General features: G+C 47.1%; 1 protein-coding gene and 1 non-coding gene across 2 annotated transcripts; both read right to left on the bottom strand.

The window, feature by feature from the left end:
* Positions 1-2289: 2289 nt before the first annotated feature.
* Stk38 (serine/threonine kinase 38) lies at positions 2290-33709 on the bottom strand. Its single transcript, XM_051153406.1, has 13 exons — positions 33577-33709; positions 24703-24754; positions 23687-23809; positions 20449-20532; positions 15192-15315; positions 13191-13345; positions 10576-10678; positions 9119-9180; positions 6057-6174; positions 5268-5391; positions 5023-5118; positions 3205-3299; positions 2290-2848 (listed from the first exon to the last, which is right to left on the bottom strand). Exons 1-13 carry the CDS (start codon positions 33705-33707, stop codon positions 2718-2720), a joined length of 1398 nt encoding a protein of 465 aa, XP_051009363.1. The 5' UTR covers positions 33708-33709; the 3' UTR covers positions 2290-2717.
* LOC127196027 (U2 spliceosomal RNA) lies at positions 21889-22079 on the bottom strand. Its single transcript, XR_007831430.1, has one exon. It is a non-coding gene; the product is annotated as a U2 spliceosomal RNA (small nuclear RNA).
* Positions 33710-63028: the final 29319 nt, after the last annotated feature.

Here is a 63028-nt window from a genome sequence, read left to right as displayed (position 1 = left end):
CTGATGCCCTCTTCTGGCCTGCAGGTGTACAAGCAGACAACACTGTATACATAATAATAAATAAATCTTTAAAAAAAAAAAAAAAACACATGGGTCACACACAGCCCCGTGGGAGAAGCATGGGACAAGGATCCAGAAATGTGCTTTCCAGGGAGAGGATTTAGAACCTTTAGTAGGCAATGGCAGAGGTCATCTATTGCACCGTAACCTTATGCTGTAGAATGCCTCAGCAGTGAAGAGCACTGGCTACTTGTTTTGTCTGAGACGGTTTCTCTGTAGCATTGGCTGTCCTGGACTCCCTTTGTAGACCTGGCTGGCCTCCAACTCACAAAGAATCTGCCTGCCTGGGATTAAAGGCGTGCACCATCACGACCGCCAAGCCCGGCCCCACTGGCTACTTTTGAAGAGGACCTGGGTTTGGTTCTCAGCACTGCACTCCGTAACTGCAACTCTCAGCTTCTGGCGCTGAGGTCCTAGCCTCCTTGAGCACTACATAAACATCGTGTGCAGACAAAACTTTAAAAGTTCTGACAAGATGCCAAACCAGGAGTAGCAGCACTTACTATGCAAACCTGATGACCTGAGTTTGGTCCCCCAGGCCCTCAGAGTGGAGGGGAACCCACTTCTATAAATTGTACCCACCATACAAGCTATGGCACACTTTTAAAAATACAAGACAGGGAGTCTCCCATTGTGTAAGCTTGAGGTTCTTTGATGACCCAGTGACCCCTCTTTCCAGCAAGTGTTTTGCCCCCACTGAAGTAGACTATAAGAAGGCAAGGCTTCTGTCATCTCTATGGAAACCAGTTCAGAAGACAAGCTCCCTGCAAGCAAGCTGGTACAGTACAGCTTCTCCAAGACCCAGAGGCATTTTGTATCATGAGGACGATGCAATGAGCTGATGTTTCTGGACAAAGGGATTGGGGAAGGGCAGCCAGAGCTCTGATTGTTTCTATTTCAAGCCACAGTCACTTTAAAATACATAAAACCACCACAGTGGTGTTCTACTGTTTTCACAGTTTATTCAAAAATTGGATAGTTAAAATGTGGGCATTTCCCCCAAAATGAACCATCCCCCACCACACAGGCTCGACTACTACTCTATTCTGCCACGCTCACCACACACTCCTGCACACACACAGGGATTAGGACCCCCCAACTGTTTGGTAATACAAAGAGCTCAAAGCTGCACACAGGACCTTCCGTCTCCTTTGCACTAGCAGGCTCTGACTAGAAAATTAAGGAGCTAACACATCTACCACCCTTAACCCATTTAACACACGGAAACCCAAAGCAGTTTTGCTTACAATTTTACGTCTCATGTTTGTTCTCTGTATGGTTGAGCTAGGACAGAGCTGACCTTCACAACCTCAAGTCTGACAGAGAATGGGTCCAGTTGTAGCTTGGCCATGCCACTGCAAGTCCACACAGGTGCAAATAATGCTTTAACAGTTATCAGCACATAAACCAAACTCTAATAATGCATTAATATGGGACCTCCACATTTTTCTGACGCAGCAAAAATTCTTTGAAAGGTGGCAGCAGCTGTGACAGAGAAGGCACTTTGTGCTAAATGCAGTGTTTCTCAGGAGAGAACACCACAGCGGAGAGGCCAGGTCAGCTGCAGGCAACCCTTTTGAGTGGAGAGGCAAATATGCCCCAGGAAGGCATCTGCAAAGGAAAATTCTGTAATCATGATTCCAAGGCAAAATGGCTACTTAAACTTGGGATATGGAAATAACAAGACAAACACGGTTGCACCATGGATTGAGGAAAGACTCAAGGACTCATCAGGGGGCCGGTTCCACCCTGACTTCCAAGGAGGCTGTGAGATCTTGCATGGCAGCATCTGGGCCTCCACTGGGTTCTGTGTTCTCAAGAACAAGCTTGCCCTGGTAGCACTTGCGGGTATTGCTGGTAGGCAGGCAGCATGTGTCTCAAGATCTTCCCATACAGCCCTGAAGAAAGTGAGGGTTGTCCACATGGTCCAGAACTCCTTGGCAGTGCCCAGTGGCTTTGTGGGCGCTCTACGAGCAACGAAGGATCCCATCGGTACCTCCCCCACCAACACTCAGAAGAGCAGCATGAGTGTTTGGATGGGGAGACAGGTCAGTGGGTTAGGGTCTTTGCCCTAGTACCATAAGTAAAGTGCACCATGAATGGAGGCTGTGGGAAGCCACTCGCCCAGGAGGTATGGGGAGAAATCACCGCACCTGCAGGATGGAGAGTGGTCCATCAGCTACACTGTGGCTGTTCACACAGACTTTCATTATTGCGTTATTTCTGTAACTATACAGCTTTCAGCTGTAAAGAGGAAAGAAATACTTGGCAGGCTTGGCAGGTGGCGTGTCACCACAGCACAGGCATTGGCTGGTACTCAGTGTGTTTAATCTTTGTAACGATGGATGGCTCTTTTTCCCCTTCATTCTGATGAACTTAGGAAATTCAAATTCTCTTTAAAACACCTAGGAAACTGGTTTACAAGGCTTCTAAAGAAGCAAGCAGCTGCTTATGGCCAATGGAGAAATGCTTGTCTTTGTCCTATCAGCTTCCCGTTGCACTATGAAGGAATATCCACTTACAATCACATTTGAGAGACTTGACTATGACGTAGTAATGGGTTCTACAAACTTCTTGGAAGTTCTTTCAAGAGCACAAGAGGAAAACTGCAATGTTGTACGGAGATCTCTGCCCCGCTCAGGGTTCCAGCAAAGGCCCTATTTTGTTGCCTTCATGTAGGAAGGTATGGCCCCCCTGGCTGTCAGGCCCTCGAAGCGCTTGTAGGTGTAATTGATGAAGACCCAGTCTTTGTTCTTGTAGTCAGTCTCAGGGTGGTTACTTGTGGTCACTGGCAGAGAACAGAAGGGAGGCTGAGTTAGCACCCTAGCCCAAGGACAGCTCAGTTCCCACTGGAAAGGGTTATTTTTCACTGTTACCTACATTCTCTGAACCTCCTGTTTCTGAACAAATGTTTTTAAAGTTTTATTTTCTCACTCTCATCATTTCAGTTTGCCTAATCTTTAATCTACTGAGTAACAAAATAGCAGTTTTGTGACTTGCTCAGCCAGCTCAAAGATTCACACTCACATCCTATTTATTAGTCTCACCGCTACTCGCTGTCAGTACTGGTAAATACTTATGCAGACTCAGAGGTTCCCTACCACGGGACAACTCTAAGGCTGCAGAGGCAGCCAGTGAGATTACCTGTGGGCTTAAGAATATCAGACTCTGGAAACTCATCGAAGTTGGAGGTATCGTCAATGCTCTTGATTTCAATAGATATTGCAGCTGGTCTCTCCCTGTCAACAAGAGAAACACCCCAAATCACAACAGTCTGTATTTACACAGGGATGCTGATGAAGCATCCGCTTTCCTTGGAAGACTCCTTCCTGTCTGACACAGGAGGACTGCTGACTGGTAGGCAGCATTTTTCCCCCCAAATGCTAAATAAGCCAATTGACTGCATCCAAGCAAAATTATCATTAAAAATTGGTAACTCAGTTGGGCGTGGTGGCACATGCCTGTAATCCTAGCACTAGAGAGCAGAGGCAGGCAGATCTCTCAATTTGAGGCCAGCGTGGTCTCCAAAGTGAGTCCAGGACAGCCAGGGCTACACAGAGAAACCCTATCTCAAACAACTAAAACAAACAAACAAAAAAATTGGTAATTAATCCCTGTACCCAAGAGGCAGAGGCAGACAAATCTCTTTTCAGGTAAGTTCAAGGCTAACCTGGTATACAGTGAGTTTCAGGACAGCAAGGCCTACCCTGTCTTAAAGAACAAAAACCGCTGGGTGTGGTGGCACTCGCCTTTAATCTCAGCACTCAGGAGGCAGAGGCAGGCTGATCACTGTGAGTTCAAGGTCAGCCTGGTCTACAAAGCAAGTCCAGGAGAGCCAAGGCTACACAGAGAAACCCTGTCTCAAAAAACAAAAACAAAAACAAAAGGACCCAACAAATAAACAAAAAACCCCAACCAAACAACAAAGCATTCCATCAGAAAGACAGGAACATCGGAGCTACAGCCCTGTTAGAGCACCCACCCTCTGATGAAGGCCTCCTCCTGGGAGGGAGACAGCCTCTAAACAGCCCACACTTGGCTCTACCCTGATTCACTGGAAAGGTAAAAGTCACCAAGATGCTGGCCGCACTGGGCCAAGGAAAGCAGAGCCCCAGGCTGGCTTGGATTACACAGCAACACTATCTCAAACAACAAAATTCAGGGTCTAACGCAGGACACAACTATAACACAAAATGGCAAGTCACTTTCTGCTTAGCAGCCCATGCAAATGACAGCGGAGCTTCAGCAGGTAGTCCCAGTGCCCAGGCCACACCTCTCCCCGCTACGCTCTGCCTTTCCACCTTCGACTCACTGGTTCTCAGTCTCCCCAAAACAGCCTCTGCTGGAGGCCCTCAGCCATAGAGAGGTTAGGAAGAGCAAAGACAGCATGCTCCCTAGATACCCCTCACGTGGCACACCTTCACTGCACTGTCAGGAACTGCTGGGCGCACTGTATCCTCTGGCACACAGTGGGCACGTCTGACTCCTCGTTTTCACCACCAATGACATACCCTGTCTAAAGGGCTCTCTTCTTTTACTTAGTCTGCTGATGACCTTTCCAAACTAGTATTAAGGAAACCACAGTCCATGGATGCTGCATCCAAGTACTTGGGAGGAAGGGGCAGGAGAACCAGGGGCTGGAGATCATCATCTTCTACATACTTCACAGGAGGCCAGCCTGGGCTACATACTTCACAGGAGGCCAGCCTGGGCTACATACCTCACAGGAGGCCAGCCTGGGCTACATACATGAAACCCAGTCTGTGGGCAGCAAGATGGATCGTGGGTACAGGTGCTTGCCACACGAGCCTGGCCACCTGATTCGATACCCGGAACCACATAACAGTTATAGGAAAGGACAAACTCCACAAAGTTGCCCTGCCCTTCACCCGTGCACCGTGGATACTTATCCCTCCCCCTCCAATCATTTTAAAACCTGGAAACTGTAATGTGGGTGTATACCTGATATGTTCCCAGTCAACACCTTCAAAAAAGGGATTATTTTTTATTTCTTCAACCCCAGGGGCTCCGATTCTATGTTCCCATTCACAGCAGAACCTGGAAAACACAGGCTTTTCAGTACACTCATTTCTTCAGAAAAAGGAACAGCAGGCTCCTGCATGCTCTTCCTGCAACCCCAAGGGAGGAAGTAGGAGCACCCAAAGGTCATTACTGTCACAAAGATGAGCATAGAGACGTTCTGCTACCTCAGAATCAGGCCTTTGGCTTTCTCAGACACAGGAACTTCTGGGGGAAAGGTCAAAGTTTCCTTCCAGTTCATCACTTTCTTATACGTCTCTTGTGGGGTCTCGGAGCAGAATGGTGGGTAGCCTGTAATGAGCAGGAAGTGTGTGTGGAGCTTTACAGACCAAAACATGGACTCAGCTTGATTCAGGCAGTTCTCAGCACGGTTCCATGTCTAACAGCAACCTGACACCTCTGCATGATCTAAACCCGTTTTATTTTTCGCCAACTCAAAGTGAAAAGTTGTACCCTGATACCACTAGAAGGCAACTGGAAAGCTGGGGACAGTTGAAGCCAGGAAAAGAAAGGACATAGTGGAGTACAATGTGTGAATCAGCATGCCAGAAGAAATAAAGGGACAAACACTGTCCAAGCCCACCCCGTCATCCACTGGCTCCTTTACTAGTGCTCAATGGTACAAGGCCATGCCACAGATGTGCCCTAAATACAGAGACACCATCCAGATACAGGGGAGAGTGGAAGCTCCACGCTGTAAAAGCTTTGAGAGACTGGCCTTGGCTCAGCTCTTTGTCCACAATAGGTGTTTGATAAGCGAGAGTGGTTCAAGGGGCCAGACCCACACAGGCGGCATAAGATGTCAGGGACCCGAGCATACAGTGGGACCATTTGAAACAGCTATCCACTTCACTCTGAAGGCAAGTGGGCAGAGCACCACGCCCACCTGTGGTGAAGAGTGGAACAGCAGTGGCTTTCCCAGTGTGCAGGAAACCCCTCAGAAGCATGCGACTTACCGATGAGCATCTCATACATGATCACCCCGAGTGACCACCAATCACAGAGCTTGTTGTACCCCGTCTGCATGAACACCTCGGGAGCAATGTAGTCAGGAGTGCCCACCGTAGAGAAGGCCTGAAATAACGTACACACATTAGGGAGGCATAGCCAGGAGTGAGTGCCAAGCTCAGAATGCTATTCCAGAGACCAAAGGCCCTGAGCTCCACTGTGGCACCAACAACATGAGCGCCCAAGCCTAGCACAGACTTCCCTGCTACAGCACTTCCCAAGCTGTACGACGACTCGTGGCTAACATGTCCCCATTAAGAACCAGGCTCTATATCTCAGTGAGCCTTCCTAATCCTGCCAACATGTCTGCAGGAAGAACTGGGTAGCCCGATGCTGCAGATAAAAGCTGACATCCAAGCTCACCCCTCAAGGCCTGAGAACCAGCAGAGAGACAGCCTAGTGTGAACATGTCTTACTCCAAATCATGCCTCTTTCCTACACAGTGTGTGTAGCCCGAGAGCCACAGAGGGAAACCCTGTTAGAAAGAACTAAAGCCCTAATGGCCAAATGCTTGCGTCGCAGGCCATTTCTGTGCTGACACCACTGCTTTGCTCTTATGTATCCACTAGGCTGCAAACCTAGGAGGACGTACAGCCAAAGCCTGCCATTTGGGGTCTGACACGTGTAAGGAGCCTCCGAAATAAAAAAAAAAAAAAAAGACAGATCTGTTCTCATCTGCTAGCCCGCACTAGAGGTTAGCTGCCTCAGTGACCTGTCCTGTCGGGGCTGGTGAGACAGTTCAGCAGTGGGTATAAGAATCTGCACGCGACAACAACAGGACAGGCTCCTCTTCATACCCTCTCCAACATTGTCAGACCTGCTGAGGCTCGCCATTCTGGCTGGAGTGAGGCGTTATCTCAAAGTAGTTTTAGTTTACATTTCCCTGATGGCTAGGTACACTGGCCATCTGTTTTTGGTTTTGTTGCATGAGATAAGGTAAGGCCTGGAATTCACAATGTAGACTAGGCTGGCCTCAAACTCACAGAGATTGTTTTTCTCTATCTCCAAGTGCTGGGTTACAGGTGGGCACTAGCAAGCCCAGCTGAACACTTTTGGACATAGCTACTGGCCACTGTGTTTCTTTCTTTGAAAACTATCTTTTCTGGTCACTTGCCCATTTGTTGATTGAAAGTTTTATTCCCTTGGTATTCAATTCCTGCAATTCTTTTTGCAAGTTCTGGACATTACCTGCTTGTCTGAAATATACCTGATAAAGCTTTTCTCCACTCTGGGCTGTCTGCACTGCTGTCTCCTTTGCTGTACAAAAGCTTATTTCCACGTGGCCCCATCTGCTGACCCTGGACTAGCTCCTCGGCTGTGGGTGCTCTACTCAGACAGGCCAGAAAGGTGCATCCTCGATTTTTTTTTCAAGAAGTTTCAGGGGTTTCTTTTTTGGTATTGTTGTTGAAGGGTCTCTCTATGTATCCCTGGCTATCATAGGACTTGCAAGGTAGACCAGGGTAGCCATCGCCTCATAGAGATCTGCCTGCCTCTGCCTTCTGAGTGCTGGGTTTAAAGGTGTTCCACAACATGTCCACCCTTGTTTCAGGTTTTAAATGAAGGTCTTTGATCCATTTTCATTTTTTGTACAAGATGAAATATGAGAATCTACTTTATGCCAGGTGTGGTGGCGCACGCCTTTAATCCCAGCACTCGGGAGGCAGAGGCAGGTGGATCACTGTGAGTTCAAGGCCAGCCTGATCTACAAAGTGAGTCCAAGACAGCCAAGCTTACACAGAGAGACCCTGTCTCAAAAAACAAAAGAACAACAACAAGAAGAAGAATGTTTCTGTGCTAGAGAGATGGCTCAGTGGTTAGGAGTACTGACTGCTCTTGCAGAGGACCTTGATTTAATTTCTAGAGCTCACAAAGATCTGTAACTTCTTCCAGGGATCCTAAGCTTTCTTCTGGCCTCTGAAGTCCATCCCTCCCCTCTTCCTCTTCCTCCTCCTCCTCCTTCCTCTCTCTCTCTCTCTCTCTCTCCTTCTCTCTCTTTGTGTGTGTGTGTCTCTCTCTCTCTCTCTCTCTCACACACACACACACACACAGCACTTGCCACCAGGACTGATGACCTGAGCCCTGGGACACACACAGAGTGGAAGATTCCTACAAGTTGCCCTCTCACCTACGTACACACAGACAGAAGAAATGAGATGGGACGTTTTCCTAGACAGTAATATTTCAATGGTGAATTTACACTATTTAAATCACTTTCAACATACAATCAAGGTAAATGCAATAAAGTTACCTATTTGCTTTTAAGCTTATGGGACATAATTTTGAATGTGTGCACAGTCAAACACTTATAAAATTTTAAAAAGTCCCCTCTCCAGTTCTGATTATGAAGAACTTTTTCTACCACAAAGTAAGAAAAGGTTAGGCAGATGAATAGGAGTCCTGGCTTGCCTAAAGGGAATCAGTATTTCCCTGCGTTTGAGAGATAGTGTCTTAAGATGGGCATGGTGCTATATCCATAGTCCTAGTACACTGGTGGAATCTAGAGGACCAGGATTTCAGGGCCAGCCTCAGCTATATAACGAGCCTCAGGCCAGCCTAGGAGACTTTATATCAAAAACTAAATGACAATGCTTTAAGTATACTACTTTGAGTATGTAGTTTTACCTTGAGATTCCCAGCTTAACTAAGCTCTTTATACCTTAGAAAGCAAGACAGAAGAAAGGTAATTTTACTCACTAGAAAAGCCAGAATGAAATCATCTTCTGAGAAGTCACTGGCCGCACCACCTAACACTATCTAGCCTCCCTCACAGACCCCCCTAAGGAGAGCACACACAGACAGGGCTGCTGCTGAAGTAGTGTTTAAACACAAGGCAGCTACTCAGGGTTCACACACGCGACTGTCTGTCTGTTCTGCTGGTGATGGTTGGTACTGGGGACGGGACTAGGGCCCTGTGCATGCCGGGCAAGCACTCTATCACTGAGCCATGTGCACCCTTTAGCACACACTGGGACTAGCTGGCAGGACTTCAGAGCCCTGCAATAATACTTACTAGCTGGCGTCGGTTCCTTTTCCAGGTTTCTGCTTTCCTCTTGGAATTCATGTTCTGAAAAGCTAGAAGTAGAGAAGTCAGGTCCTAACCAACATTCAGACAAGAATGCTTACTACTTTGGGGGCTCAGGTACTTCACAGACCACACACGCATCAAACACTCGGTGAGGTCAGGCATGGTAGTGGCGGCTGAGGAAGGCAGATCTCTGCGAGGTCTAGGCCAGCCTGGGGGGCTTAGAAAACCTATCTCAAAGCAACAAGACACAACACACACCCAGTCAGCTCCAGGTGACTCATTCTATCAGCTCAAATACAGAGCTCTGAGGCTAGCAGCTCTGAGAGTCAGTGGAGTTGTCAGCAGTCTCCTGTGGCTCATGTAGGCGGAGGAGATAGACAGGCCTCATCAGAACAATTGTGGAGAAGGGAGCGCAAATGTTTATCAACTCTGTGTATTTTTGTGCTGTTTCTGCTTTTTGTTTTGTTTTGGTATTGTAGAAGGAATGCAGGGTCTTCTGCACGCTAGGCAAGCAGCCTACTACTGAGCTACAACCACACGTTCTTTCTGTTGTTTTGTTTTCTGATCATCTCCCATGTGCATGTAAGATGCTCAGCCCCATGCCCCATTGTCTGTATGTTCAGGGTTTTCACTTATTCAGACCTGGCTCGTGGGACTCCAGAAAATCTGACTCAATCTCAACCTGTGTGGCTGGGCTTGACCCATGCATGCTGACCAGAAACAGTTTCTAAAATTTGTCACCAAAGATCCAAGAGCAGCAAGCAGACTCCCAGAGTTAAGATGCACTGTGAGTCCAGTGCTCTGCACATGTGTGTGCCTGCCCATGTGTGTGCCTGCACATGTGTGGGCCAAAGCTCACGTATTATTCCTTAAGTGCCATCCACCTTTCTTTTCTTCTCTCTCTCTCACTTCGTTTTCTGAGACAGGGTCTATCACTGGCTTGGAACTTGCCAAATAGCTAGGCTGTGTGGCCACTAGCCTCGGGGATCCTCCTGTCCCCACCTCCTCAGTGCTGAATTTCAGCCATGTGCCTTCACACCTGGCTTCTTAGATGCATTCTAGGGCTCGGGCTCAGGTGCCATGCTTGTGGAGCATGCACTCTCCCACAGAGCCGCTCTGGGCTGCTCAAGAAGCAGAGGAGCGCCTAAGTAAGTCCATTCTGGGGTTGTCCTGTGAGCTTTCATCTGTCTCTCTTTGATGCTCCATGGTCATTCCCAGCACCTTCCTTCTCAGCATCTGCCTCAGCACAGCTGGAAGCACTCCCTCCCAAGTCAGACATCACGGGCACTGTAGAAAAGCACTGCATTTCTTCTCTAACCCTTGAGCTGTGGTCACCACCACCCCCCCATCCCCCCATGTCTTCTGTATAGCTTGCTCACCAGGGAAATCACGTTCACCATCAGGTAAGGAACAGGGTGGCTAATGTCACTGCTAAAACTTACTGAAATCACTGGGCAGGCTGTGGTTCAGGTTCCTATAGAATTCTGTCCTGTGTGCTTTTTTCAGGCCGGTACAAAGGCCAAAGTCAGAAAGTTTCACGTGGCCCTGTGAGGGAAGGAGAGACAAGGTGGCGGGGGATGGGCCCTTCTGGACAGTGGGAGAACATTCTCTTGCAGCATCATTAACCCTCTAGTCACTGCACCGCTCCCCGCCGGCCTTGTACAAGGAAAACACATGGCAGCACGCTGTTAGAACAGCGCTCCAAACTGGGCGTGGTGGCGCATGCCTTTAATCCCAGCACTCAGGAGGCAGGGGCAGGTGGATTGCTTTGAGTTCGAGGCCAGCCTCGTCTACAAAGTGAATCTAGAACAGCCAAGGCTACACAGAGAAACCCTGTCTTGAAAAAAAAAAAAAAAAAAAAAAAACAACCAACCAGCATTCCAGCTAAATCCCAGCACATGGGAGGCAGAGGCAACTAGATACCTGAGTTTGAGGCCAACCTGGTCTACAGAGCAAGTTCCAGGACAGCCAGAGCTACACAGAAGAATCGATTAAAAACTGAAGTCAGGAGCTGCAGAGATGGCTCAGAGGTTAAGAGCACTGACTGCTCTCCCAGAGGTCCTGAGTTCAATTCCCAGCAACCACATGGTGACTCACAGCCATCTGTAATGAGATCTGGTGCCCTCTCCTGGTGTGCAGGTGATCATGCAGGTAGAACACTATATATGTAATAATAAATTTATTCAGCTGGGCGTGGTCATGCACTCCTTTAATCCTAGCACATGGGGACAGAGACAGAGAAACCCTGTCTTGGAAAAAAAAAGAAAGCCCCAAAAACCTGAAGCCAGACATGGTAGCCCACAACTTTAATTCCAGCACTGGAGACAGGCAGGTAGATCTATGCCAGCCTAGTCTATGCAGTGAGACCTGTCTCAAAAAACAAACAAAAAAAACAACAACCAGAAAACAGTGGTCATTTTTCAGTTATGAGACTGTAAATTGCTTTTCTTCTCTATAATTGTGTGTTGTTCTAATTTTCTACTATATGAAATTCTTCTTTTATTAGCACATATTATTATTGCAAAATAATGGGCTTCATCTCGACATTTCCGGTGCGTACAGGACAGAACCGTGTGCAGCCACTGCTCTAGGTTGTCTCCCTTTTACTCATACATGACGGACTATTCTTACAGAACAGAATTGCTAACAGAAGACAGTATATCTGCCCTCACGACATTATACATGAGGTTTTCAAAGAAAGACAAGACTTCAAGCATTTCAAAAATACCTAGGAAGTTAACGAAAGAAACAGCAGGATTGCCTGGCATGATGACCCTTTAACCCCAGCATTCAGGAGGAAGAAGCAGGTAGATCGAGGCAGGAGTTCAAGGTCAGCCTGGTCTACAAAATGAGTTCCAGGACTGTCAGGGGCACACACACAAAAAAAAAACCAGGCTGGGAGTGGTAGCCCAGCACTCAGGAGGCAGAGGCAGGTGGATCACTGTGAGTTCAAAGCCAGCCTGGTCTACCGGGTGAGTCCAGGACAGACAAGGCTCCACAGAGAAACTCTGTCTCCAAAAACAAAACCAAGAAAGCAGAAGTAGTGGGGACTGCACTTTCAGTACAGACCAAAAAATCTGTGTTCCGAGTGTAACCTTCTACAATTCTAGAGCTGAAGGAGGCGGATGCAGCCATCCTCACTGGCTAGGACGACCAGTGACTGCACATGCCAGGGAACACAAAGTGTAGCTGCAGCAGAGGCCACTCCCTGTGGTCTTGGGAACGGTGCTACTTGTATCACAGAGGTAAAGCAATTAGGGCTGCACAGAGGCGGGGCGGGAGTGGGAGTGAGGTCCTCTGTAAGTGGGGTGCATTTGATGGAGCCTGGACTTGTGGTAGGCTTTTTCGGCTGCTGGTACTTCAGTAGAGGGAGGCCTGACAGCAGATGCACCAGCCATGCAGTACCAGGTGCTCAGGGAAGATAGCATCTCTGCCTTTTACAAAAAGGATTCATTTTGTTTGTGGTGTTTGCAGAAAAGGTCTTGTAACTCAGGCTAGATGTGGAATTTCTAGTCTAGTCTCCCTCTGTTCCCCAAGTGCTAGAGCTATCATGTACCACCATCCCATTCCTGGCTTATCTTTCTTTGTTTTGAGACCGTCTCACTATGTAGCCCTGGCTGGCCCAGATCTCCCTATGTAGACCAGCCTGGCTCTGCCTCCTGACAGCAGGAATTAAAACCATTTACTACGATGCCCCGTTGTTCTCTATTTTTAGGAACATTCAATTAAACTACAAAATCACAGTTCAGAGACAGGATGTGATGGCAAACGTGCCTGTAAAAAGGAGACAAATGAATTGGGTGTGGTGGCACACGCTTTTAATCCCAGCACTCGGGAGGCAGAGACAGGCTGATCTCTGTGAGTTCGAGGCCAGCCTGATCTACATAGTGAGTTCAGGACAGCTAAGGCTACACAGGGAAACCCTGTCTCAAAAACCCAAAACAAACAAACGGAGACAAATGATCACCGTCCATGTCGTCACTGCATGTAAGCAAGAGTTAAGCCAGGCTGCCCAGCTCAGCAGACCTACTTGTCAGGGTGCTGTGTCCCCACATACCTTGCTGTCCAAGAGAAGGTTGTCTGGTTTGATGTCTCTGTGGATGAACCCCAGCTGGTGGATGGAGTCGATGGCTAGCACTGTCTCTGCTATGTAGAACTGAGTCTCCTCCTCTGTCAGAGTATCTTTCTTCATCAATAAGGTCATCATGTCCCCTGGAAGCAGAAAGATACAAAGCCACCACCATACACACAAAATGCATGTACACACATACACGTATACACACACACACACACACACACACACACACACACACACACACACACACGTAAAAGATGAGTTAAGAACCAGTTTTCAGGTAAGTCTTCATATCTGCCAATATAAGCCAAATAAACCCAACTGTGCTGTGTCCCAGAGACTGACCCACAGTGCTAACATGGAGGAAACAGCAAGACGTTTCTAATACTGAAAGGGTAAAAGTCACAGAAAAACTCAACTCGTACCTAAGGTAGGTGGTGACGACCACTTCACTGTAATTTTCATTTTCCCCATAATTCCAAAGTGTTCTTGCTCACCACAGTACTGTGGAGCAGGGAACCGACCCTATGTTTGCTCTAGTGTCTGTGAATGGTGATTCCACACAGGCTGGACTGCTCTCGTTAGAGTGAAATGCAAATAAAATGTAAATATTAGGGAGACTTAAACAAGGCTCCCCACTAGCACAGGGAGAAGGCAGCGTGGGCAGCCAAGCATCAGCCAGCGAAGGCCAAGCCTGCTCCTCCACACTGGAATTTAACTGCTGACAGGTGAGCACACTGATGGCTCAGACCAGCAGGGCCTTCTCCTAACGTCTTACTCGGGGTGTTTAGATGGACACCACTGTCCTTTTATAACTTTTAATCTGCCGATAAACCCCTTAAGTTTCCTACAAGGTGAAAATCCTAAAATTCAGCAATTAAAACAGAAGCAAAGAAGATATGTAAAGTAGCTAAAAAGCTAAGAAAAAGAGGTCGATTCAGTTCCATTTCATGTAAAGCTACTCATGTTAGGAAACAAGAAAGAGAGAGAGGCCTTCTGAGTGGCATGTCATTCCTAACCTTTTTGTATTCTTGGCAAGAACTTTTTCCCACGGGCAAAAACTAAATCATTAATTACATAAAAGCTCAAGACTTGAAAATTGTGACTGGACAGCACTCCTGGCAACACCCTGAGGTCAGAAGCCAACTCTCAGGCCACTGTGCAGCCTTCACTCACTGCCAAGGAGAACAGCTGGTGGCTTCACTTGTGTGGGTTTACCCAGATGACCGGAGAGCTCAGGCCAGCTGGTCTATGGCTCTGTGAGGCAGCATCACCAAATACAAAGGGCAGGGTCCAAGGGACGTGAAAAGCCAAGGAAGAGGTGCATGGCTAGGGTAACACATGGCAAGGAGTGGAGGCCAGGCTGTGTGTTACTATTTGAGAACTAGCATGCAAATGCTTAATTAAGGAAAAGAAGGGCATTCCATTAGCCAACCCTACTGTATTCCTGATCAGTTGTTACTAAAAATCACCAGTGGCCCTGTGTCTAAATTAAGGGGTGCCACAAGATCAATGTAGTATGCCCCAATGAATTACATTTGCTTTGTAAAAACCAGAAAGAAAAGTTGTCTTCTGTTTGCTCTGGCTGACTTTGTAGCTGTCTGCATGTAAAATCTCCGACGTGGACTCTATATACTAACACAGGTGAAGAGAAAGTCCCTCTTTACTAATAAATCGCAGGAAAGGCTGAAGTTCTACAGCGGCAGCTGCTGCAGGGCTCCCATCAGCAGAACCCCCTATGTGTTCTAAAATGTTTGAAAGGGAAACAGGAAGGCTTGTCCATCTGAAATGGTGGGTGAGTGAAAGGCTAAGACCGCAGAGGCACCCAGCATACGGCTGGCTACTGACCTCCTTTATAGACCTTAGGCAGATACAGCAAGCGACTGTGAGCACAGTTACAAGGATAAAGGAGGGTTACTTGTTGATGTGAGAGAGAAACCACAGAACAAAAGGGAAATTGACCTTTCATTGTGAAGTAATTACCTCCAGGCAGGAACTCCATGATTAGGTAGAGGTTTAGCTTATCCTGAAAACTATAGAACATTTTCACAACCCACAAACTGTCTGCCTCCACTAGAATGTCACGCTCCGCACGGATGTGGCCAACCTGGAGGTATATGCATTTGATTAATGACAAGCCTTGCTCTGCTGTTTAAACAATTCAAATACTGTTCTGCATATTTAGTTGTGATGAGCAAAAGTTCTGCTAACACAAAGTGACCAACTTGAAACGGACACTTGACTTGAAGGAATCCAGTGATAGAATCCTGGTAAGAACGGCCTTTTAAACTGCCAAAATGAATGAATGGCTTCAATGCAACAGCAACCGTAGTACTGCTTTGAAGTAAACCTCCAATTAGTTAAAACTGCCATTCATATATATATATATATGTATATATATATGTATATATATGTATGTATGTATGTATGTGTGTGTATACATATACACACACACATATACATACACATAGACACACACATTTTTTTAAATGCAGAGACTCATGTATTCCATGCTGGCTTTGAGCTCAATATATAGCCAAGGTTTATCGCCAATCTTCCTGCCTCGTCTCCAAAACTGAAGATTATAGGCAAATGTCACCACATCGGTTGATGTGGTGAGAGTCCTAAACCAGGCCTAAGCACGCACTCTGCCAGCATCCCCAGCCCTCTGTTCTAATAGTCCTCACAGTGAGACCCTCAGCAAGTCCCAGCTCAGTCTTCATTATCTAGGTGACCTTGGTGTTGTCTGAGCTATCTGTTTCGTCTGGTTCTGGTTTCATTCTGCAATGCCTGAGGTGGAGCCCAGGGCCGTGTTCATGCTGCACAAACACAAATGCTCATGCTATGTAACTACTTGGCTACATGCCCCCACGGTGACATTAAAGTGACAAGAGCCCTGAGTGACAATGCTAGATTACCACGATGCCACAGTGCTTAGCTGTTCACTACACTACAGTATGGGTTACAGATTCAAAGCCATGGCATTTCTAGTTTTCTACATTTGCTGCAACATCCAGCCTGTGCTACAGGCAGTTTGGGCGAACTGGTAGAATTACTTTACTAAAAGATAATGCTTTATGAGGAGGGGAGTAGCTCAGCTGGTAAAGGGTTCCTATAGCACGTATGAAGCCCTGGGTTTGATCCACAGCACCACACAGTAAAGGGTGTGTGTGCGTGTGTGTGTGTGTGTGTCCTGCCTGCAAGCTTAGCACTTGAGAGGTGAAAGTACGCGGATCAGGAGTGATCATCCTCCACTACAAAGCAAGTTTGAGGCCAGCCATGGCTACATGACACCTTGTCTCAACATTGATTAATATATATCAAATTTACATTATTTAAAATATGTAATAGTGGGGCTGGAGAGATGGCTCAGAGGTTAAGAGCACTGACTGCTCTTCCAGGGTCCCTGAGTTCAGTTCCAGCAAAACCACATGATGGCTTATATCCATCTATAATGAGATTTGGCTCCCTCTTCTGGTACATGTGCTGGCAGAATACTGTATAAATAAATAAATCTTTTTAAAAAATATATGTAATAGTGCCAAGTGTGGTGACATATACCTTTAATCCCAGCACATGGGAGGCAGAGGCAGGCAGATCTCTGAGTTCAAGACCAGCCTGGTCTACAAAGTAAGTTCCAGGACAGCCAAGGCTACACAGAGAAACCCTGTCTCGAAAAATCAAAATATAGATAAATAAAATATGTAATAGTAACTAAAACATTATTGGATATTCTCAAATTATATTCTTTTCAATTTTGTTTTGTATTGTTTTGTGAGACAGGGCTCTCCGTGTTAGCCTTGGCTGTCCTGGATTCGCTTTGTAGACCAGGCTGGCCTCGAACTCACAGTGATCCGTCTGCCTCTGCCTCCCGAGTGCTGGGATTAAAGGTGTGCGCCACCACCGCCCAGCTCCATTCCTTTCTTTTTTAAGTGTCACAAGATTTAAAGATGGACTGAATCAAATCTAAGTCACTAAGACTCAGTCCAAGCTATAGCAAAAGTTCTGCTCATAGGTTTTTATGTTTCAAATCACAGATGTGTGCCGCTTCAGCAGCTGGCCCTCCTATGGTTCTCACCAACTGCTTGCTTTGTTGGGATGTCCTCCTTAGGCCACATGCTCTCCCTTCACTGACTAGAGATACAGACTACTGTCTCCTGACTTCTACCTCATCTGCCTGTTCTCCCAAGCTCTATGGAGCTCAAAGGCATGATAATTTACATATCTGAGTTTTCAGTCTCCATTAACATGGCTCATATAAAAACTCTTTAATAGCTTCAACATGTGAAAAATCTTAGGTTTTTGTTAAGTGTTATTTATGACACATGGGTGATAACAGTGGATGAAACCACAAAACAAGTCAAACAAGAAAACTTGTGGAAATTTACTGCTGCTTGGTGACCTGCAACTGTATCAGTGACCTTATCACTATAAAGTCAGAAAACTGTGGCCTCTGCTCTCCTGGGTCCCTACCTACTACAAGAATCCAAAGAAGTGAGGCACTGTGGCACACGCCTGTAATCCTAGCACTCAGAGAGGCAGAGGCAGGTGGATCTCGGAGTTCTAGGCCAGCCTGGTCTACCAAAGCAACTCCAGGACAGCCAAGGCTACACAGAGAAACCCTTTCTTAAAACAAGAAAAAACAAAAGAATCCAAAGAAAAGGGACTAGTAATGTCACTTGTCACTCAACTTGGAGGACAGAATGGTAACTGCATTTCCTGTTTGCCCAGAGGGAAGCTACACACTAGGAGCCCACCTTATCTTCTCTGAGGCTGACGTGGCAGCTAGAAGCCCTGAGATCTAGGAGTGGGGTCAGCCGAGCACAGAGCCAGAGGTGCAGCTCACTCCAGAAGGTTCTCTTCCCTATCTGTAACATCTAAGGCACCAGAAGCTGGCATACCAGCCAGTTGTATCCTTCACGGGAGTGCAGCAGCATCAACCTCACCAGGGGAGAAATGTCCGGCCGCAGCCGATGCTCATGCCTTAGCTTTTCAAGTGTTCCCAGGTAACAGAAGCATCCCCTTTATGGGCAGATTAACAACCTGAGCTCTCAGCAGGTAGTTCTAAACCCTGCACAGTTCAGAAATGGGAACAGAACACCGCCTACAGCACAACTGGGATTCTCAGTCTAACAATGTCAGCACTATCAAACAATGAGGACGCATCTGTACTGGCTGCTGCTCGCACTCACCTAGTGTAAGCACTGAGTCCTTTCAGGACTTGGCTGACCACACACTGAGACCAATGGGTGCAACTGAGTCCACCGACTAAGGTGACCTAAATAATTAAATTAATATTCCATGTAATGCATAAGTTAATGAATTATTTTAACATCCTAATTGCTATTTTCATTTAGAAGATTGTAGCCATTGACCTTGTGGAAAGTGTAACTAAGATTTTACAGCCCCTGCTCAGATCACTGCCATCTACCATGCTGGACTCTTGGCATCGGCTAAGCCGGTCACCAGCTTCCATTATGAGGTCTGCTCACCTCTGCCTCCTCAGTCTGGAACCAAAGGTCTGTGCCAGCACACTCCTTCTTCTAACTTTGTCAATATTTTGTTTTATATACATGTGTGTACATGGTGTATGAACGGAGGTCAGAGAACAAGTCCCAGGCATCAGTAGTTCTCTCCCTCCGCTTTGTGGGTCCCACATGATAAACTCAGCTCAAATCCTTAACTCTGGGCTCTCGACAGGCCCACGTTCTAACTTTTGTGACAAGCAACGGACTGACAGGAGTCTTGAGTGTTGGCTAAAAGTATAAAAATACATACTGTAAAACTTACTCATGACCTACAAATACCCTAACTAACCAGCACAGAAATCACTTTCCTTCATGAGACAAACTGGTGCTCTCTCTTCGGTGCCTGAGCACCCAGCTACGCCATACACTGCCCTCCAGGTAACACATAACCAGGGCTATAAAGCACTCTGCCTTGGCTGCTGTTCATTTAACTACAATAGCAGCTGAAGATTTGCTAAACACCTCTTCAACTGCAATTAAGAACCAAGGCTTCCCAGTAAAACTTGAAAAATAAACAAGTTACTGACTGTTTTGTGTGTGGTTGTTTGCCTGCATGCACAGTCTGAGTACCATGCGCAAGTACTGCCCAAAGATGCGACTAGAATCACAGACCATTGTGAGCCACCATGTGGGTGCCAGGAATTCAACCCAGACCATCTGGAAGAGCAGCCAGTGCTTTTAACTGTTCAGCTGTTTCTCCAGCCCTCAAACCACAGCATTCTGAGGAGGCACTTGAATGTAGACAGAAAAAACCTCCATGATTATTCTCTCAGGAGGTACACAAGCCCATCTCTGTCCTCATTGCTGGCTCCAGAGAGCTCTGCCTGGCACAAGACCTTACACTGGAATTCGGCTGCAGCATCACCCACTGCTACCTGTTCTGGGTCAACCATCTAAACTAAACCAGGTCTACACATCTATACTCTTACTTTAAAAAAAAAAAAAAAAAAAAAAGCTGCCTCAGAGGTTAAGAGCACTGGCTGCTCTTCCAGAGGTCCTGAGTTCAATTCCAGCAACCACATGGTGGTTCATAACCATCTATAATGAGATCTGGTGCCCTCTTCTGGTGTGCAGGTGTACATGCAGGCAGGTCACTATACATAATAAATAAATCTTTAAAAAAATAAGCTATCAAATATTTAAATTTGATGGAACTTATGTTGGTGTGTATCTCAGATCTACTTGCAGAGTGAGCTCCAGTCTTCTTTATTGATAAAGTGGGGTGCTGCTAGGGAGGGACCCCAGGGCCTCCAACACCACAGGCAAGCACTCTACCACTGAGCTCTGCTGCAGGCCGAGGACAGTGCTCCTAACCGTTAAAGGAAACGCTTCCCTGCTCTGCCATTCCACTTTCCCAGCCAGTTCGGACCCTGGCAGGCTGGTCCCTGGGGCGCTGACAAGCTTCGCAGAGGCCCATCTGTGGTTTAGGTATGAAGAGTAAGTGCAGCTGTGCTTAGCTGGGAGCGGAGACGCTGCTTCCTTCCCTCCCAGCCGCAACTGTAAAGTACTATTTGTGGTTCACAGGCCTTATTTGTATTTTTAAACACAGAAGTGCATCTTTTGGGGAGAAAAGGTACAATCGTATGTATAATATACGTAAGAAAACTAACTAGAGAAAACTGTAATAAAATAAACAGAACTAAGCAAAAATAATAACTAAGGCGGCCAATCCGCAAGCTGAGTAGCGGCAGCTGCCCCTGGAGGTCAGTTACCTGCTCCTTCTCCAGCATGTCTGCTTTGCGCAGGATTTTCATCGCATACACATGCCCCGTGTCTTTCTTCTGAACAAGCCGCACCTGGAAGATTACAAAGGACATGCTAGGACGACGGGCATGGCCATGCACACCTTTAACCCCAGCACTTGAGAGGCAGACACAGGCGGATCTCTGAGTTCAAGGACAGCCAGAGAAACCCTGTCACAAAAAACAAAAAAAATAAAGAAACGCTAGGTTGAACCCACACTGCCAAGCTAAAGATTTGTATTTCCAGCACCAGCGATCCAACCCAGGGCTTCAGGGTGTCAGATCCCTTGGAGTTGGAGTTAAAGGCAGTTGTGAGCCCCCTGAGATGGGTGGGGGCTGGAAACTGAACTCAATCAGGTCCTCTGCAATAGCAGTATGTGTGCTTAAGCACTGAGCCACATCCCAGGCCTTTAAATTCTTTCTAAAATGTTTTATTAGATAATGAAGTTCTCTATTTTACTTTTTAAATTTTTATTTATTTATTTATTAGGTATACAGTGCTCTGCCTACATGTACACCTGCAGGCCAGAAGAGGGCATCAGATCACATTATAGATGGCTGTGAGCCACCATGTGGTTGCTGGGAATTGAGCTCAGGACTTCTGAGCCATTTCTCCAGCTTTTTTTTTTTTTTTTGGTTTTTGGAGACAGGGTTTCTCTGTGTCTCCTTGGCTGTCCTGGACTCGCTTTGTAGACCAGGCTGGCCTCGAACTCACAGCGATCCGCCTGCCTCTGCCTCCCTAGTGCTGGGATTAAAGGCGTGCCCCACCACGCCCGGCTTTTTTTTTTTTTAAAGGACATAGTCTTTCTATGTAGTCCTGGAACTTACTGTGTAGACAAGACCTCTGACTCCCGAAGTGCTGGGATTAAGACTTGTGCCACTTAAGCCGGCCACTCCCAGCACTTGAGAGGCAGAGGCAGGCGGATCACTGTGAGTTCAAGGCCGGCCTGGTCTACAAATCGAGTCCAGAACAGCCTAGGCTACCACAGAGAGATTCTGTCTCAAAAAAGATCCAAAAAAAACAAATCAAAACAAAACAAAACTACAAAAAGAGACCGGTGCCACTATGCCTGGCTCATTCTCCAGTTTTTAAAGCGATTTTCATTATTCTTCAGTTCTGTGCAGGTGTGCGTGTCTGTGTGGGCATCTACTCAGACACGCAGATGCCTGAGAGGCCAGAGGTGATCTATGCCCTGGAGTCGCAGTCATAGACAGTTGTGACCTGCCCATGAGTGATAGGAACGGAATTCAGGTCTTCTGAAAATAGAGTAAGGGCTTTTAAACAATAAGCCATCTCTCTAGCCCCACTCTCCAATGCTTTTAAAAAGACAATTATATTGTGAAAAGAAAATGCTCTATTAACAAAAGAAAAACCTTCTGGCAAGTTCATGAACACCTCCCCCTTTTCCCCAAGACACACACATTTTTCTTTTCCTTACTGGAATACCAAGTTGAATCGCAGAGTGGATGAAGCAAGCTGCTATTCCATCTCCCAGCTCCAAAAATCCATTTAATTTACTGCCCTCAGATGGAGGACATACCAGATAAGCTGATAAGAGCAGATACTACACTTGATCTTAGTTAAAAGGCTGCGAAGTGTTTTTCCGTCTTTTTGCATGTTTCCCTTATCAAGTACTATGTCCATTTTTCTCTGAACAGGGAGCATTTTGAAAAGCACTTTCTTATTCTCAAAGGGCTAACTGTAATTCCCAACTGAAGGGTCAATTTTTTACCTTTTACCTGCATCTTTAAGATATTACTGACATTTCCCCCTGAGTACTGCTTTTTTTTTTTTTAATATTTATTTATTATGTATACAGTGTTCTGCCTGCACACCTGCACACCAGAAGAGGGCACCAGATCACATTACAGATGGCTGTGAGCCACCATGTGGTTGCTGGGAATTGAACTCAGGACCTCTGGAAGAGAAGACAGTGCTCTTAACCTGAGCCATCTCTCCAGCCCCGAGTACTGTTTTTTATAATGTGCTTCTCCTTCTAGAAAAAGACCAAGTAATTATTGCATCAGTGGCTGTCTTTTGGGTGTTTTCCATTAATGAGAATGACCTTTCATGAGCTCTTTCAAGCTTCCCCCAGGAGCCTGGTAGTGTGATGGAGGAGGTTTCATTTGTAAGATCTGGGCTAAGGACCTGGGATGCAGCTGAGGGCGCAGCACCTGCCTAACTTGATTCTGACACCGCAGACAAACAGCAGCTGGGTCAAGCTACAAGTGCCTTCAATTCTCTACTACTGAGTCAAGGCCTTTCTTCGTTTTTTCTCTGTGTGGCCTTGACTGCCTGGACTCACTTGGACTCTGAGTTCCACCTGCCTCTGCCTCCCAAGTGCTAGGATTAAAGGTGTGTACCACAACCACTGCCCAACTCAGTTATTGTTTTAAGACAGGCTCTCACTAGCTAAGCTGGGCTACTGGGCAAGCTGTGGTCCTTCTGCGTCAGCCCCTAGACTACTAGGACTACAGGCACACACCTTAACAAGCGCAGACCATCTCTAGAACCCTGAGCATCTGGCAGGGATTAAGGAGTAGAGACAAACATCCGCACCCCCTTGCAGCCTGGTGGCCCTTGGAAAGCCACAATGTTAAAGCAGAGGACTCCAGCCAGCCTCTGGTCTCCTGCTCAACAGCTGTGTGACAGTGCAAATCTTCAGAGTCTTAATCTCACCAGCTATAAAATGGGTTACTGTCAAGATTACAAATTAGCCAGGTGGTGGTGGCACATGCATTTAATCCCAGCACTCGGGAGGCAGAGGCAGAGGCAGGCACATCGCTGTGAGTTCAAGGCCAGCCTGGTCTACAAAGTGATTCCAGGACAGCAGGAGTACACAGAAAAACACTGTCTCGAGGGAAAAAAAAAGAATACAGAATTGTTGCATAAACATACTGATGTCAGGATCTAAGCACAGCAGCACATGCCTGTAAGTCCAGCTCTCTGGACGCTAAAGCAGGGGAGCATAGAGTTGATGCCACCTTGGGCTACATAGTGTGGCTCGCTCCAAAAGAACAAAGTGCCAATGCCAACCCTGACAAGACAGAGAAGTGATCTGGGGCAGTGAACCAGGGAGAAGAGAGACGAGAGGTGAGGGTGTGAAGCCTGCAAGCCAACCCACTGAACCCCATATATTCATGCTGGGTAACACAGTCAGGAGCTCATAGTATATTAAAAGCTTTGATGGTGTGGGATTTTTTTTACCTCACCAAATGCTCCTCGGCCTATAACTTTTAAAGACTCAAAATCTTCCAGTCCAAGCCTTGTTCTCTTTAATCGAAGAAACTCCGTTTCCTTCCGAGCATGTGCTGATCTCCTTAGTCGTTTCTGATGTTTAAAAAAGAAAAGGGAGGAAAGCTGAAACTTTGAAACCAAGTCCTATCTGTCTTGCGCAGCGGGAAGCAGGGCCACACTAGTCTGCATAACTCACACGACAGCATCCCAAGAGCCCTTCCCTGGCATGAGACGTAACAAGCCACACTAAAGGGTGTGGAGGCTCCTCAGAGAACTACTTCACTAATCCACTGTTCTAGCATTTCTAGTCAAGAAAGACAATCAACATTTTCCTTGAGCCCTTTTTCAGGTGTGTTTTTCTAGATCCTCCAAGCCCAGTACATACTAGTACACCATGCCTGAACTCCTAGTTTTCCTACAAACACTGGGCATTTGTTATCACTGTCCTGGGCTGTCACTTGATGTTGGAAGGCATTTCCAGTGCTATCTGGTCCCCTTCATCGTCCCTCATTGGTTGTATTTTTGCCTTGCATCTGTAGGCTGATGTGAGCCAGCACTCTGCTCTGATAATGAGTTCAGAAATGCACCGTGCTTCCTCAGACCCTTCGCAGGGAATTCAGTCATCATTGAAAGACAAGCCCTCGCTCTGTAGTGCAGGCTGGCCTCAGTCTTGCACAGTTTGCTTGCCTCAATCTCCAAGTGCTGGGATTACAGGTAGGAAGCACCACGGACTTGGTAGGATGCTCACCTTGTTCTTTTATGTTTTAATTTAGCTTTGCTAATTTCACCTTAGAGCTCTAAAGCTCATTAACTACTCTCCTGAGTGTTTAATTAAGGTCTTCCTCTGCGTGAGTAACTGAATCCAAAAGCCGCCATCCCTCAGATTCCCGTCACTGAGCCAAACACTTCCCTGGCACCAAAGCTACCTTGCCGGAGAAAACAACCTTTCACGCTGGGGCCCAAGGGAAAAGCTCCCAATAAATCACCTCTTCATCTTTTAGGCCTTCTTCTTCCATCACTTTTTCTAATTTCTTTTGTCTAAAATAAACAAACAAACAAACAAAAAAATATATATATATATAAAATAGCATTGGTATTCTGGCAAGCCTATAGACAAACTGTTAACCATTTGTATGCATTCATTTAGATAAAAAGTCATGAAATACATTTTTATAATGTACTTAAGAAAAACCACATGGATAAACAAGAAATTTAATGACAAGTGACAGAATTTAGTGTTTATAAATGAAATCATGGCTAGCAAGATGGCTTATTGGGCTAAGGTGCTTGGCACCAAGGACCAACAAGATGGAGAGAGAACTGATTTCCTGAAACCTGTCCCTCTGACCTCCACTCATGTCCTGGCACGCGTGTGTGTGTGTGTGCACACACAGCCTAACAAATGTAATTTATAAACTGTTTAAATTCCTATTTCTAAAACAAGTAAAAATTTTCATTCTTTGTTAGCTCTACATGTATAAGAGACTAAAATAACAAAGAAACCAGGCAAAGTAGTGGACACCTGTAATACCAGCACTTAGGTTTCGAAAGCGTGAGGATCAAGAGCTGAAGGCCAGCCTCATGTGCTCAGTAAGTTCAAGAGCAGCCTGAGGGGCTTTGGTTTTGTTTTGTTTTTTGGAGACAGGGTTTCTATCCCTGACTATCCTGGAACTCATTCTGTAGACCAAGCTGGCCTGAACTCAGAGGTCCTCCTGTCTTTGCTTCCCAAGTGCTGGAATTAAAGGCGTGCACCACCAACATCTGGCTCTGTTATATCAAATTTAAGAAACAAAACAATACATAGAGGGGGGAGGAGTAAGAATTATTTTCTCCTTTTTCGTATGAAGAGGTTAGAGTATCTTATACCACACAATCCACCCAAGGATTTTTTTTTTTTTTTTGGTTTTTCAAGACAGGGTTTCTTTCTCTGTGTAGCCTTGGCCATCATGGACTCGCTTTGTAGACCAGGCTGGCCTCAAACTCACAGCGATCCGCCTGCCTCTGCCTCCCGAGTGCTGGGATTAAAGGCGTGCGCCACCACGCCCGGTTCAAGGATTTTTTTTTTAATTTATCTTTATTACATTGGTGTTCTGCTTGCACGTATGCATGTCTGTGTGATGTCAGAGTCCCTGGAACTGGAATTACAGACAGCTGTTAGCTGCCATGTGATTGCTAAGAATTGAACCCAGGTCCTTTGGAAGAACAGCCAGTGTTTCCTAACTGCTGAGCCATCTCTACAGCCCTAATTTTTTTTTTAAACTACAGCTTCATAATGATTTGATAAACTGAAATAACAAGTAAATCCCTATAGCCAACACTACAGAACATCCATTAATTCAGGAAGATGCAGGAAAGCACACAGGCTGAATCTCTGTCCACCATCCATCAGTGATCCAGACAAGCAGAGAGACACACACTGACGACTGCGCAAGAGCAGGCTGTGTTCTCAGCACTTACACTGCGGTTCACCACTGTCTGTAACTGCAGCTCTGGGCTGTATGATGTCACTGTCTGTACCTGCATCACTATGCTGTATGATGTCACTGTCTGTAACTGCAGCTCTGGGCTGTATGATGTCGCTGTCTGTAACTGCAGCTCTGGGCTGTATGATGTCACTGTCTGTACCTGCAGCACTGAGTATGATGTCGCTGTCTGTAACTGCAGCTCTGGGCTGTATGATGTCACTGTCTGTACCTGCAGCACTGAGTATGATGTCACTGTCTGTAACTGCAGCTCTGGGCTGTATGATGTCACTGTCTGTAACTGCAGCTCTGGGCTGTATGATGTCACTGTCTGTAACTGCAGCTCTGGGCTGTATGATGTCGCTGTCTGTACCTGCATCACTATGCTGTATGACGTCCTCTTCTGGCCTTTGCAGGTACCATACACACTAGTGGTACACAGACATACATGCAGACAAAACAGCCGTACACATTAAATTAAAAATAGGGCTAGAGAGATGGCTCAGAGGTTAAGAGCACTGACTACTCTTTCAGAGGTCCTGAGTTCAATTCCCAGCTACCACATGGTGGCTCACAACCGTCTGTAATGTGATCTGATGCCCTCTTCTGCATGCAGGTGTACATGCAGGCAGAACACTGTATACACAATAAATAAATCTTTAAAAATAAATAAATAAGCAAATAAAACTGTATGCAAGAGCATCCAGTCTACAGCAGCTGATGAAGCACTTCAGACAGCATACGAAGGCGTCTGGAAACTCCTGAGTGTTCCGAGGCTTGAGAAGGGATGAAGATGTGGCAACAGCAGGTTAGGGAATGGCCTCACCTTTCTTCACACAAGCCACTCTTCCTCTCGCCTGCAGTGCTCCACCCAGGACCCTGGAGAGACCAGGCCACTTCCCAGGCAGCTTTGCCCCAGAGTGTGAACTCCAGGTTCCCATGTGTGCTCATTGCTCTAGGGGACTGCAAGCTTCTTAAAGGGGAAGGGAGTACATTTGGAGCTCCATCTTCTACAGGAAGACTGTTTTATACACAGATATTTCTTTTAGGTATCATCAAAATTTTTAGATGTATGTGTGTGAGTGTTAGTGTTTTGCCTGCCTATATGTCTGTGCACCATGTGTGTCTGGTGCCCTCAGAGGTCAAAAGAAAACATCAGATCGCCTGTAACTGGATTAATAATTGGTTAAGAACCTCCATGTGGATGCTAGGAACCTCTGCAAGAGCAGCAAGTGCTTTTAACACCTGAGCCACCTCCTCAGCACCTCTAGGGTACTTTTAAAGGAGCTCAGTCATGCAACAGTGTGCAGACACGTTCATGACTACTACCTATAACTGGCTCCCTTTATAAACCTAGCTAGGCTCCTTTCTTGGCACAGCCGCATTCAAAGGTAATAAGAAAAAGAGGGTTGGTCAACTCTACAAGAGCTAAACAAATACATTTCTAATTTCTATTGATGAGACAGATACAAACAAGAAAAACAGTATAGAAATCACTTGTGACCGTATCTCCATGATCAATACTGAGATATACCTAAGAAAACTCCTAAAAGTTAGTATTACACATTTGTTGAAAAATCTAGCATACTAGTCCTTCAGACCTCAACCCTAGTTTGATACTTAGTAGAAACCATTAGAAGGGCTGGACTTCCCACCCTAGGATTAAATGCAACTGACCCTGGGTCACTAATCCTCATTAATATTCTACTGAGTTTCAGATTATTTGAAACTCTGCATCATTAAGAAGAACTGAAAAGGCCAGATGTGGTGGCACACACCATTAGTCCCAGCACTAGGGAGGCAGAGGCAGGTGGATCGTTGTGAGTTCCAGGCCAGCCTGGTCTACAAAGTGAGTCCAAGACAGCCAAGGATACACAGAGAAACCTTGTCTCAGGAGGAGGGGAAAAAAAAAACCCTCAAAGAGTCAGGCAGTGCCAGGACAGCCAAGGCTAACACAGAGTGACCCTGTCTCAAAAAACAAAAAAACAAAAAAACAAAACAAAAAATGAGTCAGGTGGTGGCACATGCCTGTAATCCTAGCACTAGGGAGGCAGAGGCAGGATCTCTGAGTTTGAGGGCAGCCTGGTCTACAGAGGGAGTTCAAGGACAGTCAGGGCTATACAGAGAAACCCTGTCTCAGGAGGAAAAAAAGACCTCAGAGAATAGTTGTTCTCTCTACTTTTTCTCGTCCTCTCCTCCTCTCTTCCTTCTTTTCCTCCTCTTCCTCGTCTTCTCCTCTTTCAGTCCTGAGGAATGAACTGCAAGCTTGCACACACTAAACAAGTGCTCAACCACTGACCCACACTGAGAATTCGTGGGTAAGAATATCTATGAAACTTGCAGGCTTTGTGCACTCCTACACAGGAAAGCAGCCACCCCACTCAGAGGGTAAGGGCAACCCGTATTATGCATTAAGTTAGGTTTGTGGCTTTAGTTAATCTACCACAACAGTCTTCAGGAAGAAAAAAACAACAACAATAATATTTTGTCAGAGGAAACACCTGTTTCCTTGGTTTTAATCAGATGGTTATAAATTATTCAAACTATTATTTTTCGTGACTAGTACTTACCAATACTTAGTGGGCACCACAGTTGTACACAAGAGAGAAGAGGAGGGCAGTCACTGTTCTAGAGAAGACTAGAGACTAAAGGGCTAAAGAAAGCACACCGACAGGACGTACAGAGCAGTGTGGCCTGCCAGCAGCGCCCCAGGAGACCGGGAAGCACGCATAAGCACAGTGAAACACAGACCACCTGAGGGACTAACTCTCCTGTTGGTATTTTAGACATTTCGCATAGAGTCAGACAGGCCTTAGACTCACATTAGCTGAAGCTCTTCTGGAGTTCCTGGTCCTCCTGCCTCTAGCTCCCAGGTGGAAGTGGCCGCCACACCCTGAGAGTGAACTGTTCTCAACCAACCTGTGGAACTTGCCACAGTATTTCCATGAAGCGGCTCAAATTTTTTCTATTTTACTTGTATACAAGAGGTAATTGCCAAATGAGGTTTATTTTTTCTTTTATCTCCAGAGTTTAGACATATCTCCCCATGCAGTAAGTCCTTTGTTGAAAGTAAACCTTTAGCCGGATGTGATGGCACACGCCTATTACAATACCAGCACTCTGGAACCTGAGCCAGGGGATTAGCAAAAGGCCAGCCAAGGCTGCCTGTGAGACTCTATCAAATTAAATAAATAAAATAAAGTAAACCTTAGCATTCTATTAAAATGGAACAGTACAAGCCGGGTATGATGGTGCACACCTTTAATCCCAGCACTCGGGAGGCAGAGGCAGGCGGGTCACTGTGTGTTTGAGGCCAGCCTGGTCTACAAAGCAAGTTCAGAACAGCCATGATAACACAGAGAAACACTGTCTCAAAAAAACGAACAAACAAACAAAGGAACAGTACACAACTTACATTTTGGGTGGTAGAAATTAGATGTTTAACTAAATTTTTATATCAGACTAAGGCACAAAGTATGAAAATAAAAATTGTATTATTTGCTCTCAAAATTTATTGGCCCACCTGGTCTACAAAGTGAGTACAGGACAGCCAAGGCTACACAGAGAAAACCTGTCTCGAAAAACCAAAAACCAAACAAAATGTGTATTGGCCCAAAACTTAGGTGTTCAAAACTCCATCATATATTACTAGACATATTCTAAAAGTACAAATATTCCACTGTCCACTGTCACTAAAGTTATTACCAAGGCTATTTTCCTCTAATATCAAAAGCTTAAAACCTCATTTCTAACAAAATCACCTTAGTTATTCACTGAGGGAACCCTTGCCAATCACTGTTGTTTCAAGCAAAAATCAAACCCACTAACCAAACCAACTGCTGGATTTAAAAAAAAAAAAAAAAAAAAAGAACATGCCATGAAAAAGATTCACCAGGAGATAATGATTTTGAAGGCACAATGTACATACTGTTCCCAGACACTCTGCCACAGTCAAGAGGGCTCTAACCTAATGAACACTTTACTCCATTAATGGACCCAAAATCTGAATAAATCCTTGGGCGGTAAAGGAACTGAGTTAGGTGACAGGAACATGCTTCTGGGACAGGGTCTTGCCCAAGGCCCTCCCTGTCACGACTTTGTCTTCTTCCTGTCTCCATGATGAGAGCTACTCACCACAGCTGACCAACCGGGCTGACATTTCTGCAACTTCACGCAGCAACAGGTGGACAACAACACTCTAATTGTCTGACTTTGTTTGTATTTTGAGACAGGTTTCTCTGTGTAGACTTGGATGTCCTGGACTCACTCTGTAGACCAGGCTGCCTCAACTCAGAGATCCACCTGCCTCTGCCTCCCGAGTGTTGGAATTAAAGGTGTGCATCACCACCGCCCGGAGGCTAGGATTCTAAATATTTACAACTATATGAAAATACTAGATGTAATACAGCAACCAAAATGTGGGAACTATATACTGAACACTGCTTTAAGAGAGAGAAAGACTATTTTAAAATGTCTTTTTAGATTTTTATTTTTTATATTTGGTTTTTTGAGACGGAGTCTCTCTGTGTTAGCCTTGGCTGTCCTGGGCTCACTTTGTAGACCAGGCTGGCCTTGAACTCACAGCAGTGATCGGCTTGCCTCTGCCTCCTGAGTGCTGGGATTAAAGGAGTGTGCCGCCATGCCCGGCCCTTATTTTTAGGCTGGGTGTGGTGGTATGCCTTTAATTCTAGCACTTGGGAGATGGAGGGGGAGACAGAAGATTTCTGTGCGTTTCAAGCCAGTTTGGTCTACATATTGAGTTCCAAAACAGCCAGGACAATGAGGGGCAGGGGGTAGGGGAGAAGAGAGAGAGAATTGTCTTTTTAAAAAAAGGGGGGGGGGGAGCAGTGCTGGAGAGATGGCTCAGCTTAAGAGCAGTGGCTATTCTTCCAAAGGTCCTGAGTTCAATTTCCAGCAACCACACGGTGGCTCATAACCAATCATCTATAATGAGATCTGGTTCCTCCTGGCATGTAGGTACACATGCAGGCAGATACTATATAAATAATAAATAAATAAATCTTTTGTTTGTTTGTTTGTTTTGTTTTTCGAGACAGGGTTTCTCTGTGTGGCCTTGGCCATCCTGGACTCACTTTGTAGACCAGGCTGGCCTCGAACTCACAGCAATCCGCCTGCCTCTGCCTCCCGAGTGCTGGGATTAAAGGCGTGCGCCACCACGCCCGGCTAAATAAATCTTTTTTTAAAAGGGATTTATTTTTATTTTACGTGATGGTTATGGGCACCAGAAGGAGGGGTTAGACCCTTTGAGACTGAAGTTACAGACAGTTGTGAGGAACCGTGTAGGTGCTGAGCACTGGACACAGGCCCTTCAGGAGCAACAAGCTCTCTTAACCCCTTAGCCGTCTCACTACCTCCCAAAAAAGATTTACGAAGTACAAAAATATATAATGTTGAGCTGTCAGAAATGTCAGCATTGTTACATCATCAATCATCACAAACTGATCTACATAATTCAATATAATTCCAATACATTAAATTTATTTTAAAAAACAAAAAACTGAAGAACTGACAATGTCCAAAATCAATGTTTGTTAGGTGGAAATAACTGTATACCATCAGGACAGCTCAGTGGCTAACAGTGTTTGCTGCACAAGCTGGACTACACAGTTTGAGTTTGAGCCCAGAACCCATGTAAAGATACAAAGAAAGAACTGAGTCCTGAACGTTGTCCTTTGACTTACATACATGTGCCACAGCATACACACAGCCCTATCCACACATTAATTTACTATGGATCATGGAACTAAATCTGTGAGACTAAGCCTATAAAAATTCCAGAACAGACAATGTCTCTATGTCTCGAAAATAGGCAAAGATTTCTTAGAACACAAACTACCACAGTTAAACAAGGAAATAATATTGGCTCTTCAAGATGGTTCAGTGGGTAGAGGCACCTGCCACCAAACCCGAGTCCTATCCCTAGACCAACGTGTATAGTGGAACGTTAGAGCTTTCCCAGGACACTGGACCTCCACACACATGTTGTGATATGTGTACTAACACTCTCAAACAAAAACAACAAATGTGTGCAAGGCGTGCTGGCACATGCCTTTAATCCCAGCACTCAGGGAGGCAGAAGCAAGTAGAGCTCTATGAGTTCAAGGCCAGCCTGGTCTACAAAAAGAGTCCAGGACAGCCAGGGCTACATAGAGAGACCCTGTCTAGAAAGACAAAAAAGAAAAAGAGAACCCCTGAAATTCAATAATAGTCAAGACAACAGCTAAGCATGGTGGCACACACCTTTAATCCCAGCACTCAGGAGGCAGAAGCAGGCTGATCTCTGAGTTCAAAGCCAGCCTGGTTTACAAAGTGAGTTCCAGGACAATCAGGGCTACACAGAGAAACCCTGTCTCAAACAAAAAGCCAAGACTATATTTTAGTTGTGGGGGGGAAAGGCTGGGAGTGGTGGTGCATGACTTTAATCCCAGCACTCAGGAGGCAGAGGCAGGTGGAGCTCTATAAAATCAAGGACAGCACGGTCTACATAGTAAGTTTCAGGATAGCCAGGACTGTTTAGTGAGACCTAGCAGGTTTTTGCGGTTTTGTTCTTTAGTTTTATTTTACTTTATTTTCTTGTTTTTTGAGACAGGGTTTCTCTTGTAGTCCTGGCTGTCCTAGACTTGCTTTGTAGACCAGGCTGGCCTCAAACCCACAGAGATCCACCTGGCTCTACCTCCCCAGTGCTGACATTAAAGGCATGCATTACCACATGTGGCTTGGTTTGTTTTTTAAAACTGGGCAGTCTAGGACAGCCAGGACTACAAGAGAAACCCTGTCTTCAAAACAAAACAAAACAAAACAAAACAAAAACACAAAACAAAAGTCAGATATCACTAGTCCTATTAAGTAAGTCGTTAGAATGGCAAGTACTCACCTGCTATAGGTAACTCCCTAGCAATCCTTCAAGGCAAAAGGTATTATCCACACTTTCCTGCTGAGGCAGCTGACACATAAAAAAAGACTTTAGGAACTAGCTCCAGCCTCATACAGCGGCTACTCATAAGGCAGGACTCAGACCCCCAAGCAGAGACTCCATTACATCACACTGCTTTAATGAAGGGCACCGTGATAGGACCAGATTATCTCCTTTTGTAATGCAATAGCATGCTGGGTTATTTGCCAGTAGATAGAGCTTTAATAGAAAATATTTGGAGAACCGTCACACTGCCATTCCACTGCAACAGGCAGGCTACGGCATGACAGCTGCTGCCCTGGTCTCCTTTCATGCACTAGACATGACTCTACAACGTGTAAGCACACCAAGTTTTTCATCCTTGTCTCTGCTTTGTTTTTGCTTTGTATACGACAAATACACGCTCTGCTTCAGAGCAACATCCCCAGCCTCAAAACACAATGTTTTCAAACAAAATTCTTTACCTCATTTCTCGTTCTTCATGTTGAGCGATAAGGTTGCTATAAAAATTCTCCAGCGTCACTTTGGTCATTGTCACCCTTTCCTTCGTGTGGTTACTCATGGATGAGCACGGTGTAGATCCTGTCATTGCCATGGCTGCTAGAAAGACAGATCGGCATCAGTGTGCGTCCTCCAGGTGGCATTGACAATCAGGCACCCCCTAGGCCTTGGTCAAGATATTAATTGGTACACTCTTTGTGGAGGACAAACAAATACAAAACAAGAGTCAGGCAAACAAGCCGGGTGTGCTGGTTAATTGTAACTGTCAGCTTGACACAGTATAGGATGGCCTGGGAAGGGAATCTCAGGACAGATGTCTAACCTGGGTGGGCTTGTGAACATGTATGTGGAGATTTGTGTGTGTGTGTGCTGATGTGTCCCAGCACTCAGGAGGCAGAGGCAGGTGGATCCCTGTGAGTTCAAGGCTAGCCTGGTCTACAATGTGAGTCCAAGACAGCCAAGGTTACACAGAGAAACCCTGTCTCAAAAAAACCAAAAAAGAAATAAATAAATTGTGTTGATGTGGAAAGAACCACCGACTGTGGGTAACACCAAACAGGGATGGAGAGACGGCTCAGCAGTTTAGAAACCTTGTTCTTGCAGAGTTCAGCTCCCAGGATTCCCGTGAGATAACTCAAAACCACCTGGGACTCCATCACTAGGGAACGTGACCCCCTCTTCAGGTCTGTATCTGCTGTACATACACATACGAACACCTTTTTCTTTTCTTTAAAGACTGAAAAAGGAAGCTGAGCACTAACAGACAGCACTAACCCACTGCGCTCCTGCCTTAATGCGGATGTGATAGGAACTGCTGCTTCAAGGGCTTGCTTCCTTAACTTCCACAGTGGTGGACTCTAACCTGGAACAGTGACCCAAAGAAACCCTGTCTCCCTCAAGTTGCTTTTCTCAGGGTGTTTTATCACAGCAACAGGAAACAAAGGCTGTAATCAGGAGAACCTGGCACATGACACCTGTTCGCTTTCTACTGCTCTGGTAAAGACCATCACCAAAGCAACTCGGAGAATCACAGTTTATTAGGCTTATATATCTCATGTCATAGCCTGCTGAGTGAAGACAAGAACTCAAGCAGGAACCTGGAGGCAGGAACAGAGTCTGGCTGTGATGCTGTGAAGGCCTGCCTGGCCTGGCCTGGCACTCAGTGAGTATGGCTGGTTGGCCTCACGATGACCCATCTGCTTTGGCCTCCTGAGTGCTGTGATTAACAGCAGTAGTTTGGTTTTGGTTTTTTGGGGGTGGAGTGGGGGGTGGGGGAGATGGGTCGCCTTTTGTTTTTAAGATATTCAGACAAAAACTGTATAAACAATAGTGCATTCAGAGCAGATATTCAAAATCAAAGATATTTTAGTACCAAACATTTTGATCCACAACAGCAAAAATTACGTATTCACAAATGCAAAACCCTGAATGACTTAAACCTAGTCCCATAAAGTATCACCCTGTTTTCTGACAGGGAAGTCCCCACCAATACTGAAGCGCACTGCTTTCAGAACAGCGGTAGAGGATTTAAAAACCTCTGGCGTATGAAGCTTGGGTGTGGTTTCTTATTTGTCAGCCTGTACACCCTCCACCCACAGTGAAAACCACACACACTCCAAGTGTGTTTGGAGAGAATACCTAAAACCAGACATTAAAAGAAACCAAACAAACCAAAACCCCAGGGCAGTAGAATGGCATCGGGCAAAAGTGCTTTCCACCAACCCTAAAGACATGAATGCAATGCTGGGGACCTACAGGGTTGTGGAGAAAACCAGCTCCCACAAGCTGCCCTCTGACCTCCTCACACTTGCAATGGGAAGCCACCTCAAGCCTCTAAACACCCCCACCCATGCACACACACAATAAATAAAAATTTAAAATAAGAGTTGTCAAGCTGGGCGTGGTGATGCACACCTTTAATCCCAGCACTAGGGAGGCAGAGGCAGGTGGATCTCTGTGAGTTTGAAGCCAGCCCGGTCTACAAAGTGAGTCCACAACAGTCAAGGCTACACAGAGAAACCCTGTCTCAAAAAAAACAAAACAAAACAAAATAAAAAACAAACAAACAAACAAAAAAGAGTTGCCTGAAACTTTCTGGAGAGTCTACATACATAGTTCCTGTGCCTGTCTGTGCATGTGTGTGCACACTGGAAGTGGTAGACGGTTTCACTTGGAAGCCAGGCTGGCACTGAACTCATGGCCATCTTCCTGCCGTACCTTCTCAAGTGCTGGGATTGCAAGTATGAACCACCATATACAGTTCTACAGGCAGCAAGGGTTGACAACTAGAATTATGTAAGGGTTCATGCTACAGCTCGGAGCTAGAGAAAGAAGACAGGCATGCAGACAGACTATTCCTTCCATACAGTGAGTAATTAGTGAGTCTGAGCTGAGCAAGCTAAGGATGTCTAGTTGTCAGCACAGCTGAAGGAAAAGAACATTTACAGATTGGCACATAAAGAACTGGGCAACAAAACTCTGACTTAGGGCTAGTGCAGTAGTTCACTTGCATGTGCTTGCCCAGCATGCCCAAGGCCCTGGGTTCTATGCCAGAACAAAAAAAAAAGGGGGGGGGGGATACATCTTATACAAGTCACCAATATTACCTCCTACACTTTAAAAAGATCCACAGGGCCAGTTGGTGAAGTTCCAGGATAGCCAGGACTACACAGAGAAACCCTGTCTCAAAAAATAAATCAATCAGCCAGGCAGTGGTGGCGCACACCTTTAATCCCAGCACTCGGGAGGCAGAGGCAGGCAAGATCTCTGTGAGTTTGAGGCCAGCCTGGTCTACAAAGCGAGTCTAGGACAGCCAAGGCTACACAGAGAAACCCTGTCTGGAAAAACCGTAAAAGAAAAAAAGAAAAACAAAATCAATCAATCAATCAAAATAAAAAGATACATAGGAAGCCAGGCATAATGGTTCACACCTTTAATCCCACTACTTAGGAGGCAGAGACAGATTCTCTGAGTTCAAGGTCAGCCTGGTCTACAGAGTTCCCAGATAGCCAGAGCTACATAGTGAGACCCTATTTTTTTTTTTCCCTTTTGGTTTTTCCATACAGGGTTTCTCTGTGTAGCCTTGGCTGTCCCAGCTTTGTAAACCAGTCTGGCCTCTACCTCCCAGAGATCCCACGGCCTCCACCTCCCAGAGTGCTGGGATTACAGGCGTGTAGCACTGTGGCCAGCGTGAGACTCTACCTTGAAAAAGCTAAGATAGTTAGTAGTATATTGAGTGCACTTAAAGATGCCAAATATATTAGGCGAACAAAATCTTTCCTTTTTGCTCAATATCTAATACAATGCTAAGGACTACAGGATCATTTCCTTTTGAGCTCACTCTGTGGGCAGCCTGCCTCTGCCTCCCCGGGGTGTGCAGCACCTCACCTGGCCCTTCTGACCTTTGTTCACCCCCTTCTCTCTACCTTCCCTCATGAAAGCTTTAGCCTAATTCTAATAACCTTTAATCAAAAGGTACAATTATTATTGCCCAATAGGAACTTACAGGTTTACTGGGTCAACCAAGAGCTTCTTAGAGACAGGGCTTTCCCTCCCGGTTTCCGTAACTCAAACTCCCTGCCCTGACCCACAAGCCACTGGAGTCCTATTTATTTGTCTGTCTCCTTCTACTCTGCAAAGATAAGGAATGGTGAGCAAGAGAATCTTAGAAGGTTACTGATTTCTGTTCTTTGTTTTTGTTTGTTTGGTTTTTTTTTTTTTTAAAGATTTATTATGTATACAAGTGCTCTACTGATTGCACACCGGCATGCCAGAAGAGGGCATCAGACCGTATTATAGATGGTTTTAGAGCCACCATGTGGTTGCTGGGAATTGAACTTGGAACCTCTGCATGAGCAACAACCGCTCTTAACCGCTAAGCCATCTCTCTAGCCCCGGTTGTTTGGTTTTTCAAGTCAGGGTCTCTCTGTGTTACCCTTGACTGTCCTGTACTCACTCTGTAGACCAGGCTGGCCTTGAACTCTCACCTGCCTCTACCTCCCAGGTGCTGGGATTAAAGGCATGCTCAACCATGCCCGGCTCTGTTTTTGTTTTGGTTTGGTTTGGTTTTTTTCGAGACAGGGTCTCTCTGTGTAGTCTTGTCTGTCCTGGACTCACTTTGTAGACCAGGCTGGCCTTGAACTCACAGCAATCTACCTGCCTCTGCCTCCCAAGTGCTGGGATTAAAGGCGTGCACCAACAGGCTTGGCTTTTTTTATTTTTTATTCAGCAAAGCATATACACTCTTCATAAAGCTCAGTACTAAAGTCCGTGGACTCAGAATATGCTCAAGTGAGAACTACAGTTTTATTCACCATAGTTATGCCTGGCTGGGGCCTTTTCCATGGTACTGTCATCTCTACAAATACCCCGTCACCAACATTTTCTTTCTTTGTGACCGAAAGGTCTATTATCTTTCGTTGGATAACTCCAGCTGACGCCACAACAATAGAGCCACAAGTGAGCTGGGTGGTGGCGGCACACGATTTTAATCCCAGCACTCGGAAGGCGGAGGCAGGAGGATCTCTGTGAATTTGAGGCCACCTTGGTCTACACAACAAATCTCAGGCCAGCCGCAGTTACACAGCTCACCTTTGAGACCCAGCCTCAAAACAAACACATAAACAAAACACTCCGTTTGTGATGGAGAGGTGGATGCAAGAAGGTGTGGGGAGGACAGAGCTGTCCTGTTATGAGGAAGCTGGTAGCTGATGTTTGGGGTGGGGCAGGGAGCAGCTCTTGCTGCGGCGGTGGTTTTTCTGTTTAGGGAAACCGCATGTACTGGTTAATTCACAGCCAAGGTGAGTGAAGGAAGAGGAAGCAGTGGGTCTACTTCACGCTGAGGCTCCTATTCGTTTTTGAACAGGATTCTCTTGTGTCTTTGGGTTCTTTATAGGCTGCCGCTGGCAGCTGCTGTGCGCTTTTGGACACACTTTTCCTCTGACTCTTAACCCACTTTTTCCTCTCCTGCAGCTCGATTCCTTTTCACAGTTCTTCTTAACGCTCCTCTGGCCATTTGCGGTGAGCTTAAGGTGACAGGAAGCCACACACACACACGCACACACACACACACGCGCACACGCACACACACGCGCACACGCACACACACTCCAAACTAACCGCGAATTAGGGAAACGCGCTCCAAGGTCCCACACCTACCCAGGGGGACTCTCGAACCTCAGACACCCTAGAGTTCTTGCCGCCCAGGAGGTGGCTAAGGTGAAGACTGGTTCTGACCGAGGTCCCAGAGGGGACGGGCCGGTGGCGGCCGGCACACAAAGCTGGCGACGAGGAGAAGAGGGAGCGGCTGCCAGCCCCAGCGCCGACAGAGTGAAGAGAGCGGACGAGCAAGGGGGCCTCGGGGGGGAGGGGACCAAAGACAGAACGCTGTCAGGAGGCCGGGAGGACGCGGGGACAGGGCGCGCGGCGGGAAGGGGAGCCCCGGAGCGCACAGAAGCTGCGCACGGACGAGGCGGCGTGCGCCCGAGGCGACGGCCGCGAGACACTCACCAGACCCGGGGGGGGAGGGAGGCGCGGGGCCGGCGGCGACGGCGCAGACGAGACGTGCGGGCAGCCCGAGAGCGACCGCGACGCGCCGGGGACTCCGAGGGAGCACGGCCGCCGAGCCGCGACGGGAGAGGACAACAGGAAGAACCCCAACTGCCGGAAAAGACGGCAGCGCGGAGGGGCCAAGGCTCCCCAGTACCCCTCAGGCTGTGGCGAGGGGCCGCCGCGGCCGAGACTGCGCATGCGCCACCGGCCAGCGGCGCTGCCCGGGCGGCAGGACTGCGCGTGCGCGGAGACGCCCCGCCCACTTCACTCCTCTGCGGGCTTCGCCCAGCCAAGGAGGCTTGGGGAGGCCAGAGGAGAGCAATGTGGGGCGGGCTCCGAGGTGCTTGAGCTGGGCAGGGTTAGTTCGCCTTTGTTTTGTTACTTTTTTCTTTTGAAATAATTATAGACTCACCAGAAGTTACAAAAGGAAAACAGTGAAGTTCCGTAAAAGCCAGCACCCACCCAGCTTCCCTTAATGTCTTACATAAGACAACCCGGCTCAACACCCGGAAATTGACATTGGCTCTATATCAACTAACCAATGCAATTAACTGCCACGACTGGGATTTAACGTCTGCCATGCACTCGTGTGTGAGGATGTCTTTAGTTCTGTGAAATTTAATCAGACTTTTCCCCAACTTTGACTTCAGATCATTGTGGCCATAGGTCTGTTGGAACTTTGGCCCTATTTTTCATTATTGTAAAGGATTACCCTTCTTTGCTTGGGGTCAGGTGAGCTCTCACACCTTAAACCTTCATTGTGCTCAGAAACTCTCATTCATTCCCAGAGAACTGAGCACAGTGCCATTGATTGGAAAAATTTAAACTCCTGAAAATAACGTTGAGTAATTACACATGGTTCCAGGCTCCCTGAAAAGGCCTCCTCTGGGAGCAAGGGGAGCGCGCTCTTTCTGTTACTCGTTCCCTGAGCTTTTCACGTGTGTTCTGATTCACTTTTTTTTTTTTTTTTTTAATTTATGCATTGGTGTGAGGGTGTCAGATCTTGTAGTTACAGACAGTTGTGAGCTGCCATGTGGGTGCTAGGAATCGAACCCGGGTCCTCTGGAAGAGCAGACGGTGCTCTTAACCACTGAGCCAACTCTCCAGACCCCTGATTCACCTTTTCTAAGTGGCAAGACCATAGGATTTGGTTTTCTTCACGCACAAGATCCCAGACTTTATTTCCTTCACGAACTGAAAAAGACAGTGTCATCTTCAAACCCGAGTTTCCTTTAGTCCAAAAATCAGAAACCAAAACAGGGCTGAAGAGGTAGCTGGCTACTCTTCCAGAGGACCCAGGTTCAAGTCTCAACCTTGGATCCCCTGGGACTGGAGTCAAGGACAGTTGTGAGCCATTGCTGCAGTCCAATTGTTGTCATTTTACGTGTGTGTGTGTGTGTGTGTGTGTATGTGGCCTGCATGTGAGTCTGTGTGCACACCACCTGCATGAAGTGCCAGCAGAGGCCAAGAGGGTGTCAGACCCTCTCAAACAGGAGTTACAGGAAGTTAATAGCTATCATGACAGTGCTGGAGACTAAACCAGGGTCTTCAGCACTTTTAACAGCTGAGCAATCTCTCTATTCCTCCATTTTGATTTTTTTAAATTACACTGAAATCTTATTCTTGATTTTTTTTTTCCTTCAGACAGTCTTATGTAGCTCAGGCTAGCACAAACTCAATGTGCTGCTGAGGGTGAACCTCGAACTCTCCAAGTCCTCCTGCCTCGGCCTCACAAGTCCTGAGGTTACTGGTGTGGGTGACTGTGATGGCTCATTTATATTATTTGAAAATTGAATTCCCGAGCCAGGTGTAGTGACACACGCCTTTAATCCCAGCACCCGGGAGGCAGAGGCAGGTGGGTTGCTGTGAGTTCAAGGCCAGCCTGGTCTACAAAGCAAGTCCAGGACAGCCAGGGCTAACACAGGTTCACGTGCAATTCCTTGACCAGCTGAAGCTCTTAAGGCTGGGCAGCGCACGCGTGCGCACACACACACAACCTGGCCCTGGCGCCCCAGCCACAGAGGCAGCTCTGTCAGCCGACTCTGAGTATTCTTTCCATAACAGATCAGGAATGCAATTTGATATGTGATAGCCTGGCACTTCCCGGACCCAGTGTGCATGCACAGAATGCCCTAAAATCGATTAAAGAAGCGACACGGATCTGAGTGGAGGGCTCAGCAGGTAAGAGCAAATACTGCTCTTATAGAGGAAGCCCCCCGCCCAAGTTCAGTTCCCAGCACCCGCATGATGGCTCCCAACCATCCGTAACTCCAGCCCAAAGGAAATCTGATGATCTCTTCTGGCCTCCTCCAGCAACGCACATATGTAGTGCACAAGCAAAACACCTATACATATGAACTAAAAATAACTGGGGGCGGGGCAGGGTGGGGTGGGGTGGGGTGGAGGCGGGCCAGATAGAGAGCTTAGTGTTCAAGCATACACATTGCTTGTGTAGGGAACCCAACTTTGGTTCCCAGCATCCATACTGGACATCTCATAACTACCTGTAACCTCAGCAGATCTACACACACACACACACACACACACACACACACACACACACACACACAAGCCCAGAACTACATCTAGCTAAAGATCTTTTTTTTTTTTTTTTTTCCTAAAATCAGAAGTAAATTCTAGGGGCTGGGTTATGTAACTGTTTGATTGTCAACATCAACAGATTCTAGTTCAAATGGCGGGTAGAACCTGGGTCCTGCCTTTCTCACCGACCCCCCAGGACATGCTGATGATGCTGGTGCAACAAAAAGAGCCAGCAGCCCTAGTTCTCTGCCAAGACCACAGTGCGGTGCGTATGCAGGTATGACATATGCATTTGATGGTGTGGGTATGTGCATGAATGTGTGTATGTGTGTGCCACTTGTGTGCAGGTGCCTATTATGCCCAAATTTTGAGAGACTCCCGCAACAGACCACCCTGGAGCGGAGTCCAAATGCAATGGCAAGGAAGTCTTTGTTGCAGGTTCGAAACCAGGGCCACCCCTCCTATGCACAAAGCAGATACAGGGAAGTGGCCTCAAGTCTCGATTGAGAGGGATTTTTATAGGCTTTCGACAAAGAAATGGGTTTTACAGTATATGATTGGATGGCATTTGGCCAGAAAAGTTGCAAGCTGGGAGTTACAAGCCCTGGCATTTCATGGTTGGGTAGTAGGTGTAGGGGCAAGTTGGCCTATAGAAAAGATTGGTTGAAGCAGTCATGGGGGCGTTAGGAGCTTTGGCCTGGCTTCTCCTAATTAGTTGTTGCTGGTCAGTTTGTCCAGCAGAGAGTATATTTGGTCTTTCCCAGAGTGAGCTGATTGTGTTGCTAGGGAATATTTTTCTGTCTAGACTAGTTTGTGGTTTTTCTGGAATCTGGGTTCAGCCGTTGGCTAGGTTTAACACAAAATGGAGTTTCTTTTTTCAAAATGGAGTTTGTCTGGTCCTTACGGTGCCCATGGAGGCTAACAGAGAGCATTAGACCTGCTGGAGCAGCTATGAACAACCAGACATGGCTGCTGGCAGCTGAACTCAGATTCTCTGGCAAAACTCACTCAGTAGACCAAGCTGGCCTTGAACTCAGACCCACCTGCCTCTGCCTCCAGAGGGCTGAGATTAAAGGTGTGCACCAGTACACCCAGCACTGTTTCTCTCTCCCTCCCCATATCTCCCCCCCTCGTGTGTGTGTGTGTGTGTGTGTGTGTGTGTGTGTGTGTGTGTGTGTAAAGTAGTCCAGACTGGCCTCAAACTCACATAGATCCATGTGCCTCTGCCCCCAGAGTGCTGGGATCAAAGGCAAGCAGCACCCCAGCAACCCTTTCAATTTTTAATAAAACCTCAAGTCTACTTTATAGAAGCTAGGCCTGAGATTCTTTTCAACATCAAAGCCATGAGTCCTGTATCTTCCTAAATTGAGGTCCCTAAAAGATTAAGGCGCATGCGCACTCGGGGGGGGGGGGGGAACCTAAGCAGACGTGGTGGCTCATGGCCCATAGCAGATCTCTGAGTTAGTTGGAGGCCAGCCTGGTCCTGTCTCTGTGGTTGAGGTTAGAATTGGGGCTCAGATATGCTAGAGTGGCAGGAAAGGAAACCCCTTAAAGCAAAGGGTCCTAACTGATCCTACAACACTAAAAGGGAGCAGGGGTCCCAGTTACTGTCTGGGATTCTCTTCCATGAGGTTCTGTAGACTAGTGTTTCCCGTGGGCGGAGCAAGGGTAATTTTCTGTTCTGATTGACAGATTAGCTCCTATATTCGTTTTTTTAAATAATGCACAAGCCCCTTCCCATAATGCATCTGATTTAGGTCCTATGCACTCCTAATTGTCTACAGGGGTACATGGTAAACAGGATGGTCCTCTTTATAAGTTCACTTGATGAGACATTTTGCCTTACTGGGCAGGAATCCAAAACCAGTTCAGAGTGGATTACATACACACACCCTGTACCAGGATGTATTGGGAGTACATTTGAATAGAAACTGAATTTCACGGTCATTAAAGGGAAGGAGAGTTTACCCCACTGTTCAGAGAGAATTGTGTTCTATAGCCTGATGCAGGTTGGGGTCTGAGGTGTTGGGAGAGGTGTGTGTGTGTGTGTGTGTGTGTGTGTGTAATACACAGTGGTGTGTATAGACCAAACCACAAGATGAGTACCAAGTTACTAAAGTATTCCCTATGCTCATCTGCCGAAGCCTACATAGTGAGTTCCAGGCCAGCCAGGGCTACATCTCAAAATAAAAGAGAGAGGGCTGGAGAGCTGGCTCAGCAGTTAAGAGCACCAGGGTCTCTTCCAGAGGACCTGAGTTCAATTCCTAACACCCACTTGGAGGCTCATGACCATCTGTAACTTCAGTTCCAGTTGATTCTGGATTCTAGCTCCTGATTTCAGAGAGCAATGCACACTTGCTGTGTACAGACACACACACAGGCAAACACCCATATACTATATATAGATATTAGAGGGACTCCTCAAATGGCTGAGGGTGACATAAAGCTGTGCCTCTGTCCCCTCAGCGCTAACAAAACTAGAAACTTTAAACACCTCAAAGTAAAGAGAGTAAGAAAGACACACACACACACAAAATAGTATTTTCATGTGATCTCTTGGTTTTAGACTCACAGCTCTGCTGACTCCTAGGGGAAGGCAGCTTTCTGCACTCCCGTGTTCCTCCTGCTTAATGGTTTTATTTTCTTTAAGCTGCATGATTAATGGTGAGGAGAAAAGGACTGGGAAAAATCTTTGGGTTTTTTTGTTTTGTTTTGTTTTTCGAGACAGGGTCTCTCTGTGTAGCCTTGGCTGTCCTGGACTCACTTTGTAGACCAGGCTGGCCTCACAGTGATCCACCTGCCTCTGCCTCCTGAGTGCTGGGATTAAAGGTGTGTGCCACCACCGCCCGGCTCAGACTGGGAAAATCTTAAGAGACACAGTCTTTAAAGTAATTTTTTCCAGGTGACCACATTTGTTCATTACAGTGAGTCCGTGTTTCTCTGGGAAATGAGAGTGGGAAACACCAAGAAGTGATACAGGCTGTGAAGTGTGGCAGGTTCAAGGCCCACCACCCACGTGACACCTGCTTTCCCACTTCACCCTTTGTAAAGGAAAATATCAGGGCCAAATAGGGTGGCACACCACATAGGCGTTCCAGGACAGCCAGGGCTACTCAGAGAAACACTGTCTTGAAAAAAAAAAATCAAATAAATAAATAGATAAGAAGGAGGCAGATATGCCAACACGCCTGCAGGACTCAGAGTGAAGAGAGAAAAAGAATTCTAGAGTCTGAATAAAATGAGTGAGGAAAGAAGTCCCCAGGAGAAAGGAAAAAAAAAAAATCTTGAAGCCAGAAATGAAAAGGATAGGATGTCCACTGACCTCACTGTTTGGCTGGGAACCTCCCAGGGAGACAAGGGACATGTTGCTGAGCCTTTCCAATGGAGGGCGGAGAGCCCTGTGAGTCATGAGGCCCTCCAGCTCCTCTAAATTCTTCCAGAGTTTTGGAGACCAGAGACAGTTTAAACTGTCAACTGATAAACGGTTCATGCATTCCCTCTAAAGGGAGCTGTTTGGGTCCACGTCTGTAGGTGAAGGAAAGCACCGGGCTGGGTAAAGTCCCGTGACTTTCACTGTCCCGTGACTTCTCAGAACCTTTAATGGCCCTATGACTGCTCATCGGGGTCACAACTGCATAGGGTTTTCAAAAACTCATTTGGGAGGTTTGCGAAGCACCAGTTAGCATTCCTGTAAAAGTGGGGGCTGGAGAGATGGGCCACCAGCGAAGAGCAAGTACTGGCCCTGCAGACGGCCTGAGATTGGTCCCCAGCACCCACTTTCTTACCACTTCCTGTGGGATCCAGCACATCTTCTGGCTTCCATGGGCACCTGCACTTGTGTGCCTACACCTACGCATAGACAAACATCCTTATACACAATTTAAAAATACAACAAATTCGCCGGGCGTGGTGGCACACGCCTTTAATCCCAGCACTCGGGAGGCAGAGGCAGGCGGATCGCTGTGAGTTCGAGGTCAGCCTGGTCTACAAAGTGAGTCCAGGATGGCCAAGGCTACACAGAGAAACCCTGTCTTGAAAAAACAAAACAAAACAAAAAATAAAAATAAAAATACAACAAATTCTTCCTTTGAAAATCTCCCTAAATGTGTGCTCCTGCAACCATGACCATGGTCAGGATGTGAGTTAGGAGACACACCAAGGCCAAAAAGAGCACCTGCTCAACCTTGTCTGATGTCCAGGGCCTGATCTTTGATAAGCTACTGAAAATGGACCAAAGAGTCAAAGCTAAGTGGTGGCAGGGAGTGGGGGGGTCATGAGGAGGGGTCACAGGGGGTCCTAGGCCTTTCCCCCCACTCAGTAGGCAGCTGGCACCTGCTTAGCTCAGAGCTCTCATAGTTGTAAAGTTGCAGGTAGCTGGCTGTGGGGGTGAGCTCATGATCAGAAAAGGGAATCTCAAGCCTTGGGGTGTTCATTAAATGAAGCTCTTTGTCCTGAACCAATAGGATAAGGAACTGGGGGGTGGGGGGCCAGGGAGGAAGGCTATGCTAAAAAGTGCAAAGATTAGAGGGTGCTGGAGAGATGGCTCAGAGGTGAAGAGCACCTGCTGCTCTTCCAAAGGTCCTGAGTTCAATGCCCAGAAACCACACGGTGGCTCACAACCATCCATAGTGTGATCTGCCCTCTTCTGGCCTGCAGGCACACATGCTAGCAGAACACTGTATAAATAAACAATTCTTCAAACCAAAACACTTTCTTGAGCTGGTTGTCATGATATTTGCCTTTAATCCCAGCACTCCTGAAATAGAAGCAGGCAGTTCTTTATGCGTTCGAGACCAGCCTGGTCTACAAAGTGAGTCCAAGACAGCTAAGGCTATACAGAGAACCCCTGTCTCAAACAAACAACAAAAAACAACCAACCAACCACCACAACAAGACAAACAAACAAAAACACCTTCTTCACCGGGCATGGTGGCGCAGACCTTTAATCCCAGCACTCGGAAGGCAGAGACCGGTGGATCACTGTGAGTTCGAGGCCAGCCTGGTCTACACAGCCAGTCCAGGACAGCCAAGGCTACACAGAGAAACCCTGTCTCAAACAAACAAAGAAACAACAACAACAAAAAACCCAACACCTTCATGGGGCAGGCAGAAGGAGGGGTGGCCAGCAGTTAGGACCACACATTGCTCTTGCAGACAGTCTCCAGCAGATTCCCAGCACCCACCAGGTAGCTCACAACCATCTACAGCGTCAGGGTCAAGGGATCCAACCCCTTCTTCTGGCCGCTACAGGAATTGCCCACATGTGATGCATACACATACATTCAGGCAAACACTCAAACACACAAAAGTAAATTAAAAATAAACAAGAGCCAGGTGTGGTGGTGCACACCTGTAATTCCAGCACTTGGGAGGCAGTGGCAGGCTGATCTCTGTGAAGCCAACCTGGTTTACAAAGAGGCTGTCCAGGACTATAACACAGAGAAACCCTATCTTGGAAACAACAACAACCAAAAAACAAAAAGAAAGAAAGAAAGAAAGAAAGAGCGGGAGTGGTGGCGCATGCCTTTAATCCCAGCACTCGGAAGGCAGAGGCAGGCGGATCGCTGTGAGTTGGAGGCCAGCCTGGTCTACAAAGCGAGTCCAGGACAGCCAAGGCTACACAGAGAAACCCTGTCTCGAAAAAAAAGAAGAAGAAGAAGAAGAAGAAGAAGAAGAAGAAGAAGAAGAAGAAGAAGAAGAAGAAGAAGGGAAGGAAGGAAGGAAGGAAGGAAGGAGACGGTGCTGCAGCCACATTCTCACAGGCCCTTCTCTGAGGCTGGGGGACGTGGTGCCCTTTCTCCCCTATCCTACCCCCAACCCCCAAGCAGCACAGCCTCTCTGGACTACCTTTGCGGTTTTATTTTGTAACCTCACACTTGCTTGGCTGGTTCTGTCAGTGACAAATTTAAGCGTTCAGGGTGTGGTTCACAGATGTTGGCCTTTCATGATTTAAGAAAATCCAGTACACAAATGTCAACATTTCCAAAGCAAATTAGGGAGTGGTTGCTTGCTTTACAACTGAACCTTGCAGAATGATTCATTTAAAGGTTTTTTAAAAAACATATTTACACACACGTATACAGTTTTATGTTTTTTGTTTTTTTAATTCCATGTTGGCCTGGACTCACGCGAGTGATGCTTTGTCTCTGCTGGGATTTATTCATTGAATAGTACTTAAATGTGGGTACAAATTCACAATAGTAAGCATGGCAGGCCTTCTACCTCGGCAGACGTGCTGGCACCCAATTGTAATTCCAGCTCTTGGAAGGATGAGGGTTAGGAGTTCAAGCCTTGAATGGTTCAAGGCTTGCCTGGGCTCCATGGGACCCTAGCAAATGAATAAACAAATAAATAGAAAGGTTGGCAAGATGGCTCAGTCTGTAAAAGTGCCTGCAGCCAAGCCTGAAGACCTGAGTTCAATCCCTGGGCCTACATAGTAAAATGACTCCCTGACTCCATTTGGCCTCAGCATGCACACTTGCAAGGCACAGACAGACACACAGCACCAGAACATATAAGTTAAAAAGCTAAAATAATCAGTCAGGCATGGTGGTGCATGCCTTTAATCCCAGCACTCGGGAGGCAAAGGCTGGTGGATTGCTGTGAGTTCGAAGCCAGCCTGGTCAGCTAAAATAGGGCACCAGGCACAGTGACGCGCTTACTTCAGGAGGCAGAGGCAGGCAGATCTCTCTCTCTGTGAGTTGGAGGCCAGCCCTACAAAGCAAGTCCAAGTTCAGAAGAGTCCAAGTCCAGGACAGCCAGGGCTACACAGAAACACTCTGTCTTGAAAAACAAAACAAAACAAAACAAAAGCTCAAACAGGACTGGTGAAATGAGTCAGTGGGTATGGATGCTTGCCGTCAAACTCTGGTGACCAGAGTTCAGTGCCTGGTTTTCCACCTGGTGAAGGAGAAACTGACTCCTCCAAGTTGTCCCCTGCTGGATATGTACACACACACACACACACACACATACAGAGGCACGCATGCACCATGAGGGACTGGAGAGCTGACTCATTGGTTAGGAGTCTTCCAGAGAGTACACTTTCCCTCCCTCCCATCCCCCTCTGTTTTAGAGACGAGGTCTTGCTGGATCTCAGCCTGATCCAGACCTCATTATGCAGCTCAGGCCGACCTCACACTTGGAAGTTACGCTTCAGCCTCTTAGAGGGGCCTGAGTGACCTTTCCTGTCTTTTTCTCTTTTAACTTTTAAGGTGGTGCTTTCAAAAGGAGATTATAATAGGGGGGCTTTTTTTAAATTCTTTTTTTAGTTTTTCGAAACAGGGCTTCTCTGTGTAGCCTTGGTTGTTCTAGGCTCTCTTTGCAGACCAGGCTGGCCTCGAACTCACAGCAATCCAATCCACCTGCCTCTGCCTCCCTAGTGCTGGGATTAAAAGCATGCGCCACCACCGCCCGGCTGTTATTGTTCTTGTTATTATTATTTTAGATAGGTTCTCACGGAGCCCAGGCTGGCTTTAGTACACTATGTCCTTAAGGATAACCTTGAACTCTTCTCCAGCTTTCGCCTTCCAAGTGCTGGGATTGGCACTTGCAAGCCCTGCATCCTTGATGTGATGCTCCCCTGCTCTGCCTCCTACGGTCCAGCTCTCCATCACAGTCTTCTTCCTCTACAAGGGGTCTTTACACACTGAGGGTTTGGTTAGGTTTTGCTTCTTTTTCTCTCTGAGCCAAGTCAGAACTTCCCAGGGCCCCAGAGACAAACTCTGTTGATGAACCCCAAATTATTGTTCAGTTTGGACCTCCAGATCCCGGCCCCACCTGCCGCTCTTCATGAACCGGCTGAGATAAAACACACAGTCAACAAACGTCCTCCTGGCCCCTGGCGCCTGCCACTTGGAGCCACTGTCTCTACCTTTTTCCATCTTTGGTTTTTGCCAGCCTTTCTCAACCACCCTAGCTGCTCTGCACCCTGCACAAACAATGGTCCTATCTCCTCCCACACCTCCCACTCTGGAAGAAACCGGGGCCAGAGAGCAAGCCTCCCCTCCTCTCCTGCCTCTTGTGCTCAGATGCTGTTCTCTGTCCACTGAGGCCAATTTCCCATCCTCAGCCATGGTTTTTCGTTTCGGGCTCTTCAGGGCCTCCATTGTCTCATTTTTCTCCTTCCTGTCAACTGTTCATAAACCCCCAGAGGCTCCAGTCGCAAAAGGCCCCTCCCCACCTGCTGCTACCACCCCTCTCCTCCTCTCACAGCCATTTACCATCTCTTGTTCTCCACCCCCTGCTCCACCTCTCTAGTTTCTTGAGACCTGACCTGAGACAAGACCACTATGTAGACCAGGCTGGCCTCGAACTCACAAATCTGCCTGCCTCTGTCTCCCCAAGTGCTGAGATTAAAGGCGTCTGCTATCTCACCTGGCCTTTATTCCTCTCCTAATGTCCCAGCCCCCAGCTGTTCTAGATAAAGTCAGAATCAACCTCCCTAGCCCCATGGTAGCTAAATGATTCCTCTTACATGTGTTTGCCCTATGTGAGCATGTGTGACCGTTGATTCCTTGTGACCGTGTTTTGTTTTGTTTTTTTCGAGACAGGGTTTGCCTGTGTAGCCTTGACTGTCCTGGACTCCCTTTTGTAGACCAGGCTGGGCTTGAACTCACAACGATCCACCTGCCTCTGCCTCCCAAGTGCTGCTGGAATTAAAGGCGTGCACCACCACCTCCCAGCCAGTGACTGTGTTTTGTAAATGCTTCTGGATGGCTCAGCTGGTAATTGCTAGCCCAGGGACTGGATTTTCTTTCCGCTGAAAAACACCTAGTTATCTCTAATTTACCCTTCTGGCAGATCAGTCCGCATAGGCCTCTGGTGCAGTAGCAATTATCGCAGATCGCAACTAGATGCGCTGGGGTGAAGCTATACGCCCAGGCTACTCCCTGGCTCGTACTGAATGCCATGGGACTACTGTGGTGGCAAGACAGAGGGGAGGTGGCTTTGGGCTACAGAATGCCACCTGCTCTGCAGGTCGGCCGGCAGTGTCCTGAGAGCTCCCAGGATGTGTGTGTGTGTGTGTTAGTGGGACCCAGAATGTTCCCTTCCATTTTTTTTTCCCCGAGTTGTCATCGTTTTTTTCTAGCTGTCTTTCTAGACATCACAAAACGTGATCTTTGGGAATGATGAGAGCAGCAACGCCGTGGTGGCTGAGGCCTTCGGTCTGACGCCACACACCAAGGCCACCAAAACGAGGCAGCAAAGCCGGGTGCGGTGCAGTGATCCCAGCACTCAGGGAGGGAGAGGCAGGTCGATCTCTGTGAGTTCGAGGCCAGCCTGGTCTACCGACCGAGTCCAGAACAGCCAGAAAAACCCTGTCTCGAAAGGAAAAAAAAATAAAAAATAAAAAAATAAAAAAGGAGCAGTTTCTAAGTGTCCAGCGCCCCCTACTGGAGATTGAACCTAGGGACCTAGGGAAACATTTTACCATTGAGCTAGTTCCCTGACCTTGGTTTTAAGATGTTTGTTTATGGGGGAATGAAGTCGTTAAGAGCATGCACTATTGCTCTTCTAGAGGACCCTAGTTCAATTCCCAGCACCCACGCCAGGTGGCTCACAACCGCCAGCAACTGCAGCTCCTGGGGGTCCACACCCTCTGGCCTCTTTAGGTACCTGCACTCACATGTAATAACTACATACAGACCCATAATTAAAAAAAAATATATTAAATCTTAAAAAAGAACTAATTTATTTGTGTGTGCACATACCTCAGTGTGTGTGTGTGTGTGTGTGTGTGTGTGTGTGTTGCACGCACTCATAAGACAGCGCTGGGTGGTCTCCTCCATCTGTCTGTGACTGTGAGGCAGGTCAGGGACTGAGGTTCAGGTCTCTCCCTGAACCTAGGGCTTGAATTCAACAAGTTAGTGAGCCTCCTTTCTCCAAGCCCTCCAGGAGCTGGAATTACAGGCCTGTGTGGGACACCTGGCTTGTTATATGGGTGTAAAATTTTAACTTTGGACCAAAAGACTGCTCATAATTTGCTGTAAACTGGAGCCAGGTGTGGTGGTGCACACCTTTAATCCCAGCACCGGGGAAGCAGAGGCAGGCAGATCTCTGTGAGTTCAAGGCCAGCCTGGTCTACAGAGTGAGTTCAAGACAGCCAAGGCTACACAGTGAAACCCTGTGTCGGAAAACAAAACAAAACAAACAAACAAAATTGCTATAATCTTGTAAGATATCTTTCTAGCCCTTTTGGGACAAGGCTTATGGACCCTGCTATGTTGTCCCCACTGAGAGTAACCCTCCTGCCTCTCAGTGTTCCCGTGTGCTGGGGTTACAAACACAAGCATCATACCCAAGCCAGTAGTGGCCTCTATTTATCATTCTACCTGGGAATCCCTGAAGATGACAGTTACCAGGCAACTCCTCTCATCAGCATCCCTGACTCCCACCTCAGAAGAACTGGCCTTGGTTAAGGGGACAGCAGCACCAGGCCTGGGAAACCCAAACTTCAGAATTCTCCTAGTGGCCCCTCCTCAGCTTGAGGCCAGGCTTACATGGAAATGGAGGAGACCGTGTGGAGCCTCACGTGATTGCTACAACACAGGGAGCCATGCCGGGCGTGGTGGCGCACGCCCTTAATCCCAGCACTAGGGAGGAAGAGGCAAGGGGATCATTGTGAGTTTGAGGCCAGCCTGGTCTACAAGGTGAGTCCAAGGTAGAGGCAGGAGGATTGCTGTGAGTTCAAGGTCAGCCTGGTCTACAAAGAGAGTTCAGGACAGCCAGGGATACACAGAGAAATCCTGTCTCTAATAAAAACAAAAAACCAAAAAGAAATATAAAGTGAGGGCTGGAGAAATGGCGCAGAGGTTAAGAGCACTGTCTGTTCTTCCAAAGGTCCTGAGTTCAATTCCCAGCAACCACATGGTAGCTCACAACTATCTATAATGTGATCTGGTGCCCTCTTTTGGTGTGCAAACATACATGCAGACAGAGCACTATACACATAATAAATACATAAATCTTAAAAAAAAAAAAAAAAAGAAAGAAAGAAAGTAAGCAAAGAAAGAAATACAAAGAGAGTCCAGGACAGCCAAGGCTAACAACACAGAGAGACCCTGTCTCGGAAAAAAAACAAAAAACAAAAAACCCAACAACACAAGGAGCCATGGCACAAAAGCCAGGACAAGACTCACCTGTGTAGCCTAATCCACATTTCTCTAAATTGAAGCAATTTACCTGAGGGGAGGTCATGAAAGGAATATAATCCTGAGGACAAAAACCATTCGTTAAATCCCAGAAGGAGCCCAGTATGGTGGCACAAATTTGTAATCCCAACACTTAGGAATTTGAGGCAGGAGGGTCAGGAGACCAAGGCCCGCATTCACTATGGGTCAAGTTTAAGGCCAGCCTGGGCTACATGGGACCCTGTCTCAAACAAACAAAAGTTCCAGGATAGCACAGCATCCTGACACAGCCCCGGGGATGCGGAGAAGCTGGGGAAACGTGGGTTTGAAGACAACAGAAAAATCCAAAACTAAGCTGCATTCCTTTAATCCCAATACTCTGGAGGCAGAGGCAGGGGGATTGCTGTGAGTTCGAGGCCAGCCTGGTCTACAAAGGGAGTCCAGGACAGCCAAGGCTACATAGAGAAACCCTCTTTCGAAAAACTAAAAACTAAACCAAATCCCAAAACTACCTGATATTCATAGGAGGCAGACAAATAGGGGTAATCGAGGGTGGGGGTGGGGGGAGTCTTTTTTCCCTTTTGCCAGAAGGCATAAGCAGAGGGCCCATGTACTTTTCGGTCTCACAAAGAATGTCTGCGTGAAACACGGAAATTCTGGAGCTATTGGAGAGGGAAGTGTGTGAGTCATTGTAATATTCACAAAAATAAGATGCACACTTCCGCCTGAACACAGCCAGCAACCCAGCCCATAGCCGCCCACATGCCCCTTAACTACCTAATTCCTCGAATCACCTCCTGCGATCTTTTAACCTTTCTTGTCCCTCTCTCATTTATTATTTCTCTTTCTTTTTGGTTTTTCGGGGTTTTTTTTTTTCCCATTTATTATTTCTTGTTAAATAAAACAGTACAGTCTTCCCAAACAAAAGCTCAAGGCTAAGTGGGAGGGGAGAAGCCACAGGTTTGAGAAAGATTATCGTCTTCCTTTGTAAATTAAGATAGATACTTCTTGTCGTCGCTAGGGGCACACTTCTTTAATTCCAGAGCAGAGGCAGAGGCAGGAGATACACAACAGGACACCTTCTCAAATAAATAAATACATAAGAAAAGAAAGAAGCCCAGCGGTGGTGGTCCACGCCTTTAATCCCAGCACTCTGGACGCAGAGGTAGGTGGATCTCTGAGTTCAAGGCCAGCCTGGTCAACAAAGCAAGTCCAGGACAGCCAATGGACAAGACTTTTTTGTTTTGTTTTGTTTTGTTTTGTTTTGTTTTTCGAGACAGGGTTTCCTCTGTGTAGCCTTGGCCATCATGGACTCACTTTGTAGACCAGTCTGGCCTCGAACTCACAGCGATCCGCCTGCCTCTACCTCCCGAGTGCTGGGATTAAAGGCGTGCTCCACCACGCCCGGCTGGACAAGACTTTTAAGACAAGAGAAACCTTGTCTTAAAAAACAAAAAAGAATAGAAAAGAAACCTCCATGCTGGGTGAGTGTGGTGACGCAGGAGGCTGAGGCAGGAGGATCAGAAGTTCAAGACTGTTTTCAGCCATCTGATGAGTTTGAGGCTGGCCTGGAATACTTAGGACCCTGGGTTTTTATTTAAAACGCTACCTCCTTTTTCAGACTCTCAATCCCTGGGGAGACCGTGGGAGGGTGCGGAAGATGAAGGAGGCTAAAGTGTCCTGCTGCTGCCTCCCAGCGGCCCGCCTGCGTCTCTCACACCATCCCTCGGGGCGAGGCAGAGAATTTGACCCGGTATTCACCCGCCTGGGTGTCTGGAAAAGCTGCTGGTCGTTGGCTGCTTGAGAGAGACTTTTAAAGCTTTCTCTCGGAACTGCCTGCCGTACTACCCACACTGGTCCACAGCACTGCTCTTGCCGTGGAGGCCCCAGGGGGCATCTCTCTCCTACGCTTCACCTCACCCTCGATGGCCTTGGAGACTGTTTCCTTATTCCTGCCAGTCTGCTCCCGGGAGAGAGCGCTTCTGGGAAACCAAACTAATTGGACACTAGGGACCGAAGCGGATGCGGAGGGAAGTCATAAACAAACCGACTAAAAACAAAAAAACCCTGTCCTACATATAGATTTCCCCTTCTCTTCCTTTTTATTTTTTGTTTTGTTTGTTTGTTTTTTGAGACAGGGTCTTTGTCTGCATAGTCTGGCTGTCCTAGAACTCACTATGTACACTAGCCTGGCCTTTAACTCACAGAGATCCACCTACCTCTGCCTCCAAGTGTTGGGGGCTTAATGCATGTGTCACCACCTCCCGCCCACATAGCAATTTCTTACTGCAAAACCTTACTTTAAAACTGGCTTGTGGGGGCTGGAGAGATGGCTCAGGGGTTAAGAGCACCGTCAACTCTTCCAAGAGGTCCCGAGTTCAATTCCCAGCAACCACATGGTGGCTCACAACCATCTATAATGTGATCTGATGCCCTCTTCTGATATGCAGGTGTACATGCAGATAGAGCACTTATAGATTAAATAAATAAATAAATCTTGGAAAAAAAAACTGGCTTGTGGTCTGGAGAGTTGGCTTAGAGGTTAAAAACACCGACTGAAGGCTGGAAAGATGACTCAGAGGTTAAGAGCACTGTCTGCTCTTCCAAAGGTCCTAAGTTCAATTCCCAGCAACCACATGGTGGATCACAATTATCTGTAATGAGAGATCTGGTGCCTTCTTGTGGCAGGCAGGCAGTATTAAAACAAAAACAAAAACCAAACCAAACCAAAAAAAAAAAAACAAAAAACCACTGACTGAGCCAGGTGTGGTGGCACAGACCTTTAACTCCAGCACTCGGGAGGCAGAGACAAGCAGATCACTATGAGTTCGAGGCCAGCCTGGTCTACAAAGCAAGTCCAGGAAAGCCAAGGCTACACACAGAGAAACTCTGTCTCAAAAAAACAAACCAAACCAAAAAACACTGACTGTTCTTCCAAAGGTCCTGAGTTCAATTCCCAGCAACCACATGGCGGCTCCCAACCATCTGCAATGAGATCTGGTGCCCTCCTCTGGTGTATAGGTACATGCAGGTAGAATATTGTATCAATAATAAACAAGTAAATCTTTTAAAAAAATAAAATAAAACTGGCATATAATAAGGATGGGAGACAGGACTTTTTTTTTTTTTTTTTGTAGCCGTAGCCATCCTGGACTCACTTTGTAGACCAGGCTGGCCTCGAACTCACAGCGATCCGCCTGCCTCTGCCTTCCGAGTGCAGGGATTAAAGGCGTGTGCCACCACGCCCGGCTTGGGAGACAGGACTTTTTACCAAGATTATTAGCACAGCAATCATATGTTGAGTGACCACTTGATGGACATTGTGCTTAGATCCCATGCTTAAATATTTAATGTCCTTTCTTTCTTTCTTCTTCCACCCTCACCCCACAGAACTCTCTTTTGTAGACCAGGCTGGTGCCATCACTGCCTCCTTCCATTTTTTTTTTAAGTCAGGTCTCCCTATATAGCCCTAGTAGGCCTGGAGTTCACCATGTAAACCATGCTGCCTTGAACGCACAGAGATCCACTTGCTTCACCCTCACTGTGCTGGGATTACAACCCTATGCCACCATGGCCAGGCTTAGGTTTGTCTTCTGCCCACCATAAACACCAGGAATCGTAAGCTTGGTATAGTGGCACACGCCTTTGGCCCTAGCATTCAGGAGGCAGAGGCAGGTGGAGCTCTGTGAATTTGAAGCTTCCAAGACAGAGAGGTCCAGGGTTACATAGAGAAACCCTATCTCAAAAATAAAGCAAAAAACAAAATCAAAACCCACCGCTGGGCGTGGTGGCGCATGCCTTTAATCCTAGCATTCGGGAGGCAGAGGCAGGTGTATCTGTGTCTGTGAGTTCGAGGCCAGCCTGGTCTACTAAGTGAGTCCAGGACAGGTAGGGCTACACAGAGAAACCCTGTCTCAAAACACAAGCAAAACAAAACCCAAAAACAAAAAAACGACAATCATTACCCTACTTTGTTTCATTTAATGTGTGTGTGTGTGTGTGTGTATGCGTGTGCCTGAGTGTGTGGGTGTGGGTGTATGTGCATGTGAAGCCAGAGGAAAGCAATGGCTACCTGCACTATCACTCTCTACCTTATCCCCTGAGCTAAGGTCTCTTACTGAACCTAGAGTTCCCTGTTGCAGCCAGGCTGGACGGCCGGGGCCTCCTGAACTCCATGGGTGTCTGCTCTGGGGTCTCATGTAAGTGGATTTGCACCAGGTACTCTCACTCCACCGTCTCCACGGCCTCAGTGCCCATCCCTAGATCAGAGACTGGACAAACGATGGCTCTGCAGGTACGGGTGGTTGTGAGCAGCCTGCTATGGGTGCTGGGACTAGAGCTCAGATCCTCTGCAAAAGCAGGGAGTGCTGGTCTTAACAGCCGGGCCATCTCTCTAGGTCCCTCCTCCTCTTCCTCTCTTTGGTTTTTTGAGACAGGGTCTCTCTGTGTACTCTTGGCTGTCCTGGACTTACTTTGTAGACCAGGCTGGCCTCGAACTCACAGTAATCTGTAGGAACCAGGCCCGACTGGGCTGCCTGCCTGTCTTGCTGTTTCATGTCCTGTTTCTAGCAGCTTCCATGTCTGTGTTTATCTTGGTTAGCTAGTCATGTTTCCTGCTCTGAGAACGCGCCCCTCCCTTCCTCGAGACTTGTCCTCCTGTGTGCAATCGCCTCTTAGGAGATTTCACCTGGGAGGAGGGTTCCTGTTATGCTGCCTATAAGAAGGCTCTTTGGAACTCTGAAAGGGAGGAGAATAATAAACCGCTGCTGCGGCTGCTGCTCTCTTAGCAGAAAGGACCCGCTGTGATAGTGTGTGTGTTTGTGTGTATGTGTGTGTATGTGCATGAGTTTAATCTGCAGTCCCTCACCCTTGAATTGGTACTGCAGTGGCACGGGTGCCACAGTGATCCGCCTGCCTCTGCCTCCCGAGTGCTGGGATTAAAGGTACCCACCATGCCCGGCTAGGTCCCTCTTCTTCTTCTTCTTCATTTTTTAATTTTTAATTTTTTTTCCAAGACGGTTTCTCTGTGTAGCCCTGACTGTCCTGGACTCACTTTGTAGACCAGGCTGGCCTCGAACTCACAGGGATTCACCTGCCTCTGCTTTCTAAGTGCTGGGATTAAGGGCATGCACCACCATGCCTGCCTAGGCCCGTCTTCTTAAGAAAATTACATTTATTATATGTGTTTATGCACAACCAATTGTAGTATTTGGCTGGTTCTCTCCTTCTACCATAGGGGTCCCAGGGTCGAATTCGGGTTGCTAGGTCTGGCAGCAAGTATTGACCATGCTATCCATCCTCCCCAAGGGTCTCACTCTGGCCTAAGCTGACTTTGAAGCGGAGAATGATCTTGAACTTGTTGTTTTTCAAGACAGGGTTTCTCTGTGTAGACCTGTCTGTTCTATACTCACTATGTAGACCAGGCTCGCCTTGAACTCACAGCACTCCACTTCTGTCTGCCTCCAGAGTGCTGGGATTAAAGGCGTGTGCCACACTGGGAAATTTTGATGGGATCACAAGTGCACACCTGGTTCTTGCGATCTAGACCTCACACCCACAACCTTGTGCACACCAGGCAGGCGCTCTACCAACAAACTCCATCCTGCCCCTGATTTTATACTTCTGTTATTATTTCTGCACTGATGGCTTGGCACTCTACAACAGTGTCCTCTCCCATCCACAGAGACTACTATTACCCCAGATGTCACACCCACTGGACTTTAAACTAAATGTTTCCCTTTAATTACCAGTTCTCAAAGGGCTGTTTTAATCCTCTCACAGCTTTTCCGGCTCAGGTAAGCCAGAAGAGTGCGAGGAAGTGACTCTAGGTCTCCGTCCCAGCCAGCAACCCAAAACTGGGCTAAGGGCTTCGGTTCTTACCTCCTGAGGGCTGCTGGCTGTCCAGCAACACGGCTAGAGTGAGTGCAGAGCATCCTTTGGCTGCTGTTGTCCTGTCTGCTGGATGCCAGGTTGCCCTTTCTCAGCACAAAGAGGTGCAACAGTCCTTTACTATGAACACGGCCCTCCTTGAACTGCTTCAGTGGTTATTCTTTTAGAAATGAGAACTATTAGGGGTGACCCCAGGGGTCTTTTCCAAGCAAGGTGAGCGAAGAAAGTAACAAGTGGCGGAAAAACGAAAGGAAAGCAGCAGCAGCACCAGCACAGGATCTGAAAGTGAGATGGTACAGAGACACTAGGAAACAAGAGACATGGGTGGGCTGCTGTTCTTCGGGCCGGCTCTGGGGACCAGAGGGAAGGTTAAAACCATCAAATGCTGCTGTGCTCTTGAGGTGAGCCGGTGCAGATCTTCAAACCAGCATCTTGCTACCCTTCCATGCCGTTGTTGATTGGTGTGGATGCAGGCTGAAGCATGGTTGAATGTTTTAATAACTCTCCAGGGTGTGGGCACGAACTGGACGGGATTCTAACTCGCATGCCTAGGGGCCTGGCTTGCCTTTGCTTCACTGTGAAGAAATAGCTGACATAGCAGCTTGAGGGAAGGTTCGGTTGGACATTTCAGGGGGTTTGGTGCCTGGCCGCTTGGCTGGGAGTTTCTGGATTGGTTGTGAGGCCAACATCCTGGTGATGATGGAATGTTTACTGGGGAGCATCTCTCAGAAGGCAGGAGGCACAGAAAAGGGGGTGCTGGGCTCTGCCAGCCTTCTCCTTTTACTCTATTGGGGCTCCCAGCCCATAGGATGGCCAGGGCTACCCACATCCAATGAGGCTTCTGGATTTACCCTCAGACACATGCAGAGGCGTACCCTACCAATCTCCTAGATGATTTTTTTTTTCTAAGACAAGGTTTCTCTGTGTAGCCTTGGCTGTCCTGAACTTACTTTGTAGACCAGGCTGGCCTGGAACTCACAGCGATCCATCTGCCTCTGCCTCCCAAGTGCTGGAATTATGGGTATGTGCCACCATGTCTGGCCTCTCCTAGGTGATTCTTTTTTGTTTTTGTTTTTTTAAGACAGGGTTTCCCTGTGTAGCCTTGGCTGTCCTAGACTTGCTTTGTAAACCAGGCTGGCCTCGAACTCACAGTGATCCACCTGCCTCTGCCTCTCGAGTAGTGGGATTAAAGGCGTGCGCCACCACGCTTGGCTCCTAGGTGATTCTTAAAGTTTACTTGTTTGATTTATTTCTGTTTATTCTGTGGTTTGGGATTGAACCCAGGACCTCTTGTTACACAGTAGGCAGGCACTCTACCATCGAGCTGCCTTCCTAACTCTGAGGTGATTTTATTTTTTATTTATTTAATCTTATTTATTTAGAGACAAGGTCTCTTCGTGTAGTTCTGGCTGTCTTAGAACTTGCTCTGTGGACCAGCTGGTCTCGAATTCATGAAGATCTGCCTGCCTCTGACTCCTGAGTGCTGGGATCAGTCTTGCACAACTACCAGCAGCTCTGAGGTGATACTAAATCTAGTCAAATTAACAGCGAAGATCATTCAACAAGACCGTATGGTCTCTCTCATCCTCAAGACCAGCTTGTGTGCCACGCATGGTGGTGCACACCTTTAATCCCAGTACTTGGGAGGCAGAGGCAGGTGGATCTCTGAGTTCGAGGCCAGCCTGGTCTCCAAAGCGAGCCCAGGACAGACAGGACTACAAGAGAAACCCTGTCTCAAAAAACCAAAACCAAAACCAAAACAACAAAACCAGTTTGAGTTACATAGGGAAGCCTGTTTTAAGAAAGGAAGGAAGCTGACCACCAGCTCTTTTCCAAAATCTCAGCCCCAGGAGTTTAAAGTCATCCTCAGTTATATATTGAGTTCAAGGCCAGCTATGTGACCGGAGACCTCTTCACAAAATATTTCAAATACAGAGAGAAATATATATATATATGGGCCATTTGGAGGAGGCAAGAGACAAAACAGGAAGTGGAACCTCTGACCAACACAGGTTAGCTGTGAAGAGCCCCAGGGTGGGATCTGGAGAGTTTCCTACACTAACAGGCAGTAGGGAAAGACACTGTGACAGCCAACCAGAGAGTGGAGACAGTGACAAACAGCCAGAACTCCGCTGAGAGTTTGCGAGGCTGGGAGGGAGCAGCTGGTGTGGAGGAGGAGGGGCCCAGGCAGGAAAGCCTTAGGGAAGGAGGGAGAGAGGGAGGGAGGGAGGGAGGGATGTGAGGACAGGTAACAACTGGGCTCAGAGGCACTGTGGCCTGTTGTCAGGGACCTGAGCGCAGTGGGTTAAAGCTGGCATTTGGAATTCTGAGTGCTGTGACCTTGGACAAATGGCTTAACCTTTTGTGCCTCAGTTTCTCCATCTTATAAAAAGAGAAACCTGCTGGGCATGGTGGGAGGTAGAGGCAGGCAGATCGCTGTGAGTTTGAGGCCAGCCTGGTCTACAAAGTGAGTACCAGGACAGCCAAGGCTAACACAGAGAGACCCTGTCTCAAAAGAGAGAGAGAGAGAGAGAGAGAGAGAGAGAGAGAGAGAAACCTAACTTTATTAGGGCTACACACAGAGAAACCCTGTCTCAAAAAAGCAAAAAAGGGGCTGGAGAGAAAGCTCAGAGGTCAAGAAGACTGGCTGTTCTTCCAAAGGTCCTGAGTTCAGTTTCCAGCAACCACATGGTGGCTCACAACCATCTATAATGTGATCTGATGCCCTCTTCTGACCTATAGACACACATGCAAGCAGAATACTGTATTTAAATCTTTAAAATAAATAAACCAAAAAGGAGGAGGAGGATAGGAGGATGGAGGCAGAGGCAGGCAGATCTCTGTGAATTCAAGACCAGCCTAGTCTACAGAGTGAGTTCCAGAACAGCCAGGACTACCCAGAGAAACCCTGTCTCAAAACCTGAATAAGTAAATAAACAAACAAACAATAAAGCATGGGGGCGGGGGCTGGAGAGATGGCTCAGTAGTAGAGAGCGCTGCCTGCTCTTCTAGAGGTCTTGAGTTCAATTCCCAGCAACCACATGGTGACTTACAACCATCTATAACGTGATCTGATGTCCTCTTCTGCCATGCAAGTATACATGTAGATAAAGTACTCATACACATTAAATAAATAAATAAAATCTTTAAAAAAAAAAAAAAAAAAAGGCATGGTGGTGTATAAGCTTTAGGACCTTGGGAGCCGAAATGAGAGAAAGATCTTAGAAAACACAGAATTAACGGCACTGAGAGCAGCTGCCATTGCCACTGTGCCTTCCTTAGCTGCCTCTGCGTTTGCTTCTGAGGTCACCTGCTTTCCCTGTGACTTCGGACGCATGCCCTGGGCCACTGACTCACGCCCAGCTCTGAGCAAGCCTTCTCTTCCAGCCCACATCGTTCTCCAGGCTCCTCTGTAGGGCTGAGAACCAAATGGGATAGCCCGCAACTGAAACCGTGGCCACCGCCACCAGGGAGGGAGGACTGAGCCAAAACCTACCAAGGAGAAAGTGTTAGGAGACCCCGGAACTAAGCAGCCTAGGGGGCCCGAGCAGAGGAAAGCCCTGTGCTCCTTGGGTTCCCCATATGAACTAGGGCGTGGGGGGTGTCTGGTGGTGGCAGAGAGGCCGACCATCAACACTTTCTAATCCTCCAGAGATCAGCAGGTTCTGCAGCCTGGCTTGGGTTTCGATTATTATCAAGTCAAGCGTGACAGTTACATTTTACAGGTCCCAGGGAAAAAATTAGTTGTATGGGGGGTGGAGTTGCATCAGAGGAAATGTGACAGTGGTGATGAGGCCAGGACTGTGGAATTACTCAAAAGAATTCAGAAAACTCTCGGGGCGTGGTGGCATACATGCCTTTAATCCCAGCACTCCGGGAGGCAGAGGCTGGCAGATCTCTGTGAGTTTGAGGCCAGCCTGGTCTACAAAGTGAGTCCAGGACAGCCAAGGCTATAAGAGAGACCCTATCTTGAAAAAAACCAAACCAAACCAACAAACCCCTCCCCCCCCCCAAAAAAAAATCAGAAAACTCACAGACTAGAGACCAGAACAAAGCAGATAGTTAATGGACAATGATTGGACCACAGAACAATTTCAAAGGAAAAAGACCATGTCATGCTTGAGGTGTTTTGGCTCTACTTCTGCAGAATTCCAATGTGAGACAGAATGATAAAGAGACTGAGATTTGGCTCAGTGGAGGAAACTGTTTACTGTGTGTGGAGCCTTGGGGTCAACTCCAACAGCAAGCCAAACAAGACCACAGGTGAGCAGACAGACAGGTAGAAAGTTAGACCAGGCAAAGC

This window comes from Acomys russatus, chromosome 11, assembly GCF_903995435.1.
Source record: "Acomys russatus chromosome 11, mAcoRus1.1, whole genome shotgun sequence".
In the NCBI taxonomy this organism is placed as follows: domain Eukaryota; kingdom Metazoa; phylum Chordata; class Mammalia; order Rodentia; family Muridae; genus Acomys; species Acomys russatus.
The sequence above is the reverse complement of the archived record's forward strand: the minus strand, read 5'-3'. Positions and strand labels throughout refer to the sequence as shown.

Coding starts and splice junctions, on each gene's coding strand:
- Stk38 (XM_051153406.1), bottom strand. CDS start 33,707: ATGGCAATGACAGGATCTACACCGTGCTCATCCATGAGTAACCACACG. Junction 23,810..24,702: donor AAGGCCTAAAAGATGAAGAG/GTGATTTATTGG, acceptor TTTAAACATCAG/AAACGACTAAGGAGATCAGC. Junction 20,533..23,686: donor GCCGAGGAGCATTTGGTGAG/GTAAAAAAAATC, acceptor GTAATCTTCCAG/GTGCGGCTTGTTCAGAAGAA.